Below are 72,089 nucleotides of genomic sequence, written 5' to 3'. Positions count from 1 at the left end.
GCATGTTTATATAACAATAAACAAGTATTATCAGCTCTTTTTATTGAGCACTATCTAACAACCTTGTTGAATTCATTAGTCCATTACTTTTGAATAAAAAACCCGAATATATATATATATATATATATATATATATATATATATATATATATATATAGCGAGAGAGAGATACATACCCGTTAACATACACTTTTCACGATAAAACTAGAACCCAGAATTAGATAGAATCGAACCACTGCATCGACAACGGACAGCGCCAGTTGTAATGCATTTCATCAATGACGTGCTCCGACATAGGCGCGAACCCAAGTCGTCGCACTCATGAAGTGTTCAGTACTTACGACCTAACCATATGGGGCAAGGCGCAATCTATTTACTATGCCTCGATTCTTTAAATTCTTATATTTTTATCTTGTTCTACATTCTACGATGTGACAAGCAACGCGTCCTATACAACTAAGCTATGTACTGCTGGTATGCAGGCGGTAGATATCACGTCTATAAACATTAACTGAAATTATCCCCTCCCCAGACACGATTTCGTAACAACCTATTGTTGAGGGACATCACGTCCCTCAGAAGGATGACCCGCTTTTTTACACATAGACGTCAGGACTCTTAATGTCTAATATATATATATATATATATATATATATATATATATATATATATATATATATAGTGTTTGAAGTTTTTAACCTTTAAAACTATAAATGTTTATCATTCGATAGAAAACCATCCAGTCAGTAAGTCATTTAATCACCTCCAATCACTACATAAACTCGCTATCTAATTTATTATACAACCAATAATTTATTTATCAAGGGATCATCAGTTGTTTACCATGAAACACTGTTTCGGGATTTAAAAACAGTATATTGCATCATGGCTCCCTAGCAGTGTTGATCAAACACCACCACCCCTAATCTTAGGAAGAATACATGTTACAAATATTTAATCCAATGTCCTATTCTTAATTGCAATTACTAACCTTTTCATACTATAAAAATTAATGTTTTACCTGTGCGATTCATCAATTTCCACATTTAAAATGGATACATTTTTTAATTTATTAGTCTTGTATTTATCATGTTATATATATATATATATATATATATATATATATATATATATATATATACGTGTCATAGAATCTCCTCAGAGTATAAGTAAAATAATTCTGTACATTAGTTGGCAGAGCTTGTTATCAGCTCATGTTTAATAATCCGAATCGCTATTTCTCTCAACTTGCTCTCAGTATGTACGACAGCTCCCCCATATATATATATATATATATATATATATATATATATATATATATATATATATATATATATATATATATATATATATATGTGTGTGTGTGTGTGTGTGTGTGGGTGTGTGTGCGTGCGTGCGTTGATACACAATATAATAAAAATATTCAATAATACTATTTCTACGAGGTTCGTGCAATAAGTAATGTCCCTGACCTACTTCCAGTTGGCTGATCTAGTTGAAATTTTGCATGTGCAATGATTTATATCTCTACGGGTTATGTGGTAAATTACAGCTCTGAACGAATTATGGTTTCTGTTTTAAAGGTGTTTGAATTGAGTCAGGTGTGAAATGGAGTCTGTTGAATGTCGAGCATTGATCCGGTGTTTGTATTTGAAAAGACGTACACTACAGGAGACTTTTGATGAAATGAAAGAAACTCATGGTGATAATGCCCCATCATATGACCTTGTAAAACGCTGGCATGGATAATTCAAACATGGCCCGAAGTCTGCCTTCTGCTATTGATGAACCATCTTTCCGTCAAGTCGAGGCTGGCATTTTGGAAGATCGGCGCATTACTATTTGCCAAATAGCCCAAGATGTCAAGATTTATACAGGGTCTCTGGAAACTATCATTCATGACCATTTGCATATGCATAAAGTTTCTGCCAGATGAACTCCCAGGTTGCTCACACCATTCCAGAAGCGTGAACGCGTCGAGGGCTCGAGGATGAATTTAGAGATGTTCCAAGAAGATGAGTCAATTTTTTTCAAAAGACTGATTACAAAGGATGAAACCTGGGCCCATCACTATGATCCAGAAACCAACGCCCAGTCAATGTAGTGAAAGCACTTGGACTCACCACCTCCAAAGAAGGCAAGAGCTCGTCCCTCCGTTGGCAAGGTCATGCTCACGGTCTTTTGGGACCAGGACTGAGTAGAGATTACAGATTTTCTGGCAAAGGGTACCACAATTACAGGAGCCTATTATGCTTTACTTTTGAGGAAATTAAGTGAAGCTAGCAAAATCAGAAAAAGAGGCAGGGCAAGATCAGTAAGGTACCCATCTCCTGCAGGACAACGCCCCGGTCCACAACTTGCATGTCGTCAGATCAGAAGCACGGGGGCATGGTCATGGAATCCTTACCCCATCCACCCTACTTTCCTGATTTTGCACCCTCTGACTGTCACCTCTATCCAGCCAGGGAGTTGTTTTTGAAAGGAAAGCATTTCCCAGATGATGCAGCCTAGATTGCTAAAGTTACGTCGTTTTTCGAGGACCAACCTGGGGTGTTCTACAAAAACGGTCTCCAGCGCTGCATCAAACGATGGGAGAAATGCATAACTATGGGTTTTTCCTATGTAGAGAAAGACTAATAACTGCGCCAAGTTTCGTTGCTCTACTGCTATGGGAAGTGGGTCAGGGGTATTACTTATTGCACGCCCCTCGGATTGTGTAATGACGATTTACCATCTTGTCCGAATATATGGGCATAAATAGTCTACACCTATTAATAGGCAGCTCTTTACTTTTATAAGCGAACCTAGTTTTACATCATTGTGTGGTCTCATTAAGCATGCTTTTTTATTGTTAAGAAATCATGATTATTGAAAATTTAAAGAATACCTGCTTATGCTGAGGATCATACATTAACAACGTAACCACGGATCACGTTGAATAAAACATAATAACTTAATATGTTTACTTTTTGCAATAGCACATGCCTTGGGTTCAGTAAAAAAAACGTACTAATAGTAACACCATCAACAATTGTATGGATTTTACCCAACATTAATATATCTTTAAATTTAGTAATATAATTTATAGGATACATCAAATATAGATAGAATTATAAAATTATAAGTATCCCCTAATACGAGGTGTATAAACCGTAACCATTGACTACGACAAAAAAAGCACGGAAGGGTGTATTTTATTTAAACAATAACATATTAATTACATGTTTAGAGCTGGAAAAGAAAAACTAAACCGTGATTAAATTGTTTCCAATTTTTTCTTAAATAAAAAGACATAAATCTTACGACTGTGTGAAAATACAACTTTCTAGTGTGTAGAACATGTAATGTAAACACGTCAGAGATAATTTAAAGTTACATCTTGTGTCCTATTAACCATCATCCCGTAATGCATATTTGACTACACACAAAATCAAGGAGACGCCAATGAAAGTAAATTAAAAACATCATTATAGACTGTAATAGATGCAAGTAAATTAATACAAAACGATCTTAAGAGCGTAAATAATTATGATATTTATGATCTTTTAAATGTAATAAATGACTTCGTATTTTAGAACACCTTTAATATTATAGTAGAACAGTATCAGTTGAGTCCACTTAAAAATGGTAATTTTGTTTTTAAAAAATGTTGGTACGGCTTAACACACCACATTTGCAAGTTATATAGACCTCACTCGAATCCAAGGAATTTTCATCATTGTGCATTAGTATTTAAAAAAAAAAATAGTGATAACTTATTGGCGCGAACTCATCACCTCATGTTCTAGTAGCCGTCTAATATACGGACCCAAACAACTTTAATGTGCACAATGTGTTAAAATAGTAACATTTTGGAGGCATATTAAATGAGTTAAAAGATGATTTCGTTATTAAAAATATTTTGCTCATAGTATCTGGTTTTAATTATCGACTCTAATTGTTATATATTATTTTTACCCCTGGTAGTTATGACATACATCTGCAAACCATATCGACTGATAGAGGTATTTGTATCAACCCTATTGTTCTTCTGGTAAATAAAAATGTCTACATATATTTAAGTGTGGGTGTCTATTGCGATTTCTTTTGTCTAGTATCTGTTATTAATATATTTGTCGTATCTGGCATAAGGTAGACAAGAACAATTGCCAGACAGACATTATGCTCGAAAATGATGGTATCATAAAGATGGCTGAAAAGATACGACTGATAAAAATAAAGAAAACGTCCTAAATATTAAGGAAAACCCTTGAATTTGGAAATTCCGTTAGAGGAGTGTGAAAGGAACTGCGACGTGGAGAGGGCTTATGCTCACCTAAAAATCCAGTCGAGATAAAAGGTAACTTCCAAGAAGGACCAATAGTAAACAGTTGTTGCGACAACGCATTCATCTGCAAAGATAACCGGAAGGTGTGGAGAATACTCGAAATATAGGGAGACAATATGAATCGAGCGAACCTTGCATGTTCTTTCTTAGAAATTCTGTTATAATTACCTTTGCGATTCTTTCTGATTAGTAAATAATAATAATAATACTTCTGATTTCGCTTATAAACGTCTCTTTCTCCTCTCTCACTTTCTGTCCCAGGGTACTGAGACGTTACAATAAGCCAGTTTTTTGAAACCTTGTCAATGACGACCAAATCCGGACGATTATGCTCCAATTGCTTGCCTGTTATGACACTTTTGCCCTACCAGGCCTCTACGTTGTATTCCTCACTTGTTCTCTGCCCTTTCTCTATCCATACGTTTCACATAATCAACCTTGGTCACACATACCTCCACTTCATTGGCGACAACCTTAAGCATCCACTCCCCACTTCTAACCCCATACTCCTTCAACGACATCTCCTCGGTTCTAACACAATCTTTTACACTTTTCAATCCTCTCCCACCATATTTCCTCTTTTGATACAGCTTTGCTACGCTATTTCGAATGTGAAATATACCAGACATTGCTAAAACTTTTCTTGTTTTGATATCCCTGGCATGAAAATCCTTGTCAGACCATTCTAAAATTCCCGCACTGTATCTCAAAACACTGATTGCCCATGAATTTACTGCTTTCATTAGATTTCTCCATACAGTTAAGACTTTGCAATTAGTTTCACTCTTTTAAGATACTCCTTCCTGACTTTTTCTTTTATTTCTCTGTTCATGATGCCTACACCCTCCAGCACTCTCAAATACTTTTATCCTGTATCTTTTATTTCTTTCATGATTTTTCCATTTGGCAGCACTATTCCATTCGAATGAACCTTTACTCGTCTTTTCATCACCAGCACCACACATTTCCTTATCCCAAACTCCATCCCAATGTCTTCTGAGTATGTCTCCACAAGTACGACCAGCCTCTCCACTTCATTTTCATTTCTACCGAATATTTTCAAATCATCCATAAACAGTAGATGGTTGAGGCGTTTGTCACAAGATACAAAGTTATACCCCAGTTATGCTCTCTTCAAGAGGATGCTAAGTGGCATCATTATCATTATATACAGAAGTGGCGATAAATAAACCTCCTTGAAATATCCTACCTTTAATGCCAACCTGTCCCATCTCCTCTCTGTTTTCTGTCAGCACCGTTTTCCATTGAGCCATACTTGTCTCATAAAGCCCTACCACATTCTCACCAAACTTCATCATCAATAGTATTTCATGTATCCATGAATGAGGAACCATGTCATAAGCCTTTCTGTAACTGATTCACGCTACGCTCAGATTTCTCTTCTTCTTCTTCGCATCCTGCATTATTGCTTTATCTATTAGTAGTTGCTCTTTAGTAACTCTCGAGCCTTCCCGGGACCCCTTTTGATCGTCAGGAAAAACACCATTACTCTCTAGATGTTCATAAATTTTATCCGCAAATATTCTAGTCAACAGTTTCAACATCAATGCCAGACATGTAATTGGTCAATAATCATTGGCATCTGTTCCTTTTGCAGGGTATTTCCTAATCAGTGTTGTGCTTCCCTTCACAAGCCAATCAGGGGCATCTCCCACTCTACAACCCTTTGCAGAGCAGCAGCTACAGGTGAATAAAGGCATGGTAATTGTTTAAACCAGGAGCGCATCACTCCTTCTGGATCAGGTGCCTTACAGTGTGCCATCCTTCGTATGTCTGCTTTAAGGTCATCGATGGTTATCTCCACGTTCTTCATCTGCTGCATTTCTGATAGTCTTTCTCTGACCTCTTCCAACAAGCTAGCCTTCTCATTATATCGCCCTTCGACGGACCAAATCCCCCTCTAGAACTTCCTTGCATCTTTTTTCATTTGGAGTGTTGTTATTTCCCGCCTGTTTACTAACATTTAATTATCTATACAGCTGAGACTGACTGTTCCGGAAAAGGTTGTTCTGCCAAAATGCAACACTTTTTCCAACAAGCTTCCTAATTTTTATACCACCAGTGTGGACCTTCTCTTTCAACATTGTTAGAACGTTCATCGTTCCCTTTTCCAACAATCTATACCTCCTTTCAACCTCGTCCTTAGCTGTCTATCCTAGTTTAACTCCTTTTCTTATTTCTTCGATTCGAACAATTTCTTTCTGCCACCGTTTAATACTTTCGTCAAGCCTCTGCCAGTGTGACATTCTATCCTTCATGTATCCCTTTTTCTTCTGTAATAAGCCAAGACGATTCGCAATAACGTATGACACTGCATATAGAAGCCTGTTAAGTTCCGTAGTCGATATGTTCTTTCTTATGATGTTGTGAATTACTCCTTGAGTTATTTTTACATCGTTTTTAACCTTCCGTCTATCACTACTATTCATACTTGGAATTTCTATGATATAGTCTCTAAGAAGAACCTCTCTTGATATCTGAATTACTTCTTCTCCTATATAAGTCAAAGTTCGAACGTCATCACCACTTTTCCATACATCTGCCCCTTTCACTGGCTCCATTGTCCCTGAGTCAATCGTTTCATCTGTCTTATATACTTCAAACGCTTCCTCATCATTCCCCTAACAATATGATTCCATACCTCCTCAGTTGTCCGCCTCCCATCATCGTTTACATTTCCCTTCTGCACTTCCACTCTCTCAGTTCTTTCGTTCAAGCTAGTTTCATCAATTTTACTTTCGTTATTCATTTCATTCCTAATCATCCGCTCAATCTCTTCTCTTGCAATCACTGAAAGAAGGTTGTTATTTTTAAGTTGTTTTAACTGGGATTCCAAACTCGCGACACTTCTAGGTTCACCTCCTCTCGATTCCCATTCTTTCTTTCATTATTCGGATACATCCACCAGATTTGGTACTTACACTTCTTACAAAGCTTTCCCACAGTGTTATTCTTTCCTCATCCGTCCACGTTTTTTTTTTCTTTTTACATTTCCTGTTCCAACTCCCTTCGTATCTTGGGACCCTCTCTTGCAATTCTCACTTCCCCTATATCCAGCCACATCCTAAGAAAGTTTAACAGTTGCATGATGACGACAGGACCAACCCTCTGGGACACCTACCTTACGTGAGACCATCACAAGATGTTCTAGCCTCCTTCATGTCGTTATTTTCAATATTTTGATTTGACATTCTCCCATAAATGGGGTTAGAGAATTTAAGGTTACACCACCACCGATAGTTTTATCGATACATTATCTCTAGGAGGATTCCCCACCAATGTCTGAGATCCCCTCCCAAGCTTTTTCCTCCACCACCACCACCCCCACCACTATTTCTATTACCACAACTAACAACAATAGAAATAAAATCTACTATGATAATGGCAACACTACTATCGGTAGCAATAATATTAACAGCAAAAAAACAATAGCAATGGCAGCAAAACACAACACCTACCATTACAGCTACAGTAATAAAAGACATAGCACCACTACAACCACCACGACCACTACTATTACTAGTAATAATATTAGTGGTAATAGTAATAACCAATAAAGTAAATTTGTTTTTTTAAATAATAATAACAATAATAATAATAATAACAATAATAATGATAATGATAACAATGATAATAATGATGATAACGATAATAACAAAAATGAAAATAATAATAATAATAAGTAGAAGAACAATGACAATAACAACAACAGCAATAATAATAATAAAAACAATAATAATAATAATAATAATAACGATAATAATAATAATAATAATAATAATAATAATAATAATAACGATAATAATAATAATAATAATAATAATAATAATAATAATAATAACGATAATAATAATAATAATAATAATTTCAGGTCGAAAAGCTTACTTTGTTCGTTTTTTGGTTTTGTTTTTTTTAACTCCTCTGCCGATGTTGCTTTTGGTCAGAAACATAAAACATCTAAATACGTGAAATACATTTCTCGTTTAATCGTGAATTCAATTTGTAAATACTAATTTGAGTTAGAAATGCTTTCCCCCCCTCTGCTATTTTTTAAAACTCCGTAAGACAGTTCCTACTACTATTATTATTATTATTATTATTATTATTATTATTATTATTATTATTATTATTATTATTATTATTATTATTATTATTACATTAGTAATAATAATAATGATGATGATGATGATGACGACGACGGCGATACTACTACTACTAATAATAATAATTATAATAATAATAATAGCAATAATAGTAATAATAGTAATAATAATAATAATAATAATAATAATAATAATAATAATAATAATAATAATAATCGTGAATTCCTTCTCAAAGAACAGGAAGGTAACCATAATTGAATTTTCGGTTATTTTAACGCAATTCTCTTACAAATAAATCTACATTAACCCGTTGACAACCATAACCATTTAACAACGGCGATTTACACACCGCTTTCCTTTTTTAATGTATTTTCCATTTTTTTGAGACTGCTTTCTTAAAATACATCCATATATATTCTCCTACACAACCAACATAAATAACTAATCCCAAACATATGTTTTTTTGATTTGCGTTACAAATAAATAATCAACGCGACACATATTGTTTTTCTGTGTACGTGTTCCGCGTCCCAATTGTTTTTATCCCATTTAAATTAACATATATAACAAAATTTGAATTTAACTTTAAGTATTGTGGTAGCTGTGCAGTTACGTTTACCTATACGTATGAAAAACCACTAAAACATAATTCAATGGTTGTAAGTTTTTTTTCTGAACTAAACAATTATAAAAAGAACGCCTCATGAACATCTTCCTATATTCTGTTTTTATTTTAATATACTTTCATAGAATTTTTTCTTTTTATATCACAAAAAAACTATTTTCTTTACATCACAAGTGTCACGATCATACCTTAATTCCAGAGCTAATACTGACTCAACGGGTCACATCTTGTTTAGTATATATATATATATATATATATATATATATATATATATATAGTAGAAATTGTAATTAATAAAACTGAAGAAAGTGCTCAATACTGTTGTAGAGCAAATATAATTTTTATTTTTTATTACCGTATCTTTCTGTTTAGTTACATTATTGTTTCAGCTATCCGGCCGTTTTTTGGCCGTCTGTAGCTTCCTCAGATTTTACAGAAACCTAAAACCAGAATTCTGTAAAAGTATGAGGAAGCTACAGACGGCCAAAAAACGGCCGGATAGCTGAAACAATAATGTAACTTAACAGAAAGATACGTATATATATATATATATATATATATATATATATATATATATATATATATATATATATATATGTATATATATATATATGTGGGTGTGTCTGTGTGTGTGTGTCTGTGTCTGTGTGAGTGTGTCTGTGTGTAGACCTGTGCGTTTTTATACTTATATGTTTTACAGTTTTGTGTGCGGGCTATAACAGAGGAGGGAATTAGAATTTTTGGGTCGATTTACGTTTCTACTTTGAATTCATTTTTTGTATTGAATCCCCATAAAGCAATTAACGCTTTGAAACTATTTAGCAAAACAACACGCACACGTACGCGCACTCGCCTATACCTGTTGTATTGATCTGTCTTAGATCAGTGCTACAGGCCACGTCCTGGCTTCATTTACCTGCCGATCACGTATATCCCGCATTTTAAAATTCAACTCGTTTCTCCAAGTTATGCTTCTCTATTGATTGCGCTCGGCTTGTAAATGTTACACAGGGAAATTAGAAGAGAAAATGTTGAAAGTAAAACAAAAAAGAAACAGTTTCTATCCTTAATTTCCTTCACGCAAGACTAAGATAAACAACATCGAAATATATTCTGTTTGTAAAATTACGGAGAGAGTATAATGTTTCTTTTATTATTTTCCAATGAATTATTAAAGTTCGACTATAGAACCGAAGTAAATATTTATTTACATTTTCTGTTTTGTAAATATATCACAAAATCTTTACATAAACAGCTTTGTATTTGTATCAGATAAAAAATAAAAAGCTGCGGGAAACTTTCTATCAATTTAGGACAGGTAGTTGTTGTTGAAAAATGTGATTTTTTGTTTAACCGCCCCAAGTGTAACTATTTCTATAAAATGGCATTTAAAAATTTCTAGAGAATAAAATATACCGTCACTTCTCGTTAGCTGACACATACATAATATTCAGTGCATTCCTTCTCATTTTCTCTCGCTGGTTTGTGGAAATATAAGTTTGCCCCGTTGGGTTCCGCCTCCACTAACAAATAAACGGTTCGTTTACTGTAAATGTTGCTTGTGTACCGCACACGAAATCATAAAATTATCATTATAAATATATGTATGGATTATGACTTAAGAGCTGCCTAAAATAAGTTTACTTTTTTTTTTTGCACAGACATTTAATATTAGGTAGACACTTGAATATTTAGTATGTTATTCTTACACGGCATAAAAATGACCGAAACATTTTTATTATTTCAGTTTCAAATACATTCCTTCAGTAGGAATTTGAAGTAACTTCACTCAGACCAAGTTGTCACAGCTGGTGAATTTCATAAACGCAATCTAGGCAGGAGGGTTAGGGGTAGAAAACTGGTGTGTAATAAAATTCTTGTTTAAAATTGGAAAAATGCAACAGAAACGTATGAAATATTTCAGATTGATTTTAGTCCATTTTGCATAGATTACACATCAGTTTTAAATTGGCATACGGGATTCAAGGACGGTAGGGAGTCTGAGAGAAATTATGAAAGGTGTAAGGGAGTTACGAAGGCATAGTACCTCAGACGATTAACGAAATGAATAATTACATGAGACGATAATGTAGAGACCATAATGCACAGTTTAATGTCAATGTGTGGTGTATACACACATATTCGCGAGGAATTGAAAACGCGGAAGAGTTTTTGCGAAGTTTGTCTAAAGTGTCCTCAAAGAACTCCACAATTGCCCCACATTATTTGACCAAGAAATTCCTTCACCCTCCCTATTTCCAATCCCTTGCTCCTTGTAGTGTTTGCTTGTTCTCTAAGATAAAGGAAAACTTTTGAGACTGTCGTTATGAGCAACTTAAAAAGTTGAAAGAGGCGTGGACAGGGGGCATTTATTCAAGAGGGCTTCTATAATGAATAACAGGATTGGTTGGAAGGGAACGGCAATACATTACAGTGAAAAATAATTAATCCGAAAAAGAAAAACAGGGTTCCACGTGTGTACTATCAATAAAAGTGGCCTATGTAAAAAAAAAGCCTGGAAACTTGTTTAATGGCACATCGTATATTATTTATGTTTACAACTTTTTTTTATTGTAGCTTATTTATGCGTTGCTATTTTTGTGAAGGCAAAATTTTTACAAAATCAAAATGTTGCTAGCATATCCTATTATACTTTTTGTTGCAAGTATGTACACACGGAATAGACGATGGAATCGACCAGTTTAGGAAATCCATTTGAATACTCATAATGAACTGATGATTATCGTAGCTTACATGAGAATATTCCATAAAAGTATTTTCTCCTATTATAAAATAAAAATTGTAAATAGAATACTTCCCTTTATCTCTTTTATGGTAATTACTTTTTTGATTCTGATGTTATAACTTAAAAGTAAACGATATGAAACTACTTATGTGGTAGATTGAACGCACATGGGTATGTTTTTAAGAACAATAACCCTCTAAAAATAGAAGAGGCATGCAGAAAACACAATTCAATAAAAATGTCGTTAGTCTTTCTTGTGTTACAAAAACATAAATGCTGGTACGTGATTATTAAACAATACACTAGAGAGACCCGTACTAAATATAATTCCCGACGATAAACCTAAGCTACACGTCATGCTTTATATGGTCTATTGATTATTAAAGCTTTAAATACAACTTATTGATGAAACATTTTGTTTATTTTAGGCAATTTTTTTAAGAAGATATTTTTTAAAAAATTATATTTTATCCCCAAACAAGGTACATTGTCACTTTGTGTAGGGGCTACTATCATCAGCAGCAACTACTGGGACACTATGTTGGGATTTGGGCAGCAAGATGTCGGTCCACGCTACATATGAACTTCTGCATGTCAGTACAGTTGGGGAAGCAGGGATTTGGAATGGAATTCCAGAGTCTAGCGGTTCTGGGGAAGAAACTACTGGAGTAGGAAGATTTTTTACATCTAGGGATCTTTACAGCGTGGGGTGGGATTTAGCTGCCTGACTGGTTTGTCGAGGGTGTCTACGTCGTGGGGGCACAAGTGTATGTTGTTCGTCAGAGCATTCACATTAAAATACGTGTAAAACAGGCAGAGGGGTGCAACGTTTCGTCAATAGGGCAGAGGTTGAAGCTTAGATGCTAGTTACGGCCCTATCAGATTGTGGACTGTCTTTTGAACCTTGTCTAGGAGCGAGAGACTTGTAGCAGATGCACCAGCCCAAATGAGATAGCAATACTCCAAAAATGGGCGAATTGTAGCCTTATAGAGGCACATGATACTTTCAGGTGTCAGTAGTTTTCTAGCACCGTAGAGAGAGCCTACCTTCATCGCAGAGGCCCTAGCAATGTTTTCAATGCAATAGTTCCAACTCATGTTTCCTGTGAACGTTAGGCCAAGCAGTTTGAAAGATGCACTCTCAGATAAAGAGTCGTTGGCCATTGCTATAGGTGGTAGAGAGGGTTTCTTGTAATTATTGAATGAAACTAGTTTAGTCTTGGAAACATTGAACGCGACCAACCACTTTTGTCTCTATTCCACCACAGATTGGAGGTCTTCCTCTAGTGTTTCTGCCATTTCTTCAGAAATGTGTTCATTCGTCTTCCTGTCGTGCCTGCCATGGAGTGTAGTGTCGTCAGCATATACACCCATCTCAGGCAATTTTGTCGGGGAGGTCATTAATACATATTAGGAACAATAGAGGTCCAACGATAGACCCCTGAGGCACTTCCGCATTTATATCATATTGTTTAGATGAACGACTGTCGAGGACAACCTGGATTTTCTCTTATCTTAGAAGGATTTAATTATGTTCAGTATTCAACCAGTGATACCGTATGCTTTAATTTTCCTGAGGAGAACCTCATGCCATACCCTGTCAAAGCCTTAGATATATCTAGAGCTACCGCTCTGCCCTCCCCAGTTTGTCCAGTGAATGGTATATATGTTCAGAGATTATAGTGAGGATGTCTGCGGTGGAACGGGCGTCTCTAAATACATATTGTTTGTCAGTCAGATGTTTAGCATCTTTAAGGTGACTGACTAGAGAATGGTAAATTATGGTCTCAAATATTTTGGCGAAAAGTTGAAGGAGGCAAAAGGGGCGATAATTTGATGGATCAGTGCTTTCGCCAGAATTCTTGAATACTAGTACCACAGAAGCACTTTTCCAACAGCCCGGAAAGCATGATTCATGGAGGCATTTGTTGTAAAGTTTGATTTGTTTGTCCCTAGGCGAGGTTTAAGCTTTTTTTTATTGTAATGTCATTATATTTTAAGGAGTTTGAGGTAGGTAAGGGGGAGCTGAATAAGAGGTTATGCAGTGTATCAGACATGCAACACAATTAGATCATTAGTTGACCTTTCTTCAACTAGGACTGTGGCCTCGGGAAAGCCCATCGGGGATGAGTGCAGGGTCCCTTTCCATGAGCGACATGTCACTACAGAAATTCTGATATTATACAACTGTTGATGGAACAGCCGAACTAAGCGCTATCAAACAGTTAGGGGGCCTGTACTACCAGTCGGAAACAGCAGCCAGGAACTGTCAATCCGGTACCCTCAACCCATCTTAAGAAGGTTACCCCAATCTAATTGCACAAGTGCAGGTGTTATTAGTTCGCTGTTGATGTACATGGTAAAATTTATTCTGACTCGAGTGCATTAAATATACTGTTTAATATACTATATAAAAGCCTGTCTTCGACTAATTACCTAATTACTTGAATCTTGATCTGAGAATAAAAACTACGAGCTAAAACGAGGGTGTTTATGATTGAAGATAATGTGGAAAAACATGCATATTTATAAACCGGGATTAGAGAATCTAGCCAAATAAATGTATTATGAATTGCTAATAAGTGCAGTTAGAGAAATTTAACTTTTTAAAGATATTCTCGTATAGGATATAGTGTTATCTAGGTAACATGTTTATGAAAAAATGATCGAATACCAGTAACTGTTTACTACTAACCGATACAAGTTTTGCCCCAGTTTAGCCTACTTCAGGTTTATACCTATAACTTGGAGGAATGTATTCAACATCACAATCCAATATTGTGGAAAATCTAAGTAGGCGGCGTACATGCTATTTTATTGGAAGCCTACACCCGAATAAACGCACTCTCAGAAATTTTTACTGATTGGATGATGAAATATACGAGACCATTTGGTATTCGTTTGTTTTAGCTGGATATCTTCGTTTGTTTTAGCTGGTTATTAAATGATAATCTACAAGTAGCTGAAGAATTAAAGCATTCTAAAAGCGTAACATGTTTAACTACGATTATATGCTTTAATACTAATAATATTTTAGGCGCCGTATATCCTTTGATTAAAAATGAGATTTTCTTAATTGGCTTTACGTATAATGCAAGTATTCCGCGGTTTTCCTTCCATATTCCTTAATTAGAGGCAAATAATTGAACCATTTCTGTGCACATATTTACAACAACATTTTATTACAAGTTCACATACTGTGATAAAGCAAATCCACATAGCTTTTTTTTTCTCATTAAACCTTCTTTTTTCATTTCTGCTGAATGGATCAGGCGTTGATTATGTCGATATAAATTAGCTGGTGTATTCAGGTTTTGAATACTTGTTCTTTTTGTTTCAGATAGGCCTAGCGTGAGAATCCTCGGAAACATAAGCAGAGATACAACATTATATCTTTGAATAATTTTACTAGATATGATGGTGACTGTATACAATAACATAAGAACTGGGGCAAAAAATCCTTCGTCTCAATATTATCACTTTCATCTTCGTAGCTTCGCAAGTTCTAGAGTTTAAATGTAAGTTTTAATAATATCACTCCAGTGTCTGCATATGTTGAACTTTTTCACTTAAAAAATGGGAGACTATACAATTCAACGGCCCTCCAATCACAAAGAACATTCTTGTCGCTAATGCAAAGTAATCGTTCACCGGTGGAAATAGTGCATTACTGGTTATTGCGTACAAAAATAAAGTATCGAGCAACAAGGGCACTCGTTTTTATGGTACAATTTTTAGTTATTCAAGTTTTCCAATTAAAACATTTTTTTTGTTTTTTCAGCTTTTTGAATATAACCATAAGTGGTTTTACTTACATACCAATTTAAGCCTGTACGGCGTCACTTAGCTTTACAGACATTATTACTTTAATTATGAATTTATTTCTGCTTCAAATGAAATATATCAACAATTTCCATACCCTATCAGCGGTCTACGTCCAGACAATATGTTAGAACCAGGCCTTACTTTGCATAAGGTAAATAAGTTTATCGCATCTCTACATTATATACTTCTGCTGCATTGGTTATTCTCAACGCTCTTTCATGAGGTTACGTTTAGAATAACAACATTAACTTTAAATGAACAAGCATTCAAAACCATCAGAAATCCTATTAGTAACATTTCTATGTTAATATTTATTTCTTTTTATCTTAATTATTTCTGTAAATACGTCTATGATAAAAAGAAATGTCTTACTTTTTTATTACGTCCTTAATATATGAAATAGTTATGCTACCAGAACAAAGCGTAGCCATTTGGCTGGAAATTAAATTACACTGCTGCCAAAGTGAACCTAAAGTACGCTTTCACCGTAATTATTCTTCATTAATCGTACCTCATAAACAAAGAACTCATTTTTTTTCATATAAATTATTAAGTCGACGTGGCCCAACATTTTATACTTAAGGAATTTTCATTTCGTTGTAATCAATGCAATGCGCGTGGGGAGCTAGGTTTATGGCTCGGGTTAGGGTTCCTGGCAGATAAAAATAGTTTCATTGTTCAATAGAAAATGTCATGTCCCCTATTTGATTATAGAAGCATATTTCTATATGAAAAAGTTAACCTCGTTGAATTCAAATGTTATATGAGCATATCCGTGTTATTAATCTTCTTTTTACCGCATGACAATATGACAACAAAAAATCGTTTCCTGTGAAATAAAACACTGAAAAAAATCAAACAAATGATACACAGCATAAAAGAGTAAATCGTTTCTAGCACATATCATTTATTAACATATTATCTGTATTCTATACGAAAAGTTAACGGCTCAATATAATTCTTATTTTAATTATGTAGATTATATACATTAAATGTATTCGACCATTCATTGTAAATCTATCACTTTTTCGAAACAAAAGTGAAACTCATTTTATTTTTTAGAATATTTACCTGGTAAAACGGTAAGATTTCGCCCTGCCAATAATGACATGAGTCCATTTCCGTTTGATAAAACATGTTTTCGGTTTGCTGAAGATTATATACAAATTGGCCAGTTCTGTACAAATTCAAAATGCGATAGGAACCCCCCTATGATGTTTAGAAGTATGATATGAAATATATCTTACTGCTATGCAATTTCAGTGATTTTCACTCTTACAAAATATCGTTAGTTTTAATCTTTATATATAGACACACGCGAAAATGTGTGTTTGTATGTATGTATGCATGTATGTATATGTGTAATTGTTTGTATATATGTATGTATGTGTGTGTGTTTGATATGTCTCGCAAAAACTTTCCACTCCGGTAATTGATTTTGGCCAGATCGGTATCATTTTAAACACCCAAACTTCACCCGACAAATATCGAGAAATTGGCCCCAAATTTTTCACCCTGAAATCATCACTTTTCCAGGGGGTCAGCAGAAACCCTCCTCTCATGACCAATTCGCTTCTACACATACGTAATACGACGTCGTAACCTGATTTATTTAAATATTTGACAAATTTTGGAAACGTGGTCTTAGCTCAGTTGCTTATAGCGCGGTCTCATTATCTAACCGGTTTAGGTTCGAATCGTGGTGTGAGTTTTTGTTTGTTTTTTGATTTTAAAATATTAGTATTGAAGCCGGGTTATATAAGCCATTTTTCACGTGTTTGTCAGATTTTTTTAACGTTCGTTTTTCTGTTTTTTTTTCTACTTCGCTTATTCTTAGGTTTCCATTAACACCCCAATACCCGCCGACCACACACCCACCAAACACACCCAGGCAACGCCGGGTACCCCCCCCTGCTTGCCTTACGTGGTGTTAGACGTCTTTTTTCTTTCTTTCGGTTTTTAAATTTAAATATTGAAACAGGGTTAGTTAAGTCATTTTTCACGTGTTTTTTGTTTTTATTTGGCAGATTTTTTAACGAAGTTTAACGTTCGTTTTTCCGTTTTCTTTTCTCCTTTTGTTTTTCCCATTTTTACATTTGGCATTGTTCGTTTGCCTTACGTTCGTTTTTTTTTTGTGTGAGCCTAAACATTAGGCTCATTAAAATGATTTTTTAAAAGTTTTGATATTTTTTGTTATATAAAATATTTAATATTTAAAAATAATTACTTCGCTTATTTTTATGTATTTTGTTTGGTTTTTATTTTTCAGATGTGTTAAAGATGTTTTAATGTTCGTTTTTCTGTTTTCTTTTTCGCCTTTTTTGTTTCTTGTTTTTTCCGATCGTTTGCCTTACGTTGGGTGGGTTTTTTTTTCGATTTTTTAAAGTGTTAACATTTTAATATTTAAAATATTTACTTCGCTTATTCTTATGTTTTGATACCCCCCCCCCGTCCGAGCACATACATTTCAAAACACCCAGGAAACGCCGGGTACCTCCTGTTTGTATTGAATATAAGACAATCCCAACCAAATAAAAATATAAGAATATCATACTCTAGAATGCCGGATTTTGACCAGACAATAGTATAAAAAATAATATGAACAAAAAAACTCTGAATCTTCCGCACGTTAGGAATTAATGTAACTGCCAAATTAAAGAGGAAGGCTCTCTACATAATGGTTGCATACACAAACACGTAGTATACTTTTGCACAGTGACGTAATGTCCGATGCAGGAGAATAACCAAATTTACAGAAGAACTAATGAGTTTAATCAAAACATTACGCGCATACATATGTCAGATTCTAATAACTACATTAAAAATAGTAACTCTGACAATATTATTCCCAAGATTACCTCGAAAAACATCAACCAGCATGCACCTTACATATATACATAAAAACATTTTGTTATATAAGGCAAACTGATACTTAATAAAATTAGGAATTTCAAACCATATGCATTCCTTCAAAAAAGCAAAAAGACAAGAAATAATAATGTTACATCTTAACCTATCTTAATTAATAGGTAGAGGGTTCGAAAATAACCTGTTCAATGAAATAGATTTTTCTGAAAAAAAGCTACATCATACACCCCAGTATTTTAATTTTGTGCATTTGTAGCTCCGAATTTTCACGTTTCCTTAATAATAACTTCCAAAACCGAGTTGCCTTCAGGATGAAAACACAATAAAAAAATGGAAATACGACCAGGTTAAAATAGCATAGATAAACTTACAATATAGTCCATTACATGAAAACACAATCTTTATATCAGTATTTACTCAATATACGAAGCTTAACTTTCTATTAATATATTAATTCTAAATATGTAATATTCAAATTAACTTATCCTCCTATTTCCATACAATTTAATTCTCAAAATTCACGCATACACTTCTTATAAACTAAATCCGAAAACTAAGTTTTTAATTCTAGCAGTTATCGAGAATATCATATCAACATTATTAAACACTCCTTTATTAACACCATTCTTGAACTAAATTTTTATATTCTTAAGTAGCTCATATATTTTCTCCTTGAAATATTTTCCCATAATATATTTGAAAATATAAAAACTCATAATATACGGCAATTCGTCATCTGTTGTAGTGGTCAGCAATAACGTTTTCGTTTTTTTTTCAAAACCTCTTACACTCCATAAAGGTTTACTTAATACCTCATATCAGCATTTTGTAATATTACTAATATCCACAGTTTTCTAATAAAAAATAAATTGAATTTGTGGTAATAAATACATAATATTAATATACAAATTTGTAAATATAATAATTATCAATAATACGATAATATATATATATATATATAATATTAATTTATTTATTCTTTACATCATTTTTTGCTTTATTATAATTTATTTTATTTTACTTTAATTTTAATTTTAACCTAACTTTTAATTTTAACTGAATTTTCACATAAATTTAATTTAATTTTATTTAATTGTAATACTATTATTCTTGGTATTACCGTAATCTGAATACATGTACACATGTATACATGTTTTCATATTATTATTGTATTATTATTATCATAGGTATTGTTATTATAATTATTATTATTATTATTATATGAGTTTATTTAACTATATATTGTTTATATATGCAGTATTTTAACAGATGTCTCTAATACCAAAATTTCGATACAATATTAAGACGAAAAATTGCTGTTAAGACTACTCATATATATTAGACTTTAATTTTTATATTGGACACGCTGATTTCCATTTTATCAAGCATTTCAGCGATTGGAAAACAAACAATATCAAAGAATACATGATCCACTCCACCAAACTCGTTACGTTTGTTCAATGCAGGTTTAATATATAGTCAGCATTGATTTCTCTGTCTCAACAAAAATGGTAGAAAAAAGTTATAATTATTTGATAAGAAAATAAAATCAATCGAAATCGATTTTAGAAACTTTTATTTGCCTTCAGATAAACTCCTGAGTTCTAAATTTGAATAATGTTAATCTTTTCCTACTATTCTTAATAAAAGTTTGAATTTAAAATTCTCCAAAACAACACAATTAACCCCAATTTTCCTGCATGAATAACACCTTTACATATTGAACATTGTTTTTATAATTTATTATTAACATATTTGTCTAAATAAGATAAATGATTATTGAATTTAGGTGATATTTTTATCTCAGTCTACAGATTTCGCGTAGGGAAAAACCATAAAATGTATTTATAGTTTCGAAGTAACTAACGTAGTCATTACTTGATAAAATGAGGTCATTTATTCCTGTAAATTTTCATGTATTTTTAACGTTTGTTTTGACAAGTGAGTGAATGAATCAATTTTCTAAGGATATAATTTGTTTTAATAGGTGTTAGTATTTGTTTCGTAAATAACCCCCGAAGTTAAACAACGGTGGGAATGGCCAGTGACAGATAGGAGAAAACTTTTTGAATGCTTGGCGGCGTATGGGGTGAAGAAAACACTTACATCTAGTTTCACACTTGGTCGTCTTGACCCTGTCTTGCCATCAGAAGCAAGTGTTTCTGGCCGATAGAATGTTGCAAATGCAAAAGTCCCAAACACTTTCCAGTAATTCAAGTGCAAGTAAAAGGAAAAAAGGAAGGCGGAGATAACAACTGTTTGTAAATACAAACGATTGTTTTCGGCCTCTGTACTCTGCCATAGGTTAGTAAATATCACGTAACAACACATTGTCGAAAGAAACATTCGTATTTTTAGCAAAATGCGCAGTTATTTGTTGTTGTTTTTTAGTATCGATTCCTTCAAGCAATTTCTGATTTAATGGTATATTAGCAATATAAGGCTCATTAAAAATATTACAAAGTAGGGAATTTCGTAAAAATAGTGTCAATACATATATGATTTTTTGTCGAATCTTTAAGATTAATTATTATTAATACATTCAATCATTTTCACACCTGAAAGCACAATGGATAAATTTTCAAACATATTCAATGTTTTGAAATTAAACCTAAACATCTGATAAGTTGGCAGTTGCTTTTTTGCTGTTTTATTTACACTCCTGACTTTTCCCACATTAAAATATATTTTGTTCAGTTTCGGCTGATTATCTGAAGATTATCTTATGTGTAACATAAAAATGAAGTAAGCAGTTTTGTGTATACACACACACACACACAACCCCCCCACACACACACATATATATATATATATATATATATATATATATATATATATCGATTTTTACGGAAAAGTGCACTTTTCTTAAAATAACTCGTTACTAAATGACCAGTGAAATTTTCCTATTGATTGGACAATTACTTGCTTTTTGGTAGATTTTAAAGGAAGACTCCTTTAAAATTACGTACTCTCTCCTTCCGTTATATATATATATATATATATATATATATATATATATATATATATATATATATATATAGTAAGTTATATAATATATATATATATATATATATAGTAAGTTATAAAATATATATGGCGATTAAGCTACACTGAATATTCCGCGTTTCATCCAGTCTAGGACTCCTCAGGCTTATGTGCGAATTTTGTGGTTGTCTGAACAATTTCTCCTAACGCCTTTCTCTATACATTTTAATCTTACAAAATACACTCATATATAAGACAGCTGTAACTCCAGTATAGATCTAAAGCAATTAATAACAAAAAATAAAGAAAATACGTATGCATTTTTGAATATTTAGTGGACGAAGAAATCTTTATGAGATCAATAAACCATTAAGACATGATTTACTATTAGCGGCTATTTGATAACATTAAAGCAACTCGTTGTCGCAAAGATGTCTCGCTGCATAGCCTCACTTGCAAGCAGCTAATTGACTTGACATCTGTCTATCGATTTTGTATAAATACACAAATCAACTGATTAGAAAATTATATTTATTAACCTTGCTATTTTGCTAATGACATAGCCACAGTAATGGTTGCGTTGTAATTGTTATTCAATGACAATTGGCGCTAGTTTTATTTTGTGAAAATTCGGTCATTGAAACTGACCTCTTATTTAATTACAAAAAAGCGCGAGTTTTATTACATCATTAAATAACTTCCCTCCCTATATTCTTCTTATGCCGTGTGTTTCTTATTTCTCTCTTGTAGAAAAATATCACGAAAGTCTCACATAATCAAATCTTCGCAGTAAATTAGATTTTTCTCATAAGTAATTCAATAACATATATATATATATATATATATATATTGTGCCGTTTTTTTCTGAGTAAATGTTCTTTATAAAATTGTAATCGTAATCACATTTTCACCAATTAAAACATTTCATATATTTCCTTAAATTACTCAACAAAGCTTTGATTATATTCATGCAAACTAAGCCACGTTATTCCTATTTCCTATTTACGCCTTGGTTTGATATCTTAATAAAGTACAGAACAAAGACAATTCTGACGAAAAAAATGACAATCCAGGATTTGTAATCTGCAATCAATGATTACACAAGCAATATTTTACACACATGTGTAACATGGTACATTACACAAGCAATATTTTACACACATGTGTAACATGGTACATTACACAAGCAATATTTTACACATGTGTAACATGGTACATAAAAGCGTGTGAGAAAATATCAGCAGCGAAGAATGTCTGGCGAAAAGATAACCCGCAGCAGTAGTAGCCGAAAAATATGAATATGAACATTAAGAAAAAGAAGAAAAAGAACAGCACGGGCTCGGAGTAACAAAGTTTACGTTGAAGAATATTGCCCTTTAAAGACGCAGGCCAGAAAGTGCTAGCTACAGCCGGTGTGGTGTCGAGGAAGTAAAGTTTAATGTGTAATTAAAACTTTTGTTAAAAAGCAGAAAATATCAACGTGGATTTTATTTATATATTTCCAGTGTTATTTTTATGAATAACTGATATATTCGTTTTTAATGACTTACGGAAGTAAGGGTTTTTTTAATTATTTTTTATGAATTACTATAGTAAAGATCTATCTTCATGAATTACTAAAGTAAAGTTTTATTTTTATGAATTATTAATGTAAAGTTTAATTTCTATGAATTACTAAAGTAAAGTTTCATTTTATGAATTATTAAAGTAAAATTTCATTTCTATGAATTACTAAAGTAAATATTTATTTTTTATGAATTACTAAATTAAAGTTTTATTTTATATATTACCGAAGTAAATTTCGAATTTTATGAATTATTGAAGCAACTTTGTTTTTACTAAAGTAAAGCATAACTTTTATGAATTACTGAGTAAATTTTTATTTTTATTAACTTAATTAAAGTTTATTTTATGAATTACTGCAGTAAAGTATGTGTTTATGAACAATTGAATTAAAGTTTTTATGAATTATGGAAGTAAATTTTATTTTTATGAATAACTGAATAAAGTTTTTATGAATTACTGATATAAAGTTTTATTTTACGAATAATGAATTAAAGTTTTTATAAATGACTGAAGTAAACTTTTTTTATGAAATACCATAGCAAAAACATTTATTTTATGAGGTACTAAAGTAAAGTTTAACCGCCATGTTACATGTCCTCCAACTCACACATGATTTCATTTGTGTTATTTTAAGGAAGTTTTTGATTATATCACGTTGTTATTTTAATGATCATTTCTTGTTTTAATTATTTTCTGTGGGGCTTGGATTTATTTTTCGATGTAATTTTACCTTCTGTTTATTAATTGATACATGTAGATTTTATCCTTCATTGCGATATTTAATTATTATTCATTCTGTAGTCGTAATTAGTTTACCTTGAATGTATTGTAACATTTTCAATCGTTTTATTTTAATGCCTTTTTTTATAACTCATTTGTTTTTGTTTTAAGTTTATATTTATTACTTACTTTTTCTTTATTTATATTCCATTTACATTTTACATTGTAGATTGTCTTCTTGACATGTTATTTATTCTGTTTACTTTGTATTAGAAAGCCGCCCATCGTTTCCTGGTCACTAAATGTACATGAATATTATATCCACACAGAAATTTAGACATGTGCATACAAGTTCTATGTTTTAAACAGTTTACTTATTGTAAGGAGAAAAATCGAGCTGCTGTCGAAAACAAGACCTACAGATTGTGAATCCGATGCACTTTGGCCATTTTTACAGGATCTTTAAAAACGTGTTTTTAAACCTATTTATTCTCAACACAGGAATATGTCACGTGAACGAAATATGTATGCGCATTCCTGATCCGGTTAACAAACTGACAAAAATCCAATGACCCTTACGTAACAAATTTTCGATGTTCACATCTAAGCAACATCTTTCTCGGGATCCAATAAAATTCATGTTTTTCACATGTATGAATAAAATATATACCAAATGTCAAGTCTGTATACCTAAAATGTACACTGTAGAGACCTCTAGATTACGGGGCGCCTTTTGCTCAAGTATCTTCTTCTCTCGAACAGCTACAATTGGAATACCCTCTTGGGGGTCTGCTTCCCTGACTGTACTGGCATGCAAAAATCCATATGACATGTGAAATAACATTTGGCTGCACAACTTCCTGCACAGTATCTCTATAAACTTAGTTTCAAATAAAAACCCAATTACGTTAAAATGGTACTGACTCGTTTGGGAAGAACATTATTATTCAATTGAAATTCTGTTGCTGGCCTCTGCCGTTTTTATGTTTAACTTCTTCTCTAGTGTGCTTTTCTCGTTAATTACATTATTAAATAACAAATCAATTTGTTTTTTATTTGCTAATAATAATAGAATTATCTTTATGCTAATAATAATACAAATATTTATATTAAAACATATCCCTGGTATGGGAAATTAGTTTGATTCGATAAGTAAAATCAGTTTAATTAGATAAGTAATGTGGTACTAAAGTTAAACCGAAGATGATTGGATCGAATGCCATTGATTAGTTTTTATTGTTATTGTCGATTAATAAAAAAAATCGATCACGCCTATAAAATTATTAATTATCGAATATCGTTCCATCAAAACATATAAACAGATTCATGCACCGCTTTAAAAGACTCTATAGGCCCAGGGTAAGACGGATGGCGTCTTTTTCCCAGTTGCTACAAATAGTGAAGTTCTTATGATTTTATAATGTCAGCCTCGTCGGAAAGTAAAACAGAAATCGATTCACCAAGCAGAAAAAAAAAAACGAAAGTCCATCTCATGGAAAATAGTTTATGTAAAACAGACGACGTTTTTCGACAATCAGGCTACAGCTGTCCGTTACAGACTGTACATCCGCCTGGGATGTTTTTAATGGAGACTGGAATAAGTCGATTCTCAAATATATTATCTATTATTATTACTCGTTGTTTTCTTTATTTTATATGTTGTCATAATGTTTCGGTACAGAACGAATAGCCAAAAAAAAAAAAGAAGCAAAATAACATTCACGAAAATAGAAGAAGTGACATGAGTAAATACACAGTTAGCATGACTCGATTCTGCTGGCAGTTCATTCAATTAGTTAAGTACAAGTTGAATCTATAATTAATCAAATAGAACCAAGTCATAAATTATACGTGCGTTGTTGTCGGTATTATTGACAGCAGTTTACGAGTGTCCGACAATATTAATTTTGCGAACTAAAGACAATTTGTTATTTTTTGACACTGTTTCAAAAAATACTTGTTATAATTTCAGTGAATATATCCTTTGCTTTACGTTTAAGCTAAATATTTCTACTTATAAAAGTTAAAGTTCAGGATGAAGGTAAATTAGATGTAAGATATATGAGTCTATAAGAATTTATAAATATTGATGGGAAAAACATGTTAAAATATATAAAAAGAATTATCAATATCACTATGCTATTTTTTTTAATTCTACGACAACCATATTTCTTTTTGCAAAGAGGGACAAATTTTGGACGAAGCACTGTTTGTGTCAGTTCTGCCATACATTGAGCGTGTGTCAGTAAATAAAAACGCGTTTTACTTAGGATCGAAAATAATTATTTTCCTTTCGATAGTGTTGAGATAACAAATAAACGAACAGAGAACATTTGCCTATATTTACTGGAAATAAAGATATAAAAGGAGACGATTTACACCTCAGTTTGTACGAAGAGGCCTGAAAAATTAAAAGAAATAAACTTGAAGTCTATTAAAACAATACTATTATATTTACTTGATTTATTATCACGGGAAATTGTCAGGGTTGTTCAATTACCCCATATGATTAAAATAATATGGTCTTAGATAATAATATTTAATTCAAGTTCCAAGACATTACGGGCTCATAAACTAGTTTCTTTCCGATCGAGAAAAAGCGTTAATCGTATTGGCCGTACGCTACTTAGTATGGATTGGCAGTCCGTGCATATCATCGTAGTTACTCAATACTTTCTTTGAGTGTAACAACGTCGCTTTCTTTCTGTACGTTTATTATGCATAGTAAAGTCCTATGTCGTACGCTGTATATTTTATTGTAATTGATTTCAGAAAATAATATTAAAATATTGATTAATACATGGGCATTTATTACTAATATTCTTTTTTTTAATTTGTTTTATATGGCCTCCGCTTGATTCACTTAATATACTCACCAGGATGTATTTATCGTCTTTCCAACTAGCATGTAAAATAATAATTATCGTTCATAGGTATGCCCTCAGTCGCTTTTATATCCCGGGTAGGCAATATACTGTCGTTAGGTCGTGACAATTCTTACAGGGAGATGTTAACGTAATCATACATACAGCACATAGTGTTTCAAAATAGTCACCCATCTGATATTTACCTCAGTGAACATTAATTACAATCGTTATCTCACGAAAACTGGTGTACCAACGAGATTACGGCCCGTTGGCTGAACTGCTGTTGATTTTTTTTTACACTTTATGACAAAGATTTGTTATCATTGATTTGTCAGATGATAAAGTTACAATGAATTGTGAGACAGTCTCCAGACAATGTGTACCACAGCTGGATAGCTTTTGCAAGGTTTACGAGAAAGTTATTGACAATATAAAACAATTTAATATTCATATATAGAGTAATAATGTCATTATGTAAAAGTTGAATAAAATACGAAGACATGATTGAAAAAAGATGAATACTTTACGATTCACAAAAGGAAGCCGGGGGTTTTTCAATAATAGTAAAAGAACAAAGGGAAATTTAGCAACAGTCTTCGGACGGAGGATTAATTAGGAAAATAAATTTACCTACCTTTACAGAAAGGCACCTCAGTTGATCAAACGTAAAGCAGAATTAAATGCTAAAGTCAAAGCTACTTTGCCTCTCATAGGAAAACGGAAAATGTCATGTTGTCATAGTTGGATGTTAACGTACATGTGTAATGTCACAAGGAAGCTGGGAAAGGAAGAGGAAACAGATTCAGCTAACTGTTTCAAGTGTTTACAAAACTCCGATCAAATCTCCCATCTCGGCTATGACGTCTACACGTGCCTATAACGTGGTCATCAGATTTGCTCATACAATTTCTTTTATAAGCTTGTCCTTATTCCTTTCTGTGACGTCAACTCACACACGGCTCAGTGATTTGTATACCGCTACTATACACGCGTCTGGATACTTTTACGTGTTTATTATAGTAATTTACATATAAAAGTAAGATGTATCGTTATTTTCATGGAAAGTGTTCGACTGAGCTTCAGTATATGGTGGCCCTTCGCCAAACTTTCACAAGAAACACCGTCTAGCTGAAAACACTATCAATAATTCCCCCTACAATTTATCTGTGCCTAAACCTAAACGTAGCTTCCATGAACAAAGCTTATTTCTTAGAACTGACCGCCTGTGGAATTGTGTTCCGTTTTCCTGCTTTACGGCTGACTACAATATGGTTGTCTTCAAGTCCAACGTAAACAAGTTCTTGATGAGCCGTTCCATATAAGTTAACAAATTTACCGAATTTCCATTACTAATGATTTCTATATTAGTATTAACGAAAGGAACAACGAGAAAGTTTCCGACATCCTTAGGTAAATTGATTTTTCTTGGACGAATCAGGTTCGAACATGTGATACACATGCTTTCAGTGCGTTTCATTAACCACACATCCATCGTAATTCCACAGAGCGTGCAATAAAACTCTACATTCGCTTTTTTTTATTTTTAGTTCATAAATTGGCTCTTAATGCTATTCAACCTGAAACAAATTATTCTTATTAAGGGGCGTAACAGGCTACACTATATTGTGTCATCCTTTAAAAGTAATTACTTCATTTCTAATCACCCAATAATGCATCGACCTTGTTACTAATTCGTAAATTAATTTAAGTATTTATGTGTTTTGAAATATGGTGCCATCATATTCGACTTTTCGTGTTGAAAAACACTACTTTTATCAGAACACTTTTATTTTATATTTTGAGTGCATTCTTCACCGGAAATGTCAGAATTTAAATAACAGTGCAATTGGGCGAAGAGAGAATTGATTTTTATTTAATTCTGTTTGATTCCTGCTAAATGAACAAGGAATGTCTGTCAGCAATCTGTCAAAGCGCCGAGGCATGGGCAAATTAGTTGCAACGAACATTTTGATAGAGAGGGAGATGTTAACTCAACAGGCATTCAGCAAGCCATCAAAACTGCTTCGTTTTCGCAAAACTATTTCTCATTCTTTTCTTTTTTTCAGTATTAGCTTGACGATAAAAATCAAATTTCCATTAATGCCATCGAACTTCAATTCCTTTTTGGCAAACACTAAAACGTGGTTTTAATTCCAAACAGCACGAGTTAATTCGGTAATAACCCAAACCGTTTCAGAATAATTACGATATTATATTAGTCTTTAATTGACTTGCTGCCTTATTTCAATTTTATTCGTTAAGACTTAACTGTTATTCTCGTAATATATATATATATATATATATATATATATATATATAATGCTAAAATGGCCGCATATGTTTGTAGAATAGTAATTCTAAGGTTATGAGCGTTCTTGAAACATGAAAACCATGTTTTGTTTTTACATACAATATTTAATTTTTGTATATTTTCAGCGGCCCTCACCTCTTGTCCACACAAATTAGCGATACACACATGCACACACACATACATAGACACACACACACACATATATATATATAAACACATGATAGAAGACTGTATTTCAAATTTCATGATGTTGAACATGTTATAGTAACTTTCTATAAATACGTTGACATTTACAATTCATGACAACAACTGTTTGTAGCTGAACATCATGCATTTATTAATCATATCAATCAATGAATCAGAAGAAATAGAAAATATCAATCCAATAAAAGAAATAAAATGTATTTTATCATGACTAAAAAATCCGAAAATGTAAAAAAGAATTTGCAATTACCTTTTATTTTGTCTTTTATTACGCCATGTTTAATTTACAACAACTTATAAATAGCATGATAAAATAAAAAATAAAAGATAATTGCAACTTCAAAATGCCGTAATGAAAAATAAGAATATATATATATATATATATATATATATATATATATATATATATATATATATATATATATATATATATATATAAAGCTGAACGTCTGTGTGTGTGTCTGGTCACGAGTAGGCTTCTATATGTTTGACTATTTAAAAAAAAAACTGATTACATATAATGATAGAAGATGTATCGAGGATCAGGAATTGGTATTTTGGATCTGGCAGAACAGTTGTTCATAAAAATCGTGGGGTCTTCGTTCTCGCGCAGCCCCAAAAGTATAGAAACAAAAATGAAACATGAAACAGTAACAAGTGCTTTTGATATAAATGTACATAAAAATACTTTGATAAGTATGTTTCAACTTACATAGGGATTGTATAATAAAATTGTGGGGTCCACGTTCGCGCCTGTACTCCATGGAAATATGGCACAAACGTTTCATATCTATTTGCGTAAGTATACTTTGACTATTATATTTCAGTTGTAAGAAATATGGTATAATAAAATTATTGGGTGTTCGTTCGCGCCTGACCTCCATAGAATGTAAATATGTCACAAAGTGTAACAAGGTTTTTAAAAGGGGTGAATGTCCAAAACAACTCCTTTACTTTAATCTTAATTCACGTTAGCTTTTATCTATTTTTTTGAGTTTAATCATATTGTGTCAGATATATTCACCGTATATATTCACGTTCTTATTACAGTGAAAGCCCCCCAAAAAAGTCGGAACTTTAGACAATTCTCGACACAAATTTTGCATATTTCTATTTTTCCTTCTCCACTTGCACGTGACACTCTTTCGAAAATAGATAAATAGATAAATAATAACAAAATAAGAACTTTACTTGTTATCGTGTCAAAAGAAGGAAAAATCGTGCTCACGTGATTACGTGTCCTTTTCAAACATTTACATAATCTTTTTATTTTTATTTATATATCTGTTTAAGCTTTTTTGTCAGTGTACTAGGAGGAATTCAGTTGATTACAACCCTTTCTTCGTGTTCTTTATATGACAATAGTACAACCCTGAATCTGACGGCGGAATACTACACCATTCAATACTGTAAAACTGGAACGAAGCTGTTCTGCTTGAAAAGAGCGCCATTTTTTTCTTATTCATATTTATATCGATTCTTTGCTTTAAAAAACCTAAAGTAATTACGTGTTTACTTTTTTAATATCCTATTTTGTTTGGATTATTTGACTAAAGTAAGAAAAGCTTCATTATTTTTGAAAACTCTCTTTGTTGCTTTGTTTTTCGATATTTCGTCGATATTATTTAGTAAGAGTGTTTAGCAGAAAATCCAACAAACGACTACCAAAAAATAAATATACAAGAAATAAATGTCACCATAGCCAATAAAAGTTTAGTTCATGTTATTTTTTGAAATAGATTTTAATGCTCTTTACTTGAAATAATATCAGCGCACCGAAATTAAAACGAAATTTGAGGTGATAACTACTTAAATGAATGTTTATATAAACTACACATGCCATAATTGAATATTCCTCAAGCACAAAATAACGGAAATCATAAAAATATGTTTATAAATATTCCTTACGTTGATGGAACTCTCTTAAATTGTTAACACAGAATGCTCAGGTGCCTCTTCCACAAATTGAAAACGGGACTCTCCATTTCAAAGATGCTTCAATTTTCATTTTTTTATACCGGTTCGTGAATTAAAAAAAAACAACATTTTTTTTACAAATGTCTTAAAAATACAAACCAATGAACTTTTCTACAATATAAGTAACTTTTATTGGCTATGGTAACGTTTATTTCTTGTATATTTATACTAGCGGGGGTATACGGCGTTGGTCGGGTGTTTAGAGGTGTGTGTGATCGGGCAGGGGAGTGTTAATCAAAACATAAGAATAAGCGAAGTAAATATTTTTAAATATTAAAATGTTTAAACTTTTTAAAAAATCGAAAAAACACCCCAACGTAATGCAAAGGAACGATTTTAAATGTAAAAATCGAAAAAAAAAATAAGAAAACGCGAAAGAGAAAATAGAAAAACGAACGTTAAAACTCTTAAAACATCTGAAAAATAAAAACAAAAAAAAACAAAAACACAGACTTAAATAACCCTGTTTCAATATTAAAATTTTAAAAAGTCGAAAATAAAACATACATCTCACACCACGATTCGAACCCAGAACCTGTAGAGAATGAGGCCGCGCTCTAAGCAACTTAGCTAAGACAATGTCAACGAAAGTACGTTGCTTTTTTTTTAATATTTAAAGTAAATCGTGTTCCGACGTCGTATGATGCATGCGTAGAAGCGAACTTGTCATGAGAGGGCGGTTTTTGCTGACCCCTCCCTGTAGATAACTGATTATTTTAGGGCGAAGAAATTAATGTTTTGGTCTAATGTTTCGATATTTGTCGGGGGAAGGTTGGGTGTATAAACTCATACCGATCTCGTGAAAATCCGTGACACGTGTCGAAAGTTTCTACGAGACATACAAACACACATGCATACACACAAACAAACATACATACACACATTTTCGCTTTATATGTAGAGAGATATTATTATATATATAACATTTCCTCTTTGTAAGGAAACATCATTTCGTTAGTCACTCTTGGCTACGGATGGAAACAACGTTGATATAAAAAATATATTTTCTCGAAAATTATCTTCACTTTCATCATATTTTGCTTATGGAAAATTTTTAAGTATCAAAACCTATCTGTTTACAACCCCCTGCTTTTCAAAACCTATCATACTTTCATCAATCACAGTATATTTTCTGTAGCCTGTTTTTGAAACCCGTAAACGACGTGTACTTCTGCTATTATATATAATTATATATATATATATGCATACACATATACACACATATATATGTATATCATATATATATATTATAGATATTTCTATATATCATATATATATATTATATATATGGGCGTGTGTGTAATGATATATCGAATGCCCTCTGTTTTTTTGTAACCCTATATATATATATATATATATGAACAAATTATTAATAAAATAATCTAGCTGAGTGTATTTTAATTGTAAATATTAACTCTTTAATATTTATAATATAATTTAAGTTTACCATTTTGATTACCTTAGTAAACTTATTGTAACTTTTATTTTTTTTATTTTATATATATATATATATATATATATATATATATATATATATATATATAACGGAACATCGAGATGGATTAGATCACAGATTAAACAATCTTGCGATTTCATATTTTACAAAAATTGGATGGGAGGTAATGTTTCATATAAGACAATTTCAGCCCAATAAAATTGCTCAATATACTAGGTTGAGCAAATTAAATGTGCATGGTTTATATTGAGACTTCACCTATAACATTTTATTCCCAAAACAAATGTCTTTAAATGTGTACTTCCTTGTTTAAATTATAGATTTTTTGGCGGCTAAATTATAATTTCTTAGAAAATTTAAATACATAATGTACAATTATGTACATATGTATGCATAAAGAGAGTACGTTTATGGTAAGTTAATTTAAATAATATTATTTACTGCATATGTACACGTATGTTTTAGCAATGCTTCCGCGCAATTAATTTTTAGGGTCGTTACACTGACTTGGGATAAAAACTTAAAAAAAACATCAAGTGTCTTCAATTTAATTTAAGTAGAAACTACGGTCTAACTGAGTAATATACCTCAAACGAAGATTTTCAGAAACATGTATGTACATATATATTCAATAATACCTGTAAACATATACATGAGTTATGAGATAAGGTGTCGATCCAGTCCCTTTAAAACATTATAATAGGGCGTATATATGAAGCTCTCTTCGGTCGACGGTATTAATGACTTATTAAAATATTATTTTATTAAAATATGTAAATAATATTTTCTCATTTGCGAACATTTTACTGATAACAGAACTCTCTACTAGAATGTTCTTTTCCAAAAAAAACTATATATTTATCTATATCTATATCTATATCTATCTATCTATCTATCTATCTATCTATATATATATATATATATATATACATATATATACTGTTTATATACATGTGTACACCATATTTGTAAATAACCTTCATGATATACGTATATATATATATATATATATATATATATATATATATATATATATATATATATATATTAGATATACCTAAATACATATACACACATACACAGACATATATATGTGCGTATGTGTGTATGTATTTACCTATCTATATATGTATGTGTGTTGGTGTGCGTGTGTATGCGTGTAATACTTTTTGTAGTTTTATTGGTCTGACATTACGTTGGCATCTAACAACTAGTATATTAACACGTACTTTCTTCTCTCTTTGTTCTAATACTCTGAAAATCGATACTAAGTTCCGTTCTGGCAATATTCAAATATTTCATTGCCGTCAGACGAGCTACTGCTGGTGGCATTGCTGCGAATTCAATCAGAGAGTCATCAAATATATTGACGTCGAATAGACAAGGAACGGATAAAAGGTTGCACTAAGGGGGCGGAAAAGCGGAAGGTCAAGTAGAAAGTTTGCATACGTTTCAGGCATTCCCCAACGGGGGTAAGTGAATAAATGGACACCGGTGGAAAGGAGAATACGTTTCCATCTGCTCTATGACGAGAATCGATTTTCATATATAAATATAGATGTAACGTCCTAGGGTAGAGCACACCTTAAATATACTTTCTTAATGTGTTACTAGTTATTATATGGCCGACCTTTCTGCAAAAATCAAAAAAAGTAAGATAAACACATAAATGCTATATATTACAACTAAAACATATTGGCCATCTTGTTTTTGTGACACATAGTTTAGTGGTTAAATAGGTGATTCTATTTTCAAAATCTGGCAAAAAGAAAAACGCTTACTGAATGAGTAACGTCGAGCAGACATCGTACGTTAAACCTACTCAAGCTAATCCTTGTAACACATCTGAAATGCAATTACGATAATATTTCTACAAGTAAAATAAGCAGGTTAAGTTGGGCTTGCCCAGTGTTTATTAGGCGGGTTCTTACTGATAGCTGTGAGAGAGCCTTTCTTTATATTTGTGCAATGCAAGCTCATATCATCTGGCAATTATAATTTTTTTCTTAACCTTATTTTTAATTTATTAAAATTTTATTTTATTTTCATTTTATTTTATCATTTATTTTCTTACCTTTTTTATTTTTTTAAGTGAGAGTAGATAATTCACTGTGAATGTGTTATCGCCAACATCAGTAAATCTCGCTTCTCCTTTTTAGCCCCTCAATCTTCATATCCAATGAGTGATTTTTCTGACAAAATGTTAAGAAAAATCTTCTTTTCATGTCGGTAGTACTTCGTGAACAGTAGCCTGGGATATTGAAAATTTTCCGTTTCTATGTCTATCTTTGAAGCCATGTCACTAGTGTTAGAGGTAAGCCTTTCATCTGGGCTGAAGTTACCCGCCTGATAGTCAGGGGCCGAACCATTAATTCATTAACCACGAAGGAGACTGTCCTATCAGCAGGTGGAAAGTACTGGTTAGTTGTATTGCCATTTTGTTTGGTTGGTTGATTTACGGCGCATCCACCCTTTTCAGATTATTTAATGTCGAAACCAGTGACTTAAGAAAAAACAATTTTAATAGAATATATTTTTCTTTGAAAGTCGGTTTCTATTTACCCCATATTTGACACCCTAACAGGTACTACCACTCGAGTCAGAGTAAACCTGTGAGCAATGCCAATTAAAGGGTGGCTCTACACTCCCCAAAGCCCGCAAGCTGGAGCCTCACCACCGGATATAGTTCAAGGTCATATACAGGACCAGATTGTCATTTGGTGAGTGGATTCAGGACCATGGAGTTGTTTCTGGTGGTGCTTCTGCATGACATACTAATGGGTAATTGCTACGGCTTTGCCTTTTCATGTGCTACAAAACAATGTTCTATCTTTTTACCTCTAGGTTTCCCTCATTGTCCTGTTCTAACGAAGTCTGTCGACCTGTTCCACAAATCCGAAATTGTCAACATAAAATATCTCCAGAAAAAAAACCCGAATAAACCTAGAACCCCATCCACCAACGTAGACCCCTACTACCATATCTCCTCCCCCAACATCAGGGGACTACGTTCCAAACTTCCAGAGGTTGAACCCAAATTTCAGGAGACGAAACCGGGTATATTCTTTCTAAACGAAACTGGCATAGGGCCGACCACTTCCCTAGATGAGTTCATAATTAAAGGATACTCTAACTTAACATCTAAGTCTTACCCCCAAGAACGCCATGAAGATTGAATATGTGCCTACATAAAGATGGCTTTCCCTGTGGTAATGATATCTCCAGAAAAAGACCCTAATTTACCTTCCAGGTTGCACTTGCTTGCACCACCGATTTTATATTTGCCATCCATCGCCCCCACAACAGCGGAGTCACTATCTTTAAGAATATATCTTCGAAAATTGACCACAACCTGTCTCCTAACATTCACATTTACGGTGCGTTCGGCTAACATTCACATTTACGGCGCGTTCAATGTCCATAATGTAGAATGGCGTACCCACTAAAATAGGACATGATGAGGGGAGGTTCTGTAATGATTTTGCCATTGCATATAACCTCACTCAGATTGTTCACGTATCCAACTCTCTGCCCGATAATATCAGTCAGTATGCAAACCTTTTAGACCTTTTTCTCACAACTTCCCCTATGCTATGTTCATGTTCCGTTCTATATCCTCTGGGATCCTCCGACCCCTCCGTTGTATAAGTTAAGATAAAAATGAACTGTAATAAGTTTTCAGACGTACCTGTTTAGCGTACTGTATATTGATACTCTATGGCTGGCTGGAATTATTTCCGTGGATTCATATCTAATATACTGCTGCGTTACATGTTTAAAAAGGATGTGTTCTCTAGAGTATCAGCCCTGACTGAATGGTTAATTGCATGCATAGACCGATTCCCATCATCCCACAAATTCCAACAATAAACTTACAGTGATCCATCGTTCTCCACAGAATGTGCTTCTGCCATTGTGCACAGAAATCACTTTTTCCTTAGCTACCAACGTAATAGATACACTGAGATGAAAGCTGCTTTCAGCAACCACTGTAAAAGAGTAATAAAAATGCAAGAGACCTATATGCTCAGTCCGTGAAATCCAAAGTAGCTGAGCAGCTGCTTGGTTCCCACGAGTTCTAGCAAATAACAAACAGGGTCCTGAACAGAAGCGTGCGTTCTATCCTAACCATCAATCATTGACCTGAGGTCATCTTGTCAGCATCAAACAAAACCAAACTATTTGCCAAGAACTTTGCAGCTACTTTTACCCTACACGATGAAGGCCATCAACTCCCTGTATCTCCACCTATAACAGACAACACACTATGCAACATAAAACTATCCGTGCGTGAAGTCTCCAAGATTATCAAGAACCTTGATTCCTGACGGCATTCCAATTATAGTGCTAAAAAAGCTACAACCAGAAATTGACCCCATATGACTAAACTGTTTAAGCGTTGCCTTAAGAAGAAGTGCATTCCAACATTGTAGAAACCCTCATCAGTATGCATTGTATTTAAGAATTCAGGTGATAAGGCATCTCGCTCTCAGTACAGACCAATAATTCTACTGTGTGTCATGAGTAACCTGCTGGAATTCATATTAAATAGAGAAGTAGTCAACCACCTCAGCAGAAATAACCTTAGTGACAAGCATTATGGTTTCCGTTCTGCTAGATCTACAGCAGATGTTCTAACGGTTATATCTCATAGGATTAGTGAATCTCGCGACAAAGACTTGCTTCCTAGGGAAATTGCTATTGATATATCAAAGCCCTTCAAAACGGTATGGCATAAAGGCCTACTTCAGAAGATCCCCAGCTACGGTATAATTGTAAATATTGTTTAAATTATTAAATGAGTTTTCTCTGTTATAGGTCATAAGAGTAGTAGTTGATTGGTATAAATCAGGGGCCCAAAGTATTTATACTGTTGTCGCTCAGTGGTCCATCCTGGGCCCAACTCTCCTCCTGATCTACATCAATGATGTCCTAAAACATAATTAAATCATTGGTTGAAATCCCTGCTGAGGAAACGTCCATCGAATGCCCTACATCAGTGGTCTGGTTCCTTCCCCTCTGATCTTGAGCCCATGGTACATTGGGGGAAGGTGGCTGGTTACTTTTAATGCATCTAAAAGCAAACTCCTATCTTTACATGATCACCGCTCTGATCCCTATCTGCCATAAACTGGGGAGGATCCATGTTTTGACACGCTTCTGGGTTTGACCATTACTCCTGATCTGAAGTGGAACACGGATATCAAGTTTTTTAGATAAACTCTATGAATTCTTACGATGCTAGTTGGATATATCCTCTCTTTGAGGATCTTTCTTAGCTGAAACAATCTGTAAACTCATTCTGGTCTCACAGTAATAAAGTTCCCATATATATATATATATATATATATATATATATATATATATATATATATATATATATATATATATATATATGAGAGGAGGTCATGTAAAACTCAATAAATAATATTTGTTATTTATTTACACTTAAAGAAGCAAAATGACAAATTTACCATATTACGTTTCATTAGACATTTCATACATAATTATAGGGAAAATACATGGAATTGGCTTCAAATTTAGAGGTCAAATGTGTATATTATATTTTCTTATATTCTTTTTAAATGCGATTTTATCATTTTTTCATTTGAAGTCAATACCCTGTTTATATTTCTGTATTTCCTGGACAACAAACTTGCTCTAGATAATAATTCCTAACATAAATTTACGTAAAGTAATAAACATAACGTGTAATCTTGCAATTCATTTCCTATATAAATTCTAGATTACACTACAAAAACTGCATATGCATATAGAATCTAGTTTTTTTTTTATCTGATAAGTGTTAGAGTGTCTCACTTCCCATATATGGCATACCGCAAAAAACATAAATATCATAAAATTTATAGAAATTGCAATACGAAAACAGTATCTGACATTATTATCCACACTGATGAAGCAGTAAAAAATTTAAATAGATAAAATAAATTTGAAAGGCTAGAGGTTCTTGCGAAGTCTTCTATAAAATTGCAACTGCTAGAAATTATTGGTCAAGTCTCTCGATTACTGGTATACCTGGGTAGATTGTTTTACATTTCATTTGCAAATATAGGGAAGAAACATATAGTTGCATTCCCCTAATGTCTTATTGTTTTATATTCAATTTTTCAAATTTGTGCCTGTCAATGTAAAAATGTTTTCCCTAATTCCTCTATTGTGTAAAGTATATTTTAAGTGAAATATCACACATCTTGTGAAATAAGACTTAGTAAGACGGCGTATAGTAACCAATCTTGAAAAGTTTCAATTGTCGATTTGAGTATTTTTATAATAAAGCAGAATAACTACTGTGATGTAGTAAATATATTTGTTTTTGTAAAGGGAGTATATGTACATACATACACGCGCATATATATATATATATATATATAAATATACATACACAGGCATATATTTATATATACATACACAGACATATACATATATATGTATATATATATATATATATATATATATATATATAAGTGTGTGTGTATTCCTGTTTGTATTGACGCATTGCATCTCTTTAGTTTAGAGGCACTAAGTGTGTAAATGACGAGAAACCTGGGCGCTAGAAAACATAAACTAATTTTGTTAGACCTTAATTTTAAAGCAATCATGTTATACTTTATAGGATTTCTCCCACGATTCTTGTTTTCAAAAACACATTACTGTTTTTATTGCTAATGTTGTTCTCCCTTATATTGCAACAATTACTACTTTCGCGCACATGTGATATATATATATATATATATATATATACATATACTAGCAAAATACCCGTCCTTGACTGGGTTCAGAAACAACCTACAGAAAATGGACTCTGATTTATGAAAGTATGATAGGTTATGAGAAAGAAGGGTAGTAAACAGATAGCTTCGAATCTGGGGGTATCAAAACCAAAGCAAAATATGATGAAAGTAAAAATAAAATAGATACATCCCATAATTTATTATACCACACATGTTCACACTGAAAGAATTATCATAATATTCTGTGGATCTATATTAAAAAAAAAAACATTGTTAAACTCTCTGACATATTTCCATTCTATTGAGGTCGGGTGCAAACGAACACCCAATAATTGTGTTGTACCATATTTCTTCAAACTGAAACATAATTACAAAGTATACTTACGCAGATAGATATAAAGAGGCTTTATAAAAGTGGGTGCCAATATCCATTCTATAGAGGCCAGGCGCGCAGGCAGACCCCACAAGTTTATCATACCATCTCTATTTAAGTTAAAACATATTTATCAAATTATTATTATGCACATCTATATCGAAAATTAAAAACATGTTTTTTTTTAATTTTAATTTTTTTTATGTCCATACTTTGGGGACTAGACACGTACGCAGATCACACAATTTTAATGAATCATCATTATACCAGATCAAACATAGCCATGTCTGTGTCTTGATACATCTTCTATCATTATATGGGATCAGTTTTCTATAATAATCAACCATATATGAGCCTATTCGTGACCAGACACACACATAGATTTTTAGCTGTAAATTATATATATATATATATATATATATTGTTTACAGAAAGTTTTTAGATGAGTAAAGTTAGTGGTACTGTCGGAGTGAAACCCGATAAAAATAATCGTTTTCGATACCTATATCAAGCCCTCTTCCGCCGATAGAGTATTGGCTTAAAAGAGCTTGATAAAGTACCTAAAACGGACCTTATTATCGAGTTTTAAACCGAAGGTACAAATGATTTGTCTCATCTAAAATCTTTATGTAAACAAAATATAAATACGGTCTTTATTTCGAATTTTCCCTATAATTGAGTACTCTGCTGTATTTCTTTTTCCAAAAAAAGCTAATTATATATATATATATATATATATATATGTATGTGTGTGTGTGCGTATATATATATATATATATATATATATATATATATATATATACGTGAATATATATTTATATATATATATATATATATATATATATATATATATATATATATATATATATATATACAGGGTGAACAGAAAGTCCTTGGACCATTTTTAGTTTTAAAATTAAATATTGTTTAAATCACTTTTTCTCTTTTCGAATAAAGTAAGTATTTAGTCTAACTATTGATCTAATTATTTTCAACAAAAATATTAAAATAATTTTGTTTAAACTTTCAGAAAAATGAGCAAACGAGAGGCCATAATTCAGCTTCACTGCGCGGGAAGGACAAACTCAGAGATTATTAAGCTCTTGAAAGTGGCTAAATCCACCGTGTACCATGTTGTGAACAGATTTAAGGAACTTGGTACATCTGAAGACCGTCCTAGGAGTGGAAGACCTCGCACTGCTCGAACAAAGAAGGTGATTAAAGCTGTCCGAGAGAGTGTAAGGAGGAACCCGAAGAGATCTGAAAGACAAATGGCTAAAAACATGAATGTGAGCGTGACCTCGATGAGAACCATCGTAAAAAACGATCTCCAGTTGTCCCCCTACAAGATGAGAAAGAGACAGTACCTAACACCTGCCCAAAAGCACAAGAGACTTGAAAGAGCAAAGCTTCTTCTTGGAGAACTGAAGGCTGGCACGGCAGAGCGAGAGATCGTTTTTTCTGATGAAAAACTCTTCACAATTGAAGCGACTGTTAACAATCAGAATGACAGAGTCTACGCAAAATCTTCAGCAGACATTGATGACTCCGTGAAAATAGTTTTCCGCCGACAAAAGCCGTCTTCCCTCATGGTGTGGGCTGCCGTCTCCAAATCTTGGAAGTCGCCTCTGGTTTTTGTGGAGCAGGGGGTTAAGATCAACACAGATCGCTACATTAACGATATTTTGGTTCCAGCATTTGAAGAGATGAAGAAACACTTCAAAGATCAGCCTTTCACCTTCCAACAAGATGGAGCACCATCTCACGCCTCCAGAAAAACTCAGGACTGGTGCCAACGTCATTTTCCAAGATTCTGGAGTAAGGAGATGTGGCCTCCTGCATCGCCTGATTTTATCCCATGGATTTTTCGGTGTGGTCTTTGCTGGAGGCAAAGGTCTGTTCTGTTGCTCATCAAAGTGTTGATGCTTTGAAGACATCTCTTCTGAGTGAATGGGCTAAAATACCTCAGGGAACGCTGCGTGCCTCGGTTGGTAACTTCAGACAGAGAATTGAACGTCTAATCGAAAAGAAGGGACATCACATTGAAAATGAATAATTTGAATTTATTCTTGGTTTCCTAACTTATAATTTTCATTCATGTTTAATTTATATTTTTGTAATTTTCTATTAATAAACCACTTTTCAATTGGTCCAAGGACTTTCTGTTCACCCTGTATATGCAAACATATATATATATATATATATATATATATATATATATATATATATATATATATATATATGTAGAGAGAGAGAAAGAGAGAGAGAGGGTGGGAGACAGACAGACAGAGAGGTAGAGAGTAAGAGAGATAAACATGTGTGTGTGGAGAGTAAGTAATTATTTACGATGGGTTCTGTACAAATCTCATACAATACAGATCTCATACATTACAAATCTCATACATTATTTACGATGGGTTCTGGACAAATCTCATACATTATTGAGAGTATTTATGATTAAAATATTAAAAAAAACATTTTTAATAGAAGACAGTAAAACGATTAATAAGTTTCTTTTGAGTTCGTATAATAAGAAACTTATATATGTACAAGGTTTATTCAATGAACTTTTTTTTTATAAAAATGTAGATCGATGCTTAATAATTTGTTCTTTTCTTTGAATCTTATAAAAATGTATTCAGCATAAGTAAGGTGCATTTAGGTATAATACACATATCGCTCCGTTTTAAATACTCAGTGTGTAACTTACCAGCGAATTTCAATAATGTTTCCGATTTTTTGTACAGACATTTTAAATTGCCGTAGACCCTTGAAAGTTTACTAGTATATGAGCGAGTGCTCGGAGTAAGTTTAAATGTGCTCGGAGAATATCAGAAAGAAAAATGTCTTAATAGCAGCAAGTAGATGGCTTTACTGATCAATCCAGTTCCATATAAGCCAGACTTACATCCTGTCACTTTTTATCATCCCCTAATCTCAAGGAAAACGTAAGAGACTATCGTCATTAGATACTAGTTGCGATGAAGAAGGCTGTGACGAGCCCCTTCTATGCTCCACTATGTGACTTCCATGCGGCTTTCTAGAAGATATTGGAACGGTAGAAGTGCATCACAGCTATGTTGATTACTTCGAAGGAGACTGGAATTATATGTGTGTACTATCAGATGGCAATCCGTATTTTGTCTGATTCATTCATTGTTATATAGCATAAGGATAAACATATATGATTGGCATTTATGGGGAACTATTTCTAATTAATTATTCGTGTTTAATCTATATTATAATATGTGTTCATCCGTAATGATATCCTACTTTAAGATATGTCCTCATTTTGGTAATGAGTCGTGTTTTTTTTTCTTTTAAGTTGTCATATAGACACACGTTTGGCATTTACTTCAGCACATAATAATACAAGGTTCTACATAATTATCTCTATCGTAGGGAGGTGAAGTTTTTGTTAATTTTAATTTATCAATCAGAGCGAGTGTAATGTAGCTAGTTTTAATAAACATAATATTAAAAAGAAATATGTGAATATATATATATATAGAGAGAGAGACAGACAGAGAGAGACGGAGAGAGAATTGGTAGGCATATGTATAGCAACAGGAATCCTACGGTAAAGGAACAAAAGCTGCAACGAAACATTTGATCCAGTGAAAATATCGAAGGGCGAACATCTATGAAGAATTTTCAGCGGCTTCGTCATAACGATGAATGGTTCGGCAAGTCTCTGTGGTACTAGAACTCGGCATTTGGAAGAAAGATCAGACGCAAGATCTTACTAAACTTTATGCTAGGAAATCTATTTCTGACCTCAGGGAAGAATGTTTGTTGCAGGAATAACGCCAAAGAAGAACACTCGATGAATGCAAACTTATTTTTCAATATATGCAGATCTCTTAAAGTAATGACATAAATAAATTATCCTGGGTGTGTATACAATGATGAGAATACTCTGTAAAATTATTCAAGATTAAAGCCTCCACTGGAGTTACCTATAAACTCCAAGCCTATTAAAGCGTTTATGATACTACTGTAACGAGCGATCGTGTTCTAATATGCATTTGTCGCCATATTTCTGAACCATCCTCATCGAACTTTCCCGAGGAATAAAATGGTTTATTTCTTCTTCTGGCACACTTACATGCCATAGCTTTGTTGCGTAGAGCCTATGGCCGTCAATACCTAAATAATAACAATATACTATAACTGCATGATTAATATAATCATAATTATTTAATTTTACATCGTAGTAATCCAGTTTAAAAAAATAGGAGCTATTATATTTGAAACGCTCTTTGTAGTTATAATAAGCAATAAACATTGCAATAAATATTTCAAATTCACAGGGATTTCATTCGTTAGAAAGGTATGTTATGATATCAGTCCCCCTTAATCAACATAAAAATATCTATAGTAAAATACTTTGTTAATGATACGGACCACATTGCCGTAAATATGGATTTTTTAAATTATCAATTTAACGTACAAGATATCTCAGTGAATTTTAAGTGTATACCGCGCGTGGTTTTAATAAGGTTTCAATATAATAATTTTTTGTAGAATATTGTTTATTTTAATATGTTTTGAAGTGTGAAAGTTTTGTGTAGTACCTGTCATAAATTATACATTAAAACAACAAAAATATATATTCATGTACTCAGCAGTTTGGGAAGAATAATTATTTCATATGCATACGTACCCGTGCATTATGTTAAAGGTGTCCTCAACCTCGCTCTCCCTTTTTCCCCTGTACACACACGCACACACACACATACACACACATATATATATCCATATATATATATATGTATATATATATATTTATAATGCATATATATATATATATATATATTATATACAGTAGATTTCAAGTTTTTACTTATGTGCAGGCCTTCATACAACTAAACATAGTTTTGAGAATGCAAAAAAAAAACATCATTCCAATGGTATTATTTAATATGGTACGATTTGAAAGTGAGTTAATTCATATGAAAGTAATGATATTTAATTAGTTCGAAAATATAAGAAATACGTAACATTTAAAATGTTTTCTTCGATATCAAGGGATAAAAAGTATCTACATTTAAACATAAGTTAATATTCTGAATAGATAAAATTATATATCATCAATAAACAAATATTAAAATGTAAATTCGTCCAACAGAAACATTTTATCAGATGTCTTAATTTGGAATGTTTACATTGGGCATTTAAACTTTATTATAGAGTAGAGAAAAATAATATCGCATTTTGGGATAATTGCGCAAATTCCAGGGTAATTGCACTAGCGAGGTAAATGTGCTTTCTTGGCCATCACGGCTATAAAGAGGATTTTTTACATTTGGCGCAACTACCCTAAAAGTATGGTAGGACAACTTGCTGACAATTATGAATATGGCGTTTCTGAATCTTTGAGATGATGATTGCTTATTTGTATTATTATTCATCGTACTACTGTTCTATTCGTTAGTGTGAGTTTCTCAACGTTTCGGTTTATATAATCTCCGATCTTATTAAGGGGTATCTTTTCGAACTTGAGAATGTTTCTGTCAAACTAGGTAATTTGAACAGAATTTCGAGCGGAACCCTTTATTTACTTCATGGGGGTAGTGTTCTCTTGGTCCCTCAGCCATGACTGGGTAGAGGTCCTAAGTAATTCGCAAATGTATATTTCGGTCGCCCACACTGAGGATTGAACCTTCAATCTTCAGGAGAATATCACTTTTACAATTGATTTTTCCCATTACTCTAACCACTACCCCACGACTCCTTGCGGATAAATATGAATATGTTTCATTTGGGAGTAAGAAAGACGAGTGGCATCTGCATTTTTTGTTATTGTATTTCATGAAATTGACATCATTAATCATCACAATCGAATATACTTATTAATACATGTACACACACACACACACACACACACACACATATATATATATATATATATGTCAGGAAGTGCGTATGAATCAGGTAAGAAACTAAAGGCTGTCTATCGTAAGTATTCCCTGTTGCTTTCATAGTGCATACAAATCTTTGCAACGCCATTGAAGCTAAGCGACATTTTTCTATTATCGATTCTTTTTGAAGGCGTTCCAATACAAGATCATAATAGTCATGATTTTTTTGTTTTCTTTTATTTTTAGAATCCTTGGAAATTGCTTCATTATTTGCGCATTCATTCCCCGAGGCCAGTGGCTCAGTAGATATAGTCGTTGAGTCTCTACAGTTCCAGGTGAGAATTGTCTGAAGACAGAGATTGCCAGAGAATTAGTTGGAAAACACGTCATGAAAAAATAACAACACTGATGATAACATTTAGCAAAAAGAATGAATGCACTGATGATCGTATAAAATACATGGCTCTAATTTATTATTAAATATGTTCAGACGTTTTTGAGCCTCTAGAAACCGAACAAACACAAAAACAGATACAGGCGCAGGCATACACCCTGACACATTACAATTATTATATAAGTATAGATATTGTGTGTGCACGCTGAAGGATCTCCCTTCATGTGCAGCTGAGAACTTCTGCATAATTTAACATTGTACACATCTTGTGCTGTACTTGTGCTGAAGCAAACACACACATCCCAGTGAGTACACTTTTTTACACTGGAAGATTGACAGTAATTCACGTAATTGGGGGGGCAGTTAAATGAGGGCTCTTGCATTCTAACATCTGAATTTGAAAATAAATAAAAACATGTTCGTGAAAATCTCTCTCTCTCTCCCTATCTATCTATCTATTTCTCTATATATCTCTACTTATTTAATTCACTTTTTATCACTCTCTTTCTATATAAGATGATCGTAGAATTTTAGCATACTTGTATTGTTTCAAACAGTTGAAGCTGACACTCCGACTGACACGGACGCATGCCAATTTCGCTGCGAACGCTATTAACGGTACAAGCCGGGTCTCCACATGCCGCCATTTAAGATGCTTCTCCCTTGTTAAATAAAACAATTATATTTTTAGAAAAAAATTGCTTTGGCCGCTGGTTTGTGCAAGCGTTAAATTTCAGCAAGCTATCAATTACTCCCGACGATGGACATACTGCACGTAATGACGCAAAGAAGACACAAGAATGGACACATGCAACCAGGTTATAGTACCAGTGTCATATTGACACGTTGTTGGTTCTATCGTATACGATCCCATCGTATTATTGTTTATTCTACCGAGAAGCTGATTGTTGTTCCCAGGACGTTTGTCAGCAAAGTAACATTCCCCGAGTTCACGATTTCATTGTTCCACTCGTACACACACAATATCGTCTGATGCGAGCATATATTGAAAGACGCGAAACTATAATTAATGATTCAAGCAAAGGATAAAAAAATGCAACAAACAACAGTGGTGTGTCTTTGATAAAATGGCAGACAGAAACTCATTCATATTCAGGCATCAATCTCAAATATTTTAAATAAATAAACGAGGATAATATTGCACATAATGTGTGTGGCTTTTACAGTAAAGTACACTAAATTACACAGTAGGGGCGATACTTATACACTTAATAGACATTTATTTGCTACACGTCATATCAAAAGTGCAGCAATGGTAGATTCAAGAGCATTCAGATTTTTTACAATTGGACGTTATCCAAGAAAGACCAACTGTCTGAAAAATATCACATGAACAAACACACATAATGGAAATGTGTGTCTGTATGTATATGTGTGTATATGAATGTATAACCTTACACACATAGACGCGCTCGCATAAACACAGCAGAACAGCAGAACAGTAAACATAACCTGAAAATAACATGAGCCTGCGACCAAAAGCATACATATAGTGTTAATATAAGAAATATAGACTTGATATTAGTATAACTTAACACTTATAGCAAAACATATATATAATTCTAGATTTACTGCACTGACCAACATGCATCAAGCAGCAGACACATTAAAATGTATATACATTAAACCCAATTGTGTCATGTATGTATATAAACAGATATATACGCATACAATCATAAAAATACACAATTAAAACATAGGCCATAACTAAACAAACTTTCGCGCACAAACCTTACTACAACTTGGACGTCTTCAAGTCCAACATAAACAAACTCCTGACAAACCGCTCCCTTAAGTAAGACACTCTATCAAACCCCCCAATACTAATGATTACTATAATACTATCTCATTGATTACTGTACACGCAATAACCCTTATCCCTGAGTGGCCTTCCGGTGTTGATAAGTGGTACCCCCATGTAAAAAAAGACATATACAAAAGACAAAAATCTTAAAACTTTACAAATAGATGGGCAAGCACCATGACTTATCTCGCACACTACCATAATGAAATCTCAAGAAACCGCAACTATTGCGCATGATCTATATAGTAAGTGTCATATTACCTAACCAAAGGACAACCACAAAAATTATACAGGGTGACAAAAAAAAATCGTTAATTTGCAAAAACCTTAGTTCGCATCTTGCATCAACCCTCCTCCTTTTTCCTCATAGTAAATGATAAAGCTGAGTAGAGAAAATGGAAATTGTCAAAAAATATATTTGCTTCAGTTTAAGTATCAAACGCTGCGAAAGTGTCATTGATGTGCCTAAAATATATTAAGGTTTTCAATATATAATTTAATATATAATTTCAATATATAATTTAATATATAATTTAAGTCTTTAATATATTACTGAACAATACCGACTCGTAGAACCTAAAAAAATTTTGCTAACACAGGATCCAAGGACTTCAAATCTAAAGTTTGTTGCACTGACTGCATCTTGATGTTATCAAAACTGAATTCTAATGATTAAGTACAGAAGAACATGAGTTCAACAAATATATTCCGGGGAAAAAAAGTAGGAGAGGATGATTGTTATTATGAAGTTAGTTGGCACAAATAACAATCATTTCCTCTATCGTTACACAGGTAAATAGTCTGGAAATATCAAACAAACACATTAAGTTTTCCCAGAACAAAACTGCAACTTATATCAATATAAACCAACCTGAATGAATAAGTTATTCAATACTTAGTGTATGGAGCAAGAACAGTTCAATAATATTTAATAGCGACTGGGCTAGGGAGTGTTGGGTAGACCATGCCATAAATAAAATATGTCTCAGCGGGGATTCCTCCTTATGTATTTATGGAAGGACATAATGCCTAGGACTAAGTGAACCAGAATTCCCTTTATTTGTCATGCATCTCTTTGAAAAAGTATCATTTTTTCTAACGCATAAAATGTGCTTCTGCATATATATTTTATTCTTGTCTTCCTGCGTTTTAAAAGATAGCCATCACAATATGACAGCACACATGTCTATAAAAGTATGTCATTACTACATTTTAATCATCAAGTGTCTATCTTAAAACAATATTGTAATGGCTGCCTTTTGAAAAGTAATAAATAGCATATGAGAAAACTTGATGTTTGAAAAATGAAGGAAATATTATATATAGATATGCTCGGGCCTAATAAAAATGCATTCACTGAGTTTATTATTGTCTAAAATTTATATTTTTTTATATAATAAATCTTTATTTATGTGACAATTTTATGCATACTTTTCCATTATTATATACAAAGTAATTAAAGTTTAAAGTATATCCTACATATCAATAACAAATGCCTTAACGAATCCTGCTTTTCTACCTGCTGAAAAACTTCTTCCCTGGTGCCAGTTTACCAGAATTCTAGTTAAAGACCTGACATATTTAAGTATCGCCCCATATTACTCCTCGGTCTTTTCCCCAACATATTTGAGTCCATAATTTATCAAATTTTTGCTCATAATCCTGCATATTCTGAACTTCTGTCCGACCATCAATATGGGCTTCGACAAGCCTGTTCTTACTGCAGATATTCGAACTGTTATCTCTGAACGTATATACCTTGGAATCGATGAGGCAAGGGAAGAGATATATGTAAAGGTGGTCATAGAGTATCGCACAATGGTCATCTCATGAAAATCAAATCCTTTCAAATCGAATATTTTTACATAATTAAATTGTTCTTAAATAAGAGAATGATCCAGGTTGTCCTCGATGGTCGCACGTCTACGCTTAATGATATCAATGCAGGTGTATCTCAGAGGTCGATCCTTGGATCTTTATGACTCCTGATATTATGAATGATCCGCCTGCTAAAACAGTTGCTTAGATGTGTAGATGTTCTGGCGATATCACGTTCTATAAAAACAACGTGTGGAAAACAAATGAAGTAATAGCAAGTACGATAAGGGAAACACTAGAAAGACCTCCAATCTGCAGTGGAATGTGATCAAAATAGATGGTAACGTTCCATGCTGCCAAGGTTAAGCTTGATTCCTTTAACTATTACCGACACTTTTATCAGCCACCAATAGTTATGGCAAAATACATCACCTGAAAGTAATTCGTTCAATCTCTTAAGCTTAACGTTCACAGGGAACATGAGTTGGACCAGATACATCGAGAGCATTGCCAAGGCTGCTGCGAAGAATGTGGACTCTACTGAGCTAGAAAGTTACTAACAAATGAAAGTTACTTACAATTACACCATTCGAACATGTATGGAGTATTGTTGAAACATTTCTGCCCCTGAATCTGCTACTATTCTCTCGCACCTGTACAGAGTTCAAATAAAGGTCGCAAACCTGATGAGTCCTGAACTGTCAACTAAGATTAAACCTCTCCCTTATCAAGGAAATAGTGCATCCTCTTGCATGTGTTACGAGTATTTTAATAGTGAATGCTCAAACATAATACACGCCTTGTACACTCTCGACGTAAATGTCCCCTACAAACCGGACAGGCATCAAAGTCTCGCTCCTTCTCAATAGACATACCTAGATGTATAAAACACCCTCTACTCTAATTGTTTCTCCCACAGAATTGGTAGACTTTGGAATTCCCTTCTGGTGTATGCTTCCTTTACTGTACTGGCATGCAGAAGTTCAAGTGTAATGGCAGCAGACATCTTGCTACATAGTATGCCTACAACTTATATCCCTGATAGTAGCTCCCTACATCAAAGTTGCACTGTGTATTGTTTAGGGTGAAAATGTAATGATAAATAATATCTATATTAATATATATATATATAATGTGTTGTGTAATGTGTATTTATATAGATAAATATACGTAGATATTATATTGCTGATGTCATAGATTAAGTTATTTTAAAAAATGTATTAAACAATACGTTCAAATACTAATAGGTGCAATGCTAAAATATATTTGATGCCGTGATATATAGTGAGTGACAACGTATAAAGAATAACATATATATATATATATATATAACATAACATAACTGTTTTATTTAAACGTTTAAAACTGTGTTAGTATATATATTTAATAATGAAAATATTGTGTAATCAAACAAACAACTACATTCGAATAAATTATAATATTTCATTTTGAACAACCACACTTCTCACATAGGCCAGTATTTAATTACTATAAACTTATTTTTCTCTATACTTAAAAAGAGCACACATCATAACTGCAAGGAATACATCATGTCAGTATATGCTCTTAAAAACTGTCCTTTCTATCCGCCATGTTTTTTTCTCAATCATTTTTCATTGCAAATATATCTCATGAAATAATAAAGAATTATTCAATACGAAATGCGAAAGGAAACCATGATCCAACTGTCTAGACTTGTAATAACTCAAATATATTCTTTATTAATTCTGTTTGATATTTTATACAAGTGCTGCAAGCACTGAGTATAGTAACAGGCAAAAGAGCTTTCCTTTCTTTTCTTCATTAGTTCGACAGTGTCATCGCAGTTTTTCTTAGTTTTTTTTGTTTTTTTTGTAAATTTTGTATGATCTTTTTTATTAAACTTGCATCTCAGCCTACATTGGCCAGATTTTGTGAGGAATTACATACTTTTAAGTTCAAGCACGGTGCATAATATTTAATTTCAATATTTATTTTTTACATCTTTTTTTTATTGTTTTTATACATTACGTACATTTTTTTACCTTCATTTGATTAAATGTTAATAGATCTACAGTATTTATGAAAAACAAGGTCGATAGCCATTAATCGCGTGTCCTCCGGTAATGAATGAAAGCGTGAATGTAGGATTGACATCAAATTCTTATAGATAAACTAAAATGACCGAAAAATGGGCTGAAATGACTTAAATTAATAAAAAGTAAATGCAGTGAAAATTGAGTGTCACTGCAGTCACGGTGGTGAGCTGCATGTGCTAACACGAAACCCGAGCGTTTGGAGACGAGAAGGCGACGAATTAGCAGGTTCGATTGCGCATATATATACATAAATGAGATAATATAAAGCCGTCGTTTAGATGTTTGGGAGAGTCGAGCCATTGAGTTCTCGAGAACAGGATGGAACCTGGTTAGAGCGGAGAGTGTCGCTGAGAATCCAGTCCAGGTTTTTTTTTTTCTGTTAGAGTAAATGGTTAGAATGACTTTAATGAAATTAAGGATGAATTTAATTATCTTAAGAATGACTTGAATGCTAAAAAAATAACTGGAATCCTTAAAAAACAACTGCATTAATCTGAAGAATTACTTAGATGGCTTTGAGACTGACTGTTTTTTAAGTGGGGTTCATTTTACAGAAAAGTGATCCAACACATTATATCATAAAGATACAAACATAAGTACAGCATGGAGTAAGAACATATACTACACGTTGATCTTGGCCAAAAGACAAATAAAAGGGAATTTATTTGCTCCAACACCGAGCAAATAAGGCGCAAGGCCAATTTTTAAGTTGAGGAGTGAAAGGAGAAATGAGGACCAACTCTCTGCGAAGTAGGTGAGCTGAATTGTGACTATTAATATGAAGGGTTGCCCCTACATGAACCAAGGTCTTATATGTGGGGCTGCCCCCACATATGCTCTTTGCTTGCAGTATCTGTTGGAAAAGATACTACACCTTGATTTTGGCCAAAAGTCAAAGAAAACGGTATTTATTTGTTCCCTCACTGAGCAAATAAGGCACAACGCCGATTTTTAATGTGAGCTGTGAAGGGGAAATGAGGACCAATTTCCGGAGAGTAGGGGAGCTGGTTCGTGACAATTGGTATGAAGGGTTGCCCCTATATGTAGCAAGGTCTTATATGTGATGTTACCCCCACATATAGTCTTTGCTTGAAGTATCTGCCGATACAGATACTACACTTTTATATTGGCCAAAAGTCAAAGAAAAGGGTATTTATTTGCGGTCCTCCGATCAAATTAAGCACAAGGCCGATTTTTAATTTGATGAGTGAAGGGGAAATGTGGACCAACACCCCGAGGAGTAGAGGAGTTTGATAGTGATTATTGGTATGAATGGTTGCGCTTACAATGACCAAGGTCTTATATGTGGGGTTTCCCCAATATATGGTCTTTGCTTGCAGTATCTGCCGGAAAGATACTACACTATGAGCTTGGCCAAAAGGCAAAGAAACGGGATATGTATTTGCTCCCCCACCGAGCAAATTACGCACAAGGCCGATTTTTAATGTGAGGCCGATCGAAGAAGAAATGAGTCCCAACTACCAGGGGAGTAGGGGACCTGGACAATGACAATTAGTATGAAGGATTACCCCTACATTGAGCAAGGTCTTTTATGTGGGGGCAACCCCACATTTTGTCATCGCTTGAGGTAACTGCCGGAGCAGATATTACACTTTAGAATTGGCCAACAGGCCAAGAAAAGGGTATTTATTTGCTCCCCCACCTAGCAAATAAGGCACAAGGCCAATTTTTATGTGAGGAGTAAAGGGGAAATGGGGACAAACTCCCCGGGGATTATGGGAGTTTGATAGTCACAAATAGTATGAAGCGTTGCCGCTACATTGACCAAGGACTATGATCTTTGCTTGCAGTATCTGCCGGAACAGATACTAAACATAAAAATAAGCGAAGTAAATATTTTTAAAAGTTAAAACTTAAAAAGAATCGGGAAAAAAACACAAAATATAGCATAAGGCAAACGAACGATGTTAAATATAAAAATGGGAAAAACAAAAATAAAAAAGAAAACAGTAAAACGAACGTTTAATAATCTGATAAATACGCCAACACCCCAAAAAACACGTTAAAAATGGCTTCCGGGGTTGGCCGGGTGTTGTTGGGTGTGTATGGTCGCTTAGAGTTAGGGGGGGTTAATGAAAACCTTAGAATACGCAAAGTAAAAAAAAAGCAGAAAAATGAACGTTACGTGAAAAATGGCTTAAATAACGCTGCTTCAATATTAAAATTTAAAAAAAACAAGAAGATATCTCACACAACGATTCGAACGCAAAACCTTTAAATAATGACCCAACGCTCTAACCAACGGAGCTAACACGACGTACATGGAATTGTGTTAGTTCTTCAAATATTTAAACTAAGTCAGGTTATGACGTCGTCTGACGCATGCATAGAACCGATCTCGTCATGGGAGGGCGGTTTTAGCTGACCCCTCCCCTGCAGATAAGTGTTGATTTCATACATTTCATACATTTTCGCGTTTATATATATAGATAGGGCACACTCACATTTACACACCGGTTGGAAGCATACCCTCCCTCTTAAAAAGATTAGGTTCAGTTGGTGTAGCATAAATCCCACCTACCCCTATGTAAAGAACGGCTTTCTGAATAAACACGTTTACTTTATCATGTACAAAACTGTTTTTGCGAATATACACTCCCAACCTCCCCATGTTTAGAACGGCTTTCAGAGTGGACACACTATTTTTGTCAAAATATTTGCCCCAAATGTAATTTTGATAATCGTGGCCAGAATACTCACTAGCAAATACATAAAACCAAGAAAATCTTTGGTGGCTAGCAATGTCGGTAATATATAAATAGATTTGTTCCTGCATACAATCTAGCGGCTAATGATTTAAATGCATAACACAGGTCTTTATATTTGGAAAACTACTTGTATCTGCCATTTGTTGATGTATTAAGATGTAGATTTCGTAATAATCGAATTGTGAGCTTTCAGCCAATGGAAATAGGTGGAATGTGAAAATGCAGAATTTATTATTGTTCATCAGGAAATGGAGAGATAATGAAATTATGATCAGTTATGTAGGGTGCAAGAATAATATCTTTATACTTGTCTGTTTCTTCCCGGTCTTTAATAGGGAGTGTTAAATGATATAAGATGCTGCGATTGTAATGTTGTTTGTCTTAGTGTGAAATGTAGGACTTCAATTTTACGACTAACTGTTACATACGTTAGTGGCTAATTTGTATGTGGTATTTGTTGCTGCGTACCTACGGTATTTTCGTCCAGAGGGGAATTTCTGCAATCAAGATATAATATATTGAGAACATCTTGTGAGGTTATGATTATGTTGCAATATTATTTGGTGTCTTACTTTACTACGAATAAAGACAATTTTGCATAATCGTAGCAAATATTTAATTGTGCACAAATCGTTGGCTATTTTACCTTAATCATTTTCCAAGTAATATTAAGTAGTCCTTAGAATGGGCTATTTTGAAAATTACAATTTGCATTCTTACTTATATGCAGTTAGAAAATCGTTATCTTGATTTTATTTTTTAATTTTAAATAACTAATTTTTATTACTATTTTTACCATGTCATGTTTACCCTGTTTTATGAATAACCTTTATGATTTTTTACGTATTAAATACTTATCAAATTTGATCGTTCTGATATATTTTCTTACGTTTAAATTATTTTCTATTATGCTATTATGATTGAATTCTAAAAAAAAATGTTCAGATGAAATATTTCGCAAAAACTTCTTGTTGTGCGTTTTTCTCGTAATCATTCCATTTTTTCGTCTTGTCTCTGTATTGTTGCGCTGTTCAGTGTTCCTTTCGATGCTAATTGCTCTCGGGAATATAAATTTTAATATTTGTCAAAATCCTCCTGGAATCCAAATGACCTTAGCCACCATTGAATAATATCGCTATATCCGGATGTATTTGCATCCTTTGTGGTTCGATACCTAGTTTATTCTCTTCTCACTCGGACAGCTTGTGATCTCGTGGGTTAGAAATCTTAAAATAAATTGACTAACTAGAACGTTATGCTCGACAGTAAAACGACTATACACTTCGTCCAGAAGCACGGCGAACCTCAGCAAAAAGAATGGACGAGCAGCACGCATTTTTTATTTACTTAACTATTTTTACTTAAACTATTTGGTGTCGGCTACTTGCTCTCATTTTATACATAGTAATTCTCTTATTTTATCTGAGGAAATAACTCAGGTGTAGCGATATCAATATTTGATTTTCAAACCAATATCTGGTATTAACTTTAACTATAACAGATATATTTGTTTGTCAAAATTTCCAATACAGTCGAAATAAAATGTGTTCGTTAATCAAATTTCAATACATTAACCGATATCAATATTTGACTGTCTTTGCATAAATATATTGTACTTAATTCTATTATTTACCGTATTAATAAAATATTTCTTTGAATTATTATTCAAAGAAATATTGGATTAATATGGTAAATAATAAAATTAAGAACTAAGAAAAGCCGTAAATAATAAAATTAAGAAAGGCAGAAAGCCTAACAATTTTTTTAATAATATTTAATGCATTGTAAAATATAAGATGTCCTGACATTCTCAGTCATGTTAATCATATGCTTTTCATTTGCTATCACTGCTTATATAACTAACGCGAATTTAATATATCGTAGAGCGTTTGTATATGCAAGCAGGTATGTGTGCTTCAATCCCAAGTTGTTTTTCTCACCAACACGTAACCTTATATATATAATCATTCTCATTGATTGGAAACCAATTATTAATAAAAACATAATAAAGATGCTTAAATATTATTGAAAATTCAATTTTGCATAAGGGTAAGTTTCTCATTATTTTTCGAATGAAAAATCATGCCAGGGAAAATTAATAATCAAACTATTTTTTTTTTCTTTCTAAGATTTTCGCTTTTTTATCAAAAATAATCTTACATTTAGTTATTTTTTTTTAGTTTTATTCTTCATCTAAATTTTAGAAAGAACTCGGCCATTGATATTTAAAATGTGTATAGCATTGTCGAGTGAGGTAATAATTTTGACGTCACATGTGTGTGTGTATGTGTGTGTGTGTAACATACAGCGTATGGACGCATGCGAAAATTACAGCAGTAGTCGACGTATAGCTGGCTCGCGATAATATTAGCAGCAAAAACCGTTACAGCACGTATAGCAATTTTTAATTGTGTGCGAGTTATCCTCATAAGAAAAAAAGCGTTACATACGCCGCATGGTTGGGGGAGAGGAACTATGCGCGTCGGGCAAATTGGATGTGTAAAAGTCGAGGGCAAGAAAGCGCTTGCTAGCGTTTACCTGGTGTTGCAGCAACATAGACTTTTAAGGAAAATACACGTGTAAGACATTTTGGAGAAAAGAGGAAATACGTTAGAAAAATGCAGGAAAAATGTATGTAATTTTCACTTTTTAAAAATGCCATGTCTGATTTATTTGTCTCGTTGTTCCTTTGAAACCGTAGCAGACAGTGTGGGAGTCTACGGGAAGTTTAAACTGTAGCGACACAAATATGAAAGGCTGTCCACGAAACGTTACATAAATATGGAGTTTTGATGCAGTGAACAGACTTTAACCAGAGACAAGGTATGTATGAAGAAAACGTTATTAGCGACAAATTATTTCGAAAACGAGTTATTTAAAACATCAACAGGCTGAGGAAAAAAGAACTTAAAAACAATAAAAGTAAATCAGTGAATATATTCATTATTACGTTCCTTCTTGTGTGCTCATTTTAGAATTTTCTTCGAACCCCTCAGTCATATTTTCTTGTGTTGTGGGAACTGTAGTTTACTGTTGGATAGTGTTGTAGCATTAAAAACGAATGTTCTAGTCTCATGCTTAGGGGCATATGTTTCGTGCTCATTATAACGGAGCAAGTAGATTTTTTCAGAGAGTACGTTGGAAGAAATTATTTCTGACGTGAACATATTTTTGCTGAGCGACTGTTCTTTTATTATTTTTGAAGTTTGTGTTTGGTTAAAATGGGATATCCTGTTTTTACTGTAGGAATTGCTAAATTGTAAATTATAGAAATGGCTGGGGTTTTTCAAGACTGAAGCAGATGTTTAACATATTATATCCTGAGGAAATAAAGATAAGCTATGTTTCGTAGGTACACAAATAAAATATACATGTCTTATAATTAGTAGCAATTTTGTCCTAAGATTATGTATCGCTTATTGTTGATAATTTATTTTTCATGGGGAAAAGTATTTAATATGAAGAGAGGATATCATTTTAATTTTTATTTTTATTTCCTTTCATTGTGAAATTGAAAAAAAAAAACACGACACGCTTATTATTAGCACGGGCTATGCTGAGCGACTCTTCTTTTATTAGCGGTGTTGTTTTGTTAATTGGATACAGATAAATACTACACACTGTAATATTTAAATTTTAAGTTGTTTTAATTGTGAAATATATGAACAGCAAAACAGCGTGTCAGTTCAGTAAAACACTTGACTTAAAGTAAATTATTATTTGAAACTTAAACTTTTAATGACCCTAAGGCGCATCAGCTTGCATTCTCACATTAAACTGCTCACAGTCCTAGGTTTTAGTGATAAAGGGTGTATATAGCGACGATTTTATTTCTTTGAACACTCTGAGAATCGTCAGAAGATTTAGAACAATAAACCAGACTCCCAATACGCCGAGCGAAAGCTAGCTATCAGAAGTAAGTGACTGGAGTTTTCATGGGTCGATTTACGAAAATAATGCTTAGAAGATAGCTGAAAATCTGATGATTGTGAGTTAATAAACAATGTCTCATTAGATATCACGGGGTTAGACGCCATAAGACTTCATGATGTATAGACAATGGAAACCTCAGCTAAGTGTTGTTGTCTTTACAATGTTCGTGTCGCATTAAGCAATTTCTTATTATAATATTAGACAACATTGTTATTATCAGCGAAACCCCTACTCTCAAGATGGTGTTTATTTGCTCCCCCACTGAGCAAATTAGACACAAGGCCGTTTTTAATGTGAGGTAAAAATCAGCTCCCCTAAAATTAGGCAAAAAAGGGGGCACTCCTACTCTCAAGATGCTGCCACTGATTACACTATTAAATTTCATATATTGCGCCACTGCACTATGTAAACAATTATAGGCTTTAACCATGAAACAATGTGGAGGTCTAATTCTAAAGATTAACAAGAATATTTTCAAAATAGTGAAACAAAAAGTTAGAAAGAAATATATTTGTCATTGATTTAACATTTTCCAAAGGCAGTACAATCGGGTACAGCGGTACAGGAATTGATTGCTGTCTCCGAAACAGAACAGCACTTTGAAAATCAGCATATCATTAGAGCACGTACACACCCACGGACACCTGAAATGTCAATCAGGTGTACAGTTGTAATTAATCTTCTCTGAACTTTTCCAAAAGTTATCACAATAAACTTCAACACTTCAAAGTCTAGACAGACAACAAATTAAATAAAATGCGGCTAAATATTAGAATTGTTAAAACATTGTGTACGAAATAAAAACTTTACAATATTACTGCCTCGAAAGCAAATCATAGGAAAAGATTGCTGTTTTCATGATTGGTTTGACCTCTAGTTCAACACATTGTCTGAAACACATAGGAAATTGCTCAATTAAACTACGTGGTCGTTTTTAAATAAATAAGACTTTGAACTACGATTAAATGATGTAAATAGACTAATTGTCTTATAGCTTATTTAGTAAATTACGATACTGCTATGGCATAGAGAATTATAAACAGAATTAATATGTCACTGTATACTTATTAGGAGTCTAAATAAGAATAATTACTTTTAGGACAATTAACGGAAATATCAATTACAACTTAACACTTCTCTGTTAACGATTTTTATAAAATCTAGTGTTAGTATTCGCACATGGCATTTTCAACGAGTAAACATTTACATTATCTCTTATAGATGACGAAAATCAAGTTCGTTCTATATTACTACGTATTATGTATTGTAACAAATTCGTAAACATATGTTTGCATATTTTTTGGTGTAAATCATGGCAAAAAAATGCGTGCTAGTCGTTATTAATTGTGTGTCCATTACGTTCTGCAATATCATATTACATATATAATAAAACATCATGTCTTAAAGAAAACCACATGTTTAAACACAGTCTCGGATATAGATTTATACATGATGATGATGATGATTGCAACATCTTTACAGAAGAGTGCCACTCCCTCAGACACATAAAAGTCTATGAGCCCAAAAACGACTTCCATCGCCAACGGACCATTTTAATAGACAAATGCCTGAGGGATTATCTATACACATATGATGGTACAGAGTCGTAGCTTTGTACGACAACTAAGTTTCTCTCTCGGTTCAAAATGTTTAAATCCAGCAACAAGCAAGAACAAGATAACCATACACTCACGCACACACTTACACACACACACGCACACTCATATATATATATATATATATATATATATATATATATATATATAGATAAAGAAGAGAGTAAATTCAATTCTTAAAGAGGAGATTTATCGGGATAATATTCTGCTCAACAAATTTCAATGGAGCTTTTATTTCGTTTCTGGTGACTCCCTCGCTAAGCATCACATCCGCTTTATGTTACCTAGCACCTTCTCAACTCTTCTGATGGAAAACATTAGGCTTCAAAATACGCTGGTATAATGAGTCCTCTTTATCCCCCGCCCAAAAGAAATTATGCATATATTTATTAAATAAATGACTCATTCTATATTTTTGTTATATTGTTTGTGAATGCATTTTACACACATCTCTACAAAACGACAATACAAACCTCCGAACCGGAACAATGAAACTAACAACACACATAATCATTTTTTTAGGAATCTCTCACAAAATGACAACACAAGACTAGACAAAAAAAATCATTAATCTATCTACAGAGACATTTACAAATGACGAAATGGAAGTACTAAAACTAGGCCTGGACGAAAAGATCAAGAACTAGTATTTCCTAATCAGTTCAAATAGAATAAAAGATAAATAATTGTGATTATCACGAATTGGAAAATATTATCTATTAATTAGTCCTAATTGAATAATAACATAATTATTATTGTTATCTATCCTTCTCGGCATCTCTTGCTTGCTCCGTCATATTTTCGCCAGGTTATATATATATATATATATATATATATATATATATATATATATATATATATATATATATATACAAAATTTACAAAACCAATGGTTTGATGACGGGAAACACATACTTGCCACTATAGATTCTTCACATAATCTAAAATAGCAGCAAGAGGTACTTGATTTCACATATATATCATATGTTATATCTCTGCTCTTAAAGTAAAAAGCTACGATTATGAATATCTCCAGTATCTAATAATCCTTATACACTGTGAAATTTACTTTATGTATGAAAACAAAAGAGAGGAGATATAATATATCGGAAATAGTTGGAATCAAGTCTTCCTGTCTTGCTATTTCAGATAATCTAAAATATTACACATCACTCCATCGGGGTCAGAGGTTCATAGGAAATATCATATATAAATAATGCATATTCATAACGAGGAAAACAAATGACTATGATTGAAAAATTTACTTGCTGCAATGTGCAAAACATAGGTATTGAATTTATCAATGATCCCCTTTGTGTTCGACACTAAGGGGAAATGACATATTTTACTACACGTATTAGGTCATTACTTTCCAACACGATTTAATCTGTTAAACTCTTATCAATAATCATTGAAATTTTAAACTTAGAATACAGCAGATATAGAGATGTGTATAATGGTAGCCAAACTGAATATCAAAATACTCATATCTTAATTTCTAAGGAACGAATCTTCATGAAAATTTACAATATGTTTGAAGATATATAGGCCACTAGTTTATATATGTATATATATATATATATATATATATATAGACAAAAAGTATATATAGAGATATAGATATAGACGAAAAAGTATATATATATATTAACATACATATATATGTATATATACATATATATATATATAAATATATATATATATATATATATATATATATATATATATATACTTTTTGTCTATCTTACAATTTAAAGAGTATATTTTGAGTCATAAGTTATTTGGATTAAGCCCTATTTTGTAATGCATTATAAGGTACTTGCATTCGAACAACGCTATTACAACTATTACAATTGCAGAAGAAATAATCAATTTACTGATAAAAACATTTGGTGAATGAATTCCTTTACGAAAAGAGTTTGACAACTTGCCAGTTTGTTGGTGAATTTAACCTTATCAGATGAGGTTAATGGGAGATATATAAACTCATATATCTAGACAGATTTACGCAACACAATAGTCGACGTTGAACACTTCTTTTGATGCATTATAGCAAACACACACTTCAATTTAATGCGTACAACTAGTGCATATTGATTACTTGATAACACATGGGGGAATCTGTTAATTCCATTATATGTCACGTTTTTTCCCCCAGTCATTTAGAAACCTATGTAACTTCGTAGTATATATAAATATATAACAGAAGTTTATATTCCAAATTTCAAGATGTAGAATAACTCATTTTTTATTTTTATGTGAGTCGAAATGCACAATCTGTTACCGCGACTATATCGTTGGGTACAGTTATTTATGTAACAGTTATGTCTATTTTTCAAATTATTCCGTCTTTAACTAATTAGAGCAAAACGATCTTATCAATATTTACAGAACATGATTAAAAATCCGAAAATTGGATACACACAGGCACAAGCACATAAAGAAAGACATAATGTAACATTAATGTGAGAAAGATGTTCAGCTCTAATATCCTCGAACGTCTACACACATATCCTTTTTGAAATATATTTAATCACTCAGTTCAGCAGGGTTCGCACATAGTTATCCAATTTATATTAATTCTCTGTGATCCGTTGAAGAGTTCATTATTTACCACTCTTGGTGCACGTGTCTCCTTCTGTGTGTGATTGAGTGCATTGCAAGACGACATAGCATTCACAAGTAAAACACTAACATAATGACTAAAGAAATAGGCTTTGTGAAAGATACAAGTAACTGTGTTTGAGGCCATTAAGTGTGAAAATATGTTTTCATGGACGCGGTCGGCGTTCTTACTAATTACAAGTATACGATCATGCTTCCTATCTGCTGAAACAAATTTAAAGCGTTCGTTTCCTCCACGCACAGCATCGCCCTACACGCACACCCACACCCACCCACACACGCACACACGCACACCCACCCACACACACGCATATATATATATATGTATATATATACACATACATATATATATATACTTGTTTATTGTTATATAAACATGGTTACATCCTGATGCTACAAATAGCCACTTGTTTCAATCAAACAACAGATATCATCAGGCAGCGACTTGACTATTCAAAAGTTCAATGAATAATCATGGTTATTCATGGAACTTTTGAATAGTCAAGTCGCTGCCTGATGATATCTGTTGTTTGATTGAAACAAGTGGCTATGTAGCAGCAGGATTTAACCATGTTTATATAACAATAAACAAGTATTATCAGCTCTTTTTATTGAGCACTATCTAACACCCTCGTTGAATTCATTAGTCCATTACTTTTGAATAAAAAAACCCGAGTATATATATATATATATATATATATATATATATATATATATATATATATAAATATACTAGCAGTTCAGCCCGCCATTGCTCGTACCTAGTGCCCAATGTAATAGTCGTAATTATATATATATATATATATATATATATATATATATATATATATACATACGTATGGATAGTATGTATATATATATATACATATATATACATATGTATGTATATGTATATATATATATATTATATATATTAAATGTTTGACTTATGTCCAGGTAACCTACATCTAAAATTTCAAACGTTCAGACCCGAAATTGGCGGAAGAATATGGTTGCGTCTGCATCGGTCAACTCTTACAATGTTACATGCTTGCAGCCAGATTCTCGCCCAAAATTGATTTAAAAGATTTATGCATGTATGAATACTCTTAATCTTAAATTTAAAATCGATCGACCAAAAATTGGCTTAATACTTTGCTAGAAACTGCAAAGATAAAATATTTTGAACTTTGACGTTTTAACCGCCACATTTTCGGCAAAAAATATCGATGAACAAGCTTGCTCGATGTCGGAATATACATTTTGCAAAATCACAAAGGTTTAGACAAGGAAGTGGCTCAGGAATTTGGTAGAGACCGGAGAGGTCATTTTTTTAATTTGACCTAAATTTGGACATCTTAAAATTTATTGTTTTAGGCTCAAATAAAATTAAAAACTTGATGCATGTAAAAGTAACCTGTGTCTAAACTCTACATTGTTTCGACTCAAAATTGGTGGAGGAGTTTGGTAGAGTTATTGATGGTGAAACTGTTGAACTTTGACATCTTGACACACAAATTTATTGGCTTGAATCGATTGAAAACTTTCTAAAATCTGAATATCCCTTATGTCAAATCTGGAGTTTGTAAACTGAAAATTGACAGAGTAGTTTTTTTAGGGAAATGTCCATACACAGACACACATTTCCCTATCGGATTACTCTGTCAATTTTAAGTCTACAGTTTAGAGATTAGACATAGAGGGTATTAACATGTTGCAAAATCTTTTCTATCAGTTTTTTTTGCCATTGATTTTGCTGTCCAGGAGTAAAAAAGTTCAGCGAGTTGACCGTTGCAAACTGTTCCTAAGTCCTCTTTATCTAAAATCAATAAGTTTGAGATGTCTGTTTCTTAGGTTGAAACACAATTAGAGGAGACCAAACATATTCTTGCTAAGTGAAACTGGCATAAGGGCAACCACTTCTAGATGAATTCATAATTAAAGGATACTCTTACTTAGCATCTAAATCTGACCTCCAAGATCGCCATGGGCATGGCATATTTGCCTACATCAAAGATGGCTTTCCATGTGGTATGGATATCTCAAGAGAATACCCTAATTTACCTTATATGTGATTCGGGTTACACTAGCTAAAACCACTGCATTTATATTTGCCCTCTATCGCCCACACAGCAGTGGGGTTACTATCTTTAAGAGCATATGAGAAAATGGACCACATCCTATCTGCTCATCCTTCGGCTAACATTCACATTCGCGGTGACTTCAATGTCCATGATGTGGACTGGCTGATCCACTCAAATAACACCGATGACGAGGGTAGGTTCTGTCAAGATTTTGCCACTGCCATCGACCTCGCTCAGAGTGCTCACAAACCCACCCGTGTGACCGATACTACAGGTTAGTATGCAAGCCTTCTAAACCTTTTCCTCACAACTTCTCCTGAGCTATGTTCATGTTCCGTTCTATCTCGTCTGGGATCCTCCAACCACTCTGTTGTGGCAGTTAAGATAAAAATGAAATATAATTAGTCTTCAGACGTATCTCACCACCGTACCGATATTCTATGGCTGACTGGCATAGCTTCCGTACATTCATATCTGACCTACCTCTGCATTCCATGTTTAAAAAGGTTGTATCCTCTATAGTATCAGACATGACCGAATGGTTAATTGTAGGCATAGACCGATTCATACTATCTAAAAAATTCCAACGAAAAACTACCAGCCAGCCATGATTCTCCCCCGAATGTGCTGCTGCCATCGCGCACAGAAATCACTTTTTTCCAAAGCTACCAACATAATAGATGCACTGAGACTAAAGCTGCTTTCAGGACTGCCAGCAACTACTGTAAAAGAGTAATAAAAAGGATGCATGAGAGCTATGTACTCAGTCCGTAAAATCCAAAGTAGCTGATCAGCGGCTTGGTTCCCATCAGTTCTGGCAAATAGCAAACAGGATCTTAAACAAAAGCGTTCGTTCGATCCCACCTATCATCAATGGACCTGAGGTCATCTCGTCAGCATCAGACAAGGCAAGACTATTTTCCAATAACTTTGCAGCTAATTCTACCCAATGCTACAACATACAATAAGCTATGCAACATACAAATATCTGTGCATGAGGTTGTCAAGATAACCAAGAACCTTGATTCAATTAAAGCAACTGGCTCTGACGGCATTCCAGTTCTTGTGCTGAAAAAGCTCCAACCAGAACTTAAACTGTTTAAACGTTGACTTAAGAAGTGCTTTCAAACACCCGGGAAAACCTCATCAGTTGCCCTGTATTTAAGAAATTATCTCCCTCTCAGTACAGACCAATAAGCCTCCTGTGTGTCATGAGTAAGTTGTTGGAATCAATATTAAATAAGGAAGTAGTCAACTACCTCAACAGAAACAACCTTCTTAGTAGCATGCAATATTGTTTTCCCTCTGCAAGATCTATAGCAGATGTGCTAACCGTTATATCTCATAGGATTAGTGAATCTCTTGACAAAGGTTTCTTTCCAGGGCAATTGCTCTTGACATATCGAAGACTTTCGACAAGGTATGGCATAAAGGCCTACTTCACAAGGTGCCCAGCTAGGGTATTTTTTGAAATGTTTTTTTAATCTTTAAATCATTTCTCCCCGATAGGATCATAAGAGTAGTGGTTGATGGGCAGAAATCAGAGGCCCACAGTATTAATGCTGGAGTCTCTCATGGGTCCATCCTGGGCCCAACTTTCTTCCTGGTCTATATCAATGATCTCCCTAAACATATACTTTAATCATTCGTTGACATCTATGCTGATGACACGACCATCTACGGCAACACATCAAAGGTTGTAAATGACAACGTTCTCTCTGATTCTCTCTCCTCTGATCTTGAGCCCGTGGTACAGTGGGGGAAAAGGTTGCTGGTCACTTTCAATGCATCCAAAACCAAGCTTCTTTCTTTATATAATCAGCGCTCTTATCCCCATCTGGCCTCAATTGAAATTGATGGCTCTCGTCTTGGAGAGGCTCCATGTTTTGACAAGCTTCTGGGTTTGACCTTTACTCCTGATTTGAAATGGAACACGTACATCAGGTTTGTTGACAAGGACGCTCGGAAAATGGTGGGATCCTTCTACCGCTCCAGAAGATATCTCACTACTAATGCAATTCTTTATCTGTATAACAGCCCACCTATCATCAATGGACCTGATGGAGTACTGCTGCACAATCTGGACAGGGGCTGCTAAAAACAGCCTATCCTGCCTTGACAAATTAGACTTCGTGGTTTAGTGGCGGATGCCCTTTTCTCTTCCCTGCAGCCTCTCTCCCACAGAAGAGACATTGCGAGCCTGCCTTTGTTTTATCGGTATTTCCATGGCAGGTGCTCGTCTGAGCTCCAATCTCTCGCCCCCCCTCGCCAATCTTTCACGAGAAACACCCGTCTGGCTGAAACTACTGTCAATATTTGGCCCACTTTTTATATGTGCCAGAATTCAAACGTAGATTCCATGAGCAGAGCTTATTTCTCAGAAGTGTATGACTGTGGAACTCTCTTCCGTTTGCCTGTTTCCCACCTGACCACAACTCGGATGTCTTCAAATCAAACATAAACAAGTTCCTTACAAACAACCCCTTTAAGTAAGACCCACTATCAAATCTCCAATACTAATGATTACTACAATACTATCTCATTGATTACTGTACACGCAGTAACCCGTATCCCTGAGTGGCCTCCGGGCCTTGATAAGTGCTGACCCCCATGAAAAAACACATGGACCAAACATGGAAGTAAATTTGAGCCTCCAAAAAACAAAGAAACCATTCCAAATTTATGCCAAAGTTAAAAAAAAATATCTCTGTCAAAACGTTTGAAAATTTACATAATGTATATTTACAAATATAATAATTTTTTTTATCAGATTAGCGTAGGATATATTGATGGACTTTTTGTTACGGAAAGTGGCATGTCGATGTGAATATTTTAAGTATATTTCAACAATATTAAACAACTCTTTGGGGGATTTTTTACATTATAAGTTTAAAAGCAGATATTAATTTTTCTCCTCCAATTTTTGTCTAGGTTAGATTTATTATACTGAGACGTTGTTATGATTGAGATTGGCGCGGTTGAAATTGTTATTTTAATAAATGCAATCGGATAGTTTCTTTTAGTTCGAAGTATATTATCGATGGAAACAGGATATATCTGGCTTCTCTGTGGTTCTATAAAACTGATTCAGTATAGGATAACTTATAGCTACTACATTTAATCAAAGCTATGATACCCATTTAAAATATATTAAGAAAGGTCAAAGCCAGATAGAAATTTGCAATACAGATCAAAAGGTTCGAACCACTTACTGTACATAGACGAACCAAACTGTTTGCAAAAATGAAAAAGAGACTAAAAGAAATAAAACTATTACACAAAACAGAGATGAGAACACAAACAATCATGACTGAGTTTTCCAATTTTTTTTATTTTTAGAAAAAAAAATAAGCATAACTTATTCTTGTTAAATATTTAAAGACAACGTTTACATGCGTTCATCAGAGATGCACTCAGTTATCTTGTTCAATAGCGAGGATATTCATTAATTTAGCTCAGAAATGCTCTATGGTTGTTGCCTATATTACAGTTGCCAATATGTCACAGAGCCAGAAACATTGGAGCAAACACTATTTAGAGTAACATTAGATACTCCTTGGTAATTGCAGATCCTGCGTCGTCACTTCCCCTAGACTTAAACATGTCATCTATATAGTTATAAGGCATTTTATTTCTTTACTTCATGACGTCGATGTTCTACTATTTATTGCATTCAAAGTAGCGTTTTTTTTACTTTTTCTCAAGCATATTTTTCTCATCTTTCCAACGGCAATCAAATTTTTATGGTCATTTTATCTGTCATAATCTTTCTTCCATTGTACTTGGTTCATCACGGGTTTCCATGCGAATTTGTTTGTTTTTAGGGGGGGGCTGCCTGCGCGACATTCTTTACCAAACTTGTTAGAATAATATATTAAATCCTGCGACTTATTCATTTTTAAACTGGTCAGCCAAATATTGCGAAATGATTTGCGGCAATACTCATAAATGTAACCATGTCATTAGACTACGGTTATATTTGGTTTCCTAATTGACCAGTCTTATTTTAACCAAATTCGCGAGACAATCCCGGTTGACACTTTTTCAAACGGCCAGAGATATAACAAAACTATATGTTCATTTCACAAGGCTTAATTCTGAATTGATATTTGAAACCGATTAATCTATTTACTACGGTAAATGAGCAGGAAATTGAAACCTACATTTTTTATATAACCGATATGATTCCCCCCGAACTTTTGCTTTTTCATAAAAGATAATATTGACGATGAACTAAGGTCAACACTAAACTCCCTTACGCAACTAAAATTATGACAATTAGGAAAAATGGAAAGTCAATCAGTAAAAACACAATTTATATTACTCGTTGTTCTATCATTTACATTGCGAGTCTATTCTGTTTGTAATATTTTTTCGTTTCTTTTTGTCTTCATTCTACATACTTTGTCCTGAAAAATCCTGGTCTTACGGCGCTCCAAAATATATTAGAATGTCCTTACTCAGCAGTGTCGTTACATCGAACCCTCAGGCGAGGTGTCTGAGAAGGTCGGAAGAAACAAACAAAATGAAATAGATTGAACTCATTTTTGTCTAGTTTAGACGAAATACATTTCAAAATAACGCATTGAATATTGGTTGAAAATCTTCTTAATATCGTCGTTCATGTTATTTAAAAAAAACCTTGGCCTCTCGACGCATGCTTAAACGTTAACGCTTCTACTACCAGATCACACATCTGTCTCTTTTTATAATCCTCGCGGAGTGTTGTATTTTATCTCTTATTTCTTTCACTCCCTCTCTCTCTTTCTTCGCTGTTACCTCACATCGCACACCTACACATATGTGTTATGCGGCTGCGACTGCTGAAAAGGCTTACAATGCTATTACAAAAATACCTTCTGTGATAATAGTTAAGAAGGAAAATACTTGCAAAATAGTAGATTCCGCCGTTCATGAAAATCACAGAGTAAATATCAAGAAGAGGGAGAGAGGCAGATGAAGAAAGTAAAAATAACAAGTAGAATACAAAAAGCACTAGGAACAATACTGAAAAAATTCGAATAAAGAATGGAGGATATTTGAATGAGAGTGGTTGCTTTGACGATACAACGGAAAACAATAATATAAACAGCTGGAATTTAAGCAAAATATCTGAATGTAGAAATTAATACATATTACATTCAGGCACTCGTTATATACATGCAGAGACTACTACAGCTAAAAAAACAACAAAAAAGACTCGCTACACGAAATCGTGAAAAGCGAAATTGTATGTTTGTCAATTGACCCCCTTTCTCCCTCCATAATTGTATTGAACAAACAAACTGACAAATAATTAAGAAGTGTAAATCATGGGTGGAAAGACCGAGGACGAAAAGTAGAAAAAACATATACTAAATGGATTATTGCAGAGAAGATCTATCCACAGCAAAATCCAGTAAAGATCAATGGTCGCTACCCACTGGAAATTAATTGTGAACGGATAAGGAGATAGCGCTAACAAATGTTAAAGATTATTACATGAGGTTGTTCGTATTAAACATTTCATTAGACTTGTTGTCCCTCAGAAACATGGATACAGCCAATGAGAATTATTTTATGATGGTGTGTATGAAAACTCTCTCATACTACTACTACTACTACGTCAACTACTACTACTACAACAACTACTACTACTATTATTATTAATAATAATAATAATAATAATAATAATAATAATAAATAGTGATCTAAAGACCTAGAAAAACATCGGCTAACAAACCTTCATCTGAATTAAGGCAAACATCTGGGATATATGGGAGGATTTATGCAACTCAAATTAGAGTGATAACAATCATTATATTGCCAATAAAGAACCGATGACAAGCAGCTGCTGCAATAAAGCAAAATGTTTTGCACAGGTAATCGACAGCAGTAAGGAATACTGGAAATATAGGGGATATATTTTTATAACCACTGCTTGAAAAAACACAATCAGTTATTATATTCTGATGATGAGAACAACCAGTATGTAACAAGAACAATAATAAGAAGAAGAAAAAGAAGAAAAACATTAATAATAATAATAATAATAGTAATAATAATAATGATAATAATAATGATAATAATAACAATTTCAAACTTGCACAGAATACTATGAAGAATAAAATAAACAATAGAAAAAGTATGACAAAATAAGAATAGAAAAATAATTTGCAGTTAGAAACAAAAAAAAAAGATGGCTTAGACTCAGAAAGTAAAGAAACTATTTTGTAAGTCTTATTTGATTTCGCTTATCAGATTTTCTCGTGAAAGAATGTAGAGAATTCGGGTCAGTTTATTTCTGGTTATCTGCCCTTGGCTAAGCAGCTTTTTCCCCTCCGTCATATTGGGGAAGTACACATCTACTTTTATCATGCGCATAGGTTTAGGAATAATTGGTAATCCGAATTGCCACATCTCCAGTGGTAAAGCCGAGATCAGTCAGACGAATCTACCCGGATTGATTTGGTTGGTCAATGTTTGATACTTTTTTAAAACTTCTTTTGCCGTTGTTGCTTTTTAAAGATTTCGTTGTTACTCTTATTTTCGATTACATAGAATGCGACATACTGACCTACTATAATGATGATAAGATATAGGTCAACCGAACTTATACGCTTTAAAATGAATATGGTTTTGAGTCTCCCCCTAATCACACACACACACACACACACACACACACACACACACACACACACACACACACACATATATATATATATATATAATTATATGCACATAGACACACACACACGCGCGCATATATATATATATATATATATATATATATATATATATATATATATATATATATATATATATATAGTGTATATTTGAAACAAAGGAATTTCCCAACTGTGTAAAATATAGAGAGGTTGTTGTACTACCTGCATCCTCACTTCTTTTTGTCACCCACCTCACAGATCCCGAGATAGCAATGGACGGGTGGCAAGATTTAGCGTTTCCTTCGTGCACTCTTAAGCTTCGGATGGTCTATCTTGGATCCTTCAAAGAGTTCTGCGCTCATACGTTAAGGACTCCGAACTGTCAACAGGAACATGAAAGCTCACCAGACTCCCCTTTATGCTATAATGAAAGCGTTTTTTAGGATTGGTATTTTATTTAGAAAGTGGTACCGCATGAATCAACTGTTTTGAGAGTGCATAGTCATCAATCCGAACATGTTGACACGCCTAACGTATCTTGGTTTTAATAACAATGGAAGCGATAATAGTTGTCTGGGTCGATGTTCGGACATATGTATTATGGACAAACCTATTCCACTTTAAACAAAGGGTGTGTTTAAGGCAGTTTTATGAATCCTCATGAACATTTATATATAATTATATATATATATATATATACATATATATATATATGTGTGTGTGTGTGTGCGTATGTATATATATAAATATACATATATATATAAATATGCA

The sequence above is a fragment of the Euprymna scolopes genome, chromosome 27, assembly GCF_053919585.1.
Source record: "Euprymna scolopes isolate OS-2025 chromosome 27, ASM5391958v1, whole genome shotgun sequence".
Classification (NCBI taxonomy): domain Eukaryota; kingdom Metazoa; phylum Mollusca; class Cephalopoda; order Sepiida; family Sepiolidae; genus Euprymna; species Euprymna scolopes.
This window is presented reverse-complemented; position numbering follows the sequence as displayed.